The sequence below is a fragment of the Aegilops tauschii genome, chromosome 2 (genome assembly GCF_002575655.3).
Source record: "Aegilops tauschii subsp. strangulata cultivar AL8/78 chromosome 2, Aet v6.0, whole genome shotgun sequence".
Taxonomy (NCBI): Eukaryota; Viridiplantae; Streptophyta; class Magnoliopsida; order Poales; family Poaceae; genus Aegilops; species Aegilops tauschii.
This window is the reverse complement of record NC_053036.3, coordinates 33,308,493-33,380,581: the sequence shown is the minus strand read 5'-3', so window position 1 is coordinate 33,380,581 and position 72,089 is coordinate 33,308,493. Positions and strand designations below refer to the sequence as shown.

Below are 72,089 nucleotides of genomic sequence, written 5' to 3'. Positions count from 1 at the left end.
ATTGGCTTCCTGCCGGAACGTGGCTAACTGGGCTAGGCTTAGCCCAGGATACCACGCCTTCACGAACTCCAAAGCCCGCCGTGCGCCTGCCCGGGCTGAGGACCCCTTCCACGCCTCAAAGCGTCCGACAGCTACATCCAACCAGTCGGCACTCCGTCTGGGGGTGCGTGGAGCCTGGATGCCTGGCCAGAGGGCGGAGATCACCTGGGCTCCGACACGCTGCAGGCGGCGGAACATCCGATGAGCCGGCTGGAGACGAGCTTGGATGGCGAGAAGCTGCTCGCCGAGGGACCGAGGGGCGTTGGGCACGATATCCGCACCAGCATGCCTCCGCTCGTCGCGGCGAGCCTCGATGGCCTGGCTGGCGGCAACGGCATGGCCAGGAAATAAATCTGCGCAGGCAGGAAGAAGGAGCTTGAAATCAGAAGCCAGCTCACACAACAGCCGGCGGCAGAAAGAAAGGGAAGATAACTCACTGTCGATCATGTCTTCAATCTCGCAGTAACCGTCGGTCAGAGCCTTCTCCTTCTCGGCCCAGCCCGAGCTCTCGGTCTCGAACTCGGCCTAGTGGTTGGCTTCGCTGTCCTTCAGCTTCTGAAGCTCCGCCTTGTGCCGATCCGCCTGGTCCGCTAGCTCCTTAACCAGGCGGTCGCATTCCTGGGCCGCCCTGTTGTGCAGCTCGGTCTCAACCTCGCCCAGGCGCTGCCGCTGCCCGGCGGCTGCTTCTGCAAGAATAAGAAAGAAAGAACATCAGCTTCAACAAAGAAGGAAAAGTGGTTGCCGGGAGATCCGGCCCGACTGCTCAACAGTCGGCCCGAATCTCAGGGACTACACCCAGCGGGTGCACTGACGCGCCCCCGCGAGAGAGAAGACAAAGTGCTTACTCCGGCTCTCGGCCAAGTCGGCAGTCCGCTGGGCCAGCTCCCGGACCTGGGAGTTGAAGGCGGCCGCGCGGATGTTGTGGTAATCCTGCAACAAAGACAACAGAAAAAAAGAAAAAGTCAGCACTCGGAACTTACCTTTAAGTTCCGAGCCGCCTGCACAGCAGCCGGCCCAGAACTCGAGGGCTACACCCAGTGGGTGCGCTGGCGTGCCCCCACGGAAGATTGCAAGAATTAAAAACAAAGCAAAGGAGTGTACCCGGACGGCGGCTCGCATCGACAGGAACGCCTTTGTGTACTGCTGGAGGGCGGTGCCTTGGGCCTGAAGCTGGGCCTGAACGTCCTGCGCAGCCTTGTTCAGCACGCTCGTCCCGCCCCCAGGCGTCCATTCTGGTGGGATGGCGCTGGTGGCCTCTGCATCTGGGGCCGACGAGCTTGCGGCCTCGACCTCCTGCGGCCGTGGCGCTGAGGTCGCCTTCGCCACTCATCGGAGCACCGTAGTACGGGCCACCGGGGTCGCCCCCACCACCAGTTCGCCACTGACTGGCGGCACTTGCGGCACCTCAGGCCGAATGGTCTGAGCGTCGGCATTCGGCATGGGCAGGGTCACTTCCGCCTCCACGGTAACGGGGTCGCCCCCTCCCCTCTCCATAACCGGCTGGTCATCGCCGGCTCTTCCAGTCGGCGCGTGGGTCTCTGGCGCCGGTGGCACGGAGCGCAATGGGACGATGAGTTGCGGAGTTCGGCCATGCGCGGACTCTTCCACTTGCGCTTTGGCGGCCGCGTCCTCCTGCGCCTTGGTCGCGGCATCGGCCTGAGCCTTGGCTGCTGCGTCGGCCTCCTCCTGCGCCGCCTTGGCCGCGTTCGCCTTCTCTCGCTCCGCCTTCTCCTGCTCCGCCTTCTCCCGCTCCTCGCGCGCCTCCCGCGCGTTCCGCTCCGTTGCCGCCTGGAGCTCGTCGCGCGGGTCCACACGACAGGTGTTGGCGGAGCCCTCCGCCGTCCCGATCACGGAGGCAGAGTCAGACTGCTCAAGAGAGAGCGGGGCCCTGTTCAAAGCAAGATAAACAGAAACTCAGAAAGAGTTTGCTAGAAAGGAAAAAAGAAAACACGAGAGAAGTCAAGCGCTTACGCGGACACCGTCGGGGGCTGCTTCGGGGCCCTCTGGAACTGGGCCGCCCTCGCGGCGGCCTCCTGCCGCTTGGTCGTGGCGGTTGAGCGCTTGGGCTTCTTCGGCCGACAGCCGAACAGCAGCGAGCCGGCTCGGCGCTTTGGTGCGCCGCCTGGTGAAGTCGGCGCAGCTGAAGAGCTCGCGCCTGCCTTCTCGGCGACCGGCGGGCGGCGCGGCTCGTTCTCCTCCTCATAGTCATCTGGCCAGTCGTCGAGGCCGCCTCCTCCTCCGGAGCCGCCTGCTCCGCCACCGCCACCTGTGGCGTCATCTTCTTCCAGGGCGGCCGCCCCCAAGTCGGGGTCGTCCGCGTCACTCACTGACCGGTCGGGCACGTACTCATGGCCCTGCTCCAGGGCGTCGGCTGCCGACTGGGATGTGAGGATCTGCATCGTGACCGACTGATTAGGCAGCAAAGCAGAACCCGGCAAATAAAGAGAAAAAAGAGTTAAGGACTCACTGCGGGCGGCAGGTGTGCGCGGGAGTACGGATGCTTGCCGAACTGCCACTCCGCCTCCGAGAGTTTGCAGTTCGAGATATAGTTCACCAGCCGGGTCACCTCCGTGTCCGGCATCTCCTTGGTGCACATCTAGCACGGGTCTCGATGCCCGCTCATCTGGCTGATCATGTGAGGCCGGCCTTGAAGAGGGAGCACTCGGCGCGCCACGAAGGCAGTCAGCAGGTCCGACCCCTTGAGGCCTTCCGACTCCTCATCACTTTAAGCCGGGAAAGGGCGGTGAAGGAGGCGGCCGACAACGTCTTCGTTCGGAATGTCCAGTTGGTGTGGGGCTCAGCCAGCAGGTTGACGAAGTCCGGCATCGGGTGGACATTCTTGACGTAGAAATAAGATTTTTTCCACAGCTTGACCAACTGTGACAAGTTGATGGCCAGGAAGCAGTTCCCGGCGCTCGGGCGTCGCACTGCGATGAAGGCTCCGCACTGAGCCGCCTCCTTCTTGGCGGCGGTGCCGAGCTTGGTGTAGAAGAACTCCCCTCAGAGCTCGAGGGTGGGGAGAACTCCGAGATAACCCTCGCAGAGCGTAACGAAGGCGGACAGAAGCACCACAGTGTTTGGTGTGAGATGGTGCGGCTGGAGTCGATAGAACTGAAGGAAGGAGCGGAAGAAGCCGCTTGCCGGCAGGCCGGAGCCGCGAAGGAAATGCGACCGGAAGACGACGCGTTCGCCGTCCTCCGGCGCCGGCGAGATCTCCGTCTCGAGCGGAGCGCGTACCCGTACGTAGCTCTCGCCGGGCAGCCGCCGCGTTTGGCGGAGGAAAGCGAGGTGATCCTCGTGGACGTTGGAGCCATCCCAGGCGCGGCGACGAGCATGCGAGGTCGCGGCGAGGAGAAGCCCGATGGCGGAGAGCTGCGGCAGCACTTCGGCGAGAGGGAGAAGCGCTGCGGCAGCAGAAGGGGGGAGGAAGAATGGCGAAGGGAGAGGAGAGTGTGCGTGCGTCTGCCCCCCCCCCTCCCCGTACTTATAGCCCCAGGCGGCGGAGCCGAGGGGGCGAGAACGTGGGGGATCGTGGGATTAACTGCACCCACGACCCCACGGCCCCACGTTTACCGTGCAGTAACGGCACGTATTAACTGCGCCCCGGAATCCCAACCGTCCGCCTCGGCCACAGCAGATCCGCGCGCGTGCCGAGGCCCGGTAGTGGTGGGCCCCAGCCTGCAGTGACGTCCCGTCGCGCACGTGGGCTGGCTGGCTGGCCTGGCAGGCTGGCGCCGCGTGGCGCGCGGGCAGCGGGCGGCCAACCTGGCGCCTAACTGGAGTGCCACCTGGCTCTCGCCACGACGTTTCGAAATCCCCAGGTGGCCTGGCTGTTCTCGGTCGACTCCTAGCAGTCAGCGCCTCAGAAGACGGACAAACCCAAGCAACCAGACCACTCGGAGTAGGAAGCTGCTGGGGCTCCTCGCCCCTTCAGCCGCGGCGCCCCACCAGCTTCGGGGACTACTGTCGGAGTAAATGACCACGGGTAGCCTCATCTGCTCCCCATGGTATTTCAAGACATCGGGGCCAGCTGCGCCCCTCAAGAATCAAAGGCAGAAAGGCCGCCTTCTTGGGGCCGGCTTGTCCAAACGGCCGGCTGCCAGGAGGCGGCGGAATCTAGAAGACGGCCACGGAGTGGGCTGACTCTTAGCAGGCGGCCTCTAGAGAGGCCGGCTCCTAGCAGGCGGCCCCCTCGTGCCCTCAAAGTTTGCACCTGCATAAAGACGACATGACGGGGCATGGCTACAGTGCAGCCTGCCACCCCCGAATCCAGGGCCAAACGTGGCCAAAGTGCAGCGTACCGGGCGGACATCCCTTAACCGGCGCGGTATGCCACGTTGCCCATGACATCACCCATGACAGAGGAAGCCATGCCCCCACGACGGCCTGTTTGTATGGCCCGCAGGCAGCGGGCCCTACCTATCCGTGAGAAGCCAGAAGGCGGCCAGCCCAGACCAGGCGGCGCGGGGGTGGGCCGACTCCGAGTAGGCGGCCCTCCTCCTTCCTTGAAGTTCGTGCGCCATTAACCAGATAAGACGGGGTGTGGCTATAGTGAGTGCCCGCCAGGCGGCGGTACTGTAGCCACGCTCTCCTCGACCAAGCCCTCGTCATCAGAGGCGAGGCAACAGTGCAGAGCAGTCGACAGGACCCACCAGCGGCGGGCCCAACCTGTCGGCCGAGAGCCAGACAGGCGGCGGGCCCCAGCAGCCGGCGGAGAAGCCAGCCAACAGAGACACTGACAGCTGGGTCCTACACCCGGCCAGATTACCGTTGTACCCCTGGGGTAGGCCTATATAAACTCCCCAGGGCACCCATGCAAAGGGTTCAGCCTCTTAGACACCACACCCACATAGAGAGAGGAGCAGAGCTAGCCCTGCCATTCTTCCTCCTCTAGAAAACAGCTCAAGGAACAAGCTTGTAGCTGATTGTTGAGATAGTGATCATGCGGAGACTCCGCAGAGCTGGACTAGGGGTGTTATCTCCTAGGAGAGCCCCGAACCTGGGTAAAATGCGTCGGCATGTTTACGCCTTATCCCGTTTCTAGGCACCGGCGACGTCTTACTCTCCCCCACCATGATAAGCCATCCTTTGGCATATGCCACTCTTTGCGAATAATTAGATCAAATATCCGGTGGAAGAACATCAACAAGACAATGCACCATGCGTTTCAATTCTTCCCCATCAATCTAGCAAACCGAAAGAAGAGGTAAAAGTCGTTGCAACAAAATTCAGCCAACTCCTTCCCATAATGGACACAAAAAGTATCCAAATCCGAACATAGCCAACAGAGATTGCGCCACCTACCTTCACTAGCCCTTTGTTGGCGTCGGCTGAAAAAATTGAGTGGCTCTTAAGTAGAAATAAAAATGAAATTCTTGCTCGGAGATGTCATCGAGTCAGGAAGAGCTTGGAGAGATTTTATTCAACATGACATTGTCGCCACTACCTCGTCGAAGAACCAAAACTTTAGGAAAAACAATGAGCTACAAGAACTGAAAACCAGGAAGGGATGGGTCCTCGCTCCTCAGGACACCGACGAAGCCGCCGGACAAGAGAAGGGGGGAGATACAAGTGCGGTTAGGTAAAAAAAATCATCATTTATCCATAGAAATACTAATGTTATTTTTTGCAGGGAATAGAAATACTATGTTTAGGGTGCCTGTTTAGGCATACACTGGGACAATGCCAGAAGGTACTTCTGGACTATACAGTAAGGCGATATGGTAGTATGGTACGTGACGAGGCCACTAAAACAACACCCCACGCCGATTTGTCGTTCGAGTGGATCCAAATGCTGGCCACAGGATCATTTTGCATGCTGGTCGGCTCGACGCACAAGCAGCTGTATACAACGAGATTTTGATTTTTTTTTTCTTGGCATCGTTGGCATCTGTGCAAGAATCTTGAATCCGATCGATCAGGCATGTGATGCCTCTGCCACAAGCTTTTTGTGTAACGTGGGAGGAAAAGACGAACGATTGAGTAGAATTACTGTGCACCTACCGCAGGGTTTCAATCAGCCGTAGCACAGCAGCACGCGCGTTCATGCCCGGGCTAGAAAACAAACAGTCCTGTACTTTAAATATTAAGAGCGTGTGATTGTTCACAGTAATTCTAGTTCGAGCGTCACTGCTGTTTTGCCTTCTTACAATGCGTTTTTTTTTTACGACGAGAAACGGCACTTACGTAACGGCGAGGGGATTCGGTCGGTCAATCGTCAGAGGAAAAACACAGCGTGTTCCCGGGAAACCCACACGTGACCGGCGAGGCGATCACCGGGAAGACCGTGTGAAATTCAGGTGAAACTGATCATGGGTTGCCATGTGAAGAAGCGTGACCGGACAACTACTTGACCCGTGCGAAAGGGAAGCTGCCTGACCGACCTTGACCCTGGAACGACCGCGAGTTTGTGCGTGCAGTCCACAGGCGTGGCTCCGAGTAGTTTCATTCTCAGTCGGTCTTTGGCTGTGTTGAGTTTTTCGGACTGACAGGGATAGATGAGACTTCCGAATTATAAGAAGTTTTAAATATTTTATTAATATAGACTACATGTAGATTAAAACGAGTGAAAAGGCATACTAAAACACGTCTATGTACATTCTATTCGGAAAAATAAAACTCCTTATAATTCAGAGTATTTAACAAATTAAATATCGGTTTTCAATCATGTGTCCCAAGGGACTACTTTACGTTTTTTCGGGCAGAACTACAACCAAGTGGGTTCTAAGTTTTGGCTAATAAACTATCACTTTTGTTTAGGCACCGACTTAGTCTGTTTAAGCTCGGTTATGACAGGTGAGGCCCACCAATCAGGCTCACGTAACACAAAATGTCAACTCTGTTAGTTTTGACAGTTATTTCTATTGTTTAACACGTGGGACCCACAAGTCAGCATCAACATCTTCTCTAATATACTAGCAAAGGCTCGTGTGTTGCAACGGGATAATAAAATCGTGCTCATCATGTCTGGAACAAACACACAACACCTTGGTTGGCATGCCCGTGAATAGTGGCGAATCTTGTAAGAAAAGCAAGGGCAGGCTCAAAGTTAATGATGTGAAGAAAAAAAAGTCACTAACCCCCGGCTCTTTTGTGCAAACAAGGTTAAAATTTGCTAGAATACTATACTAGGAACATGTACTATTAACTACAAGATTTTCTTTCGCATCGCTGGAGGGCAGGCTTGACCCTATTAAAGCCTGCCCAGTTGATTCGCCACTGCCCGTGAACACGCAGTAGTTTCTCCTTGGCCCCATTGACCAGATGGGAGCAAACCGCAGACAACCGCATGCATCAGATGAGGAGATGAAGAAAAAAACAGAAGAAGGGAAGGAGGGATTCATACCCTTGAGCTCGGCAGCGGTGCACACGTGCTGTCAAGGTCTCCTGCACATATGCTGGATGGATTAATTTGCATGTGTAAGCATAATGATCAGAGCATTTTGAAACACAAACTACATACAAAAATATGTAGACATATTTTAAAATGTAGATTCACTCATTTTGCTTCGTATGTAGTCCGCATTGGAATCTCCAAAAAGACATATATTTAGGAGCAGAGGGAGTAGATGCTATCCGGAGATCTGTTCAGGGTAATGGAATCGTTTCGATTCATTCAAACTATAAACGACAGATGAAAGGTCGGTACCACGATGGATGGAAACCGTAGGGCCCTATGATGTACGAATAATTAGGAGGAACGCTCATTTTTCACTTTTATGGGTGGCGAGGTGGGTAATTTACTTCAACTTTAGGGGCAGTTTTGATGACAGATGAAAAATTTAGAGAAACGATTAACGAATAGTTTTCTTCACTTACAGATGGCGGGTGAGTAATTTACTTCAGCTTTAGGGGCAGTTTCCATGACCAACGAAAAGAAACCAGACAAACAATTAACGAAGATTTTTTTTCACTTACTGGTGACATGATGGATAATTTATTTCAACTTTATGGGCAATTTAAGGTAGGTGGATGGACCAAAAAAATCGGAGAAACACACTGTTCTTTAATATTATTATAGCAAAAGGGCCCGTGCATTGCAACGAGAAAAAAATATCATAATATCCAATGGTCATGACCACGTTTTGCTGCATCACCGAGATACATTATCATTCTCAAATTCGTGAAATCATGAACAATTTTTGAAATCATTAAACTTTCTTAAACTTGTGAACATTTTTCAAACTCGTGTACACTTTTACAAAAAATTTGAACATTTTCTAAGATTAATAATATTTTCTAAATTCATGAACATTTTATAATATTAGCAAACATTTTTTTAATAAAAATGCGAAAATATTTCTTGAATTGGCAAACATTCTAGAATCGATGAATATTTTTCTGGAAATTGGTGGAACAATTTTTAAAATTCACGAAAAAATTGATTTAACGAACATTTTATCAAATGCATCAACATTTCCTGAACATGTTTTTCCAAAATTTTGAATACTTTTTGAATCCGCAAACATTTGTCTACAAAATCTTGCATATTTTTTGAATCCAAAAAAATTAAGATTTATTAAAAAATTATTTTAAAATACTCATTTTTTAATTTTTGGAACTTTTTTGAAGTCCCAAATTATTTAAAGTCGAAAAAAGGAAAATAATAAAGGAAAAAGGGAAAATAAAATTTAAAAAACAGGCCGCCCAAAGCTTCATCTTCTTCCAGCATGCAGAGTGCAGTATAGGAGAGGTCCCTAGTGCATGGGCCGGCCTAGGCGGGGGATTCCCCTGTGTAAAACATTTTTTTATCAATTATAGGTGGCATTGATGGGTAATATTTTGCAACTTTGGGAGCAATTTCCGTTACGTAATGCCAGAAACAATAGCCCCTTTATTATTATGTATAGAATTTATTTATTGAACATTTACTCGAGCAGTTTCATGAATGCCTGAGTTGCTCCCTCCCTTGCTCCACCCTAGTCATGTAGCTCGGCCACCGCTCGATGCTGACGACATTTGCTCTAGCAGACATCCACATGATACACTCTCATTATCATGGCTCTATTTTCACAAATGCATACTCATCCACCACTCATAAATTGGAGAAAACGATCCGTAGTTTTCTTGGGAGAAAAAGGTTGGAAAACATTAAACAGTGAGAAGAACTCGAAAAAACGAGAAAACAAGATAATTTATCACATCTTTGTACGAATCCATATCAGAGGTGGTGAATCCGCTGGAGCCAATTTTTTTTTTTGAAAAATACAACTGCACATTGGTACCCGTTTTTAATGACATGATTACAATGTTTCTAAGTTTATATTAAACTTTATATCTTTTATACCTTTATTTTGTTTTGTGAATTCATAGTCACAACAAATATGTTGTGTTAAGTCTATACGATATTAAAAAAAGGTATAGTACTTTTTTTGTCTGAACACATTTCACGTTCAAAAGTTAAACTAGAATCCTCTAAAATGTGAGAAGACAAGAAAAGATAAAAAAGGCACATCTCTCGTTAATTTGTGCCACTTGTATGGATATAGTGTATATGCCTATTTGTATCCATAATTATTTTTAAAGATAACTATAATGTGTAGAGTATAAGAATATCTCGATAGAGGTTTCTAGTTTACGATTATACATAAACAAATAGAAATATCTAAAGTACATACGGTGTTCAGGATCTTGTGACCAAATCGCTAGTACATTTATTTATCATTTTTTGTCAAATGCGACTTACATATAATAGTGGGTTCGCTAATCTGTTGATGATTCGTTTCTAACCCATCCATGGTACCGAAATAGGACCCCTACAGCTAAGATGACATTTAGTAGAACATATAGGCCATTCACTAAAGAGAGAATGGTAGATTTACGAAAGTAGTTAAGATATTTCTCTTTTGTTAGCATCCTTCATTATGAGCAGAGAAGAAAAGCAATGGTTGATTTGACAGTTGACGACCTTTCATATTCAATGTTGTTACTGAGAATATGAAAGATCTCACTATCTGGTACTTATGACAAACTTCACCGGATTGTAGTGACCATATGAAAGAACATGCGGTGCCCTCATGTTCGGTTTGGTAAATGATGACAATCTCTATGGACTAATGGTTGCCTTGAGTTGTCTTTGAAGGATTTGCACATAGGCATTTCTTGAAGTCCATGTGTTGGTTTCAAGGAGTTTATGAGATGATCAAGGTGCTATTCAAGGAATTATCCAATGATGCTCATGTAGAAGACATGATACAAGTTGATCAAGACTAAGTACAAAGAGTGATTCAAGTTGATCAGCATACAAAGCATAGAAGATGTACCAAGCGGGATCAAGTGATCTCATGGTATTTTTTAACTTTATTTTATTTTGCCCATTCATAGTCACAACTTATATGTTGTGCTAAGTCTATAATATATTTTAAAATAATAGTTATAGTGTTTTTTTATCTAAACACATTTCACGTTGAAAAGTTAAACTAGAATGCTCTCAAATGTGAGAAAATAAGGAAAGAAAAAAGAAAGCCACATCTCTCATTAATTTGTGCCAATATATAGTGTATATGACTCGATGTATCCATAATTATTTTTAAGATAACTATAGTTTGTAGAGTATAAGAATATCTTGATAGAGGTTTCTAGTTTAATCATCAAACTCCCATAAGCATGCCTATACATTTCATTTGATGACTGGACAAGGAAATCTCGCATAAGGCAAAGATTTCCCTCCTTGATTTGCTCCATGAATTTGTTTGCATGCAATACTGCCTCTACTTCACCGTACATTTTATATTTAAGTAAATTATAAAAAATTGATTTGCAAACAAAAATCAACATGGGCAGGTGGCATATGCCCCCCACCTTCCTCGACACACTTCACCACGTTGTATTTATTCAGTAATTATTTGTAGTTGAGTATATTCTAATTATTATTTGCATCATATAATCACATATAAATGATGTATTAAGACTTTATTTGCCAAGAGCCCAGGGCCCGGGTAATCCACCCGTCATGTAAAAGTAGCATCGGGTTTCTTTTGCTTGCGATGAATATGAACAGCTTTCTCGCAAAAAGGAATCTGAATAAAGATTTGTTGATGTGCTTTTGTTTCCAGTGATCCTTTGGTGCTATGAATGAATTCTCCGTACTTGCCGTGTGATCAGATAGTCTCATTACCATTGTATTACCATTGTCTGGCTAAAGTCCTGCTTTCAGGATAGTGAGCGATGCAAAACGGATGTCAATACATTTTCTTCTACTTATACTTACCGAGCAGCTCATTCTGGAAAAGGATTAGCATGTCCGATCTCTTCTTTGCATTACAGTGAATAAATCTGTTGTAGAAACAAATTCTGTACATGTAGTTGCGATGCCCTCCTAATAATCTGGTGCAGGTTTGCTTAATCTGCCCTTTTTGATTTACACTGGATGTTGGCAGCGACCTAGCAAGATGCTCAGTTCAGTACAAAATCTATGTTCGGTTGAGTAGTACTATTGTGGGTTCGCAAGGCCTTTCGGGGGGCAAGATGCGAATGTACAAGGGGGTGTATGTAAAAAGATAAGTGAATTGATCCTGCCCCTTCCATGGAGATCCAACGCACCAGGAGATCTTGTAGCAGCGTATCATGGGATGAACCGTAGCACTGTATATTTTCCCAGTTTTAAGGGGTTGTTGCACTTGACCTGCTAATGCGTCAAATATAATCATTAAACACTTGTCATGTTGGGTGTGTTCGTTAGCAAACTTGACAGTTTTGTTCATTAAATATATAGTTTAAGTAACATTTTTGTTACATTGTTCGTTAAGGAAAACAATAGCAAGTTGGTACAAGGTCAAGTTGGCACAATACAAAGCATAAGATACAAAACTACACCAAAAAATCGTATTAATCCTCTTCTTCGTTTGTTCACCGCCTGCAGGAGCATGAAATTTGGACCCAACAAACACTGAAGGAAAAAGACATCTACAAACACTTTCATCGTACAAGGCTTTCAATACCGCAGTAGCTACACCCATGTGAACAATTGGATCTAATAACCGTTCGAAAGAACATTGGCCGAAGAAACATCCCAAACAGCACATGCTTTTTATTCTTCGCCATCAATCCAGAGCGAGGGTTGCAGAATCCAAGACCTTGCCGCAAAACAAACAGAGAGAAGACGTCGAAGTTGCCGCACCAAAATCTAGCCAACTAGTTCCCTTAATGGACACATGAATTATCTAGATCCAAAGACAGCCAACATATTTGGCAACATGCCCTTCGTCCACACAAGTTTGGATGTCGTCGAGTTAGAAAGAGCACGGATGGACCTTATTCCAATGTGTCATGGTTGTTGCCACCTCGCCGGACAACCGAAACTTTAGGGAAAACAATGACCTACAAGAACTGAAAACTATTAAGGGATGGGTGCTCACTCCTCTAGACACCGAAGAAGCCGGCGGACGGGAGAGGGAAGGATAGCGGGGCGTTAGGTAAGTAAAATCTAGATTTACTCCTTTTTTGCGGGCTAAATCAAGATTTACTCCTAGAAATACTATATTCAGGATGCATTTTTAGACAATGCCAAAAGGTGCTACAGGACTATACAGTAAGGCGATATGGTAGTATGGTACATGATGAAGCCATTAAAAGTTTAAAACAACGTATGGTCGTTCTGCTTCGGCGCAACGTACGGTCGTTGCCGGCGATTCCAAGACGATGCCTTCTCCGGGTCGGATCGAGTCCCGTCATCCTCCTGCCACTCCTTAGGCATTATGGGGGGATGGTGCATTGACGAGAGAAGCTTGGCGGGAGCTACTGTTCTTCGGAGGTGACTGACGGCGGTCGAGACGCGGTGAGGCTCTCGGTTTTGGGTAGGCTTTATTGTGTTGTAGTTGTGTTGTCGTGCGTGGTTGTATGTGGGCTAGCCAGATGTGGAGTTGTGTTACGCTCGTTATTCGCAACGAGTGATAGTTGTCTTGTATTAATATTCTCTTTTTCTATAAAGTTATGGTACACAATTTACGTACTCTAAAAAAAATATTAAACAACACCCCACACGGATTTGTCGTTCGAGTGGATCCAAATCCTGTGAGATGCAATGTGTCATCTGTCTCGACGCACAAGCAGCTGTATACCACGAGATTTGGATTTTTGTTGCCATCGTCGGTATCTGTTCCCTCCGCATGTAAGAATCTTGAATCCGATCGATCAGGCATGTGATGCCTCTGTCACAAGTTTGTGTACCGTGTACGTGAACCAAAATGACAGAGAGGAAAAGACGAACGATCGAGTAGAATTACTGTGCACCTACCGCAGGGTTTCAATCAGCCGTAGCACAGCAGCACGCGCGTTCATGCCCGGGCTAGAAAACAAACGGTCATGTGCTTTAAATATTAGAGCGTGTGATTGTTCCGAGTAATTTTAGTTCGAGCGTCACTGCTGTTTGTCTTCTACTCCCTTTGTCCTATAACGTAAGACGTTTTTTTGACACAATGCAATCTTTTAGGACAAGAAATGCCATTAAGAAACGCCATTGACGGAACGGTGAGGGGATTCGGTCGGTCGTCAGACGAAAAACACAGCGCGTTCGCCCGTGGTTTCCCGGAAAAACCACACGTGGTTGCCCCGCAACTAGAACTGACATTGACCGGCGAGGAGATCACCAGGAAGACCATGTGAAATTCTGGTGAAACTGATGATGGGTTACCACGAGAAGGTACGGGGACCTTTGCCATGTGAAGAAGCGTGACCGGACAACTACTTCTACTTGACCCGTGGCCGTGGGAAAGGGAGGCAGCCAGACCCACGTTCTTGACAATGAAACGACCGCCAGTTTGTGCATCCACTCCACATGCGTGCCTCCGAGTAGTTTCAGTCAGTCTTTAGCTGTGTTGAGTGTTTCAGACTGACAGGGATCGATGAGACTTCCCAATTATAAGAAGTTGTGTCAAACTGGCGGTTTATTCTAAATTTTGTTGGGATACGCGCCCGGAAAGAATATCCCCTCCTACCCATTGTTTATTCTAAATTTTGGTGGTTTACTTATTACTACTCTGTCTCTGTGTCTGTCGCAGAGGTACCAATCCTCGCAGATTTTGGTTTACTTATTAGTACTCTGTCTCTGTGTCTGTCGCAGAGGTACCAATCCTCACAGGTGCCATGGCACAAGTCTTTGAAATCCGTACGAACGCCCAGCTCATGGCGCTGGAGAACGTCTTCGGTGTGAGTGTGGTCGAGCTGAAGACGCTGGATGCTCTGCGGTCGGCTCCCGAAATGTACCAGAGGCTCCACACCCTTGTGCTTATAAGAAACTGGACATGTGTCAAACTGCCCATTTTGGAAGGACTTAGCGTGCTCGCTCGTTGTATGGAAAACACCCATCTCCTTCTTCAAACTCTATTGCTTGCCGCGATGCCAAATCCCGTGTTACATGGCAATGGAAGCATTCTCCCCACAATTGCGCTGATCAGGTATCAAGGGGGTGAGCTTCAGCGTGCCAAGGACGTGCTTAAATTTAAGGCCGGAGGGCTCGCAGGGCAAACTACAAAGCTTGGCACATTATTATATAATGACTTAGGCAGGGATCTAGATGGCAGCATGACCGTGGGGCAGTTCCAGGCGAGAATTCCAGTGGAGTGGACGCATGTGGAGTGGACCGTGGGGCAGTTCCAGACCGCCAGTTTGTGCGTCCACTCCACATGCTTACAATGTTTCTAAGTTTATATCAAACTTCTATATCTTTTATAACTTTATTTTGTTTTGTCAATTCATAGTCACAACTAATATGTTGTATTAAGTTTATATCATATTTTGAAATAAAAGTTGCTTTTTTGTCTGAACACATTTCACGTTCAAAAGTTAAATAGAATCCTCTAAAATGTGAGAAAACAAGAAAAGAAAAAAGAAAGGCACAACTCTCATTAATTTGTGCCACTTGTATGTATATAGTGTATATGCCTATGTGTATCCATAATTATTCATGAAGATAACTATAATGTGTAGAGTATAAGAATATCTCGATAGAGGTTTCTAGTTTACGATTATACATAAACCATATGGTGTTCAAGATCTTGTGACCAAACCGCTAGTACATTTATTTATCATTTTTTGTCAAATGGGACTTACATATAACAGTGGGTTCACTAATCTGTTGATGATTCGTTTCTAATCTATCCTTGGTACCAAAATAGGACCCCTATAGCTAAGATAACATTTAGTAGAGAGATTGGTAGATTTACTAAAGTAGTTAAGATATTTCTCTTTTGTCGGCATCCTTCGTTATGAGCACAGAAGAAAAGCAATGGCCGATTTGACAATCGATGACCTTTCATGTTCAATGTTGTTACTGAGAATATGAAAGAGCTCACTATGTCTGGACTTATGACAAACTTCACTGGATTGTAGTGACTATCGACTAGGCATATAAATTTCTCTATCTCCATCTTTCATATGGGGTCGGAAAACAATTGACACATTATTGGACCATATTCCACTGCTAACTGATTTTGGTCATACCCCTCCAAGTAGTCACCAGACACAGTTCAAATTTGAGCTAGAATGGCTTACTAGGGTGGGGTTCCTTGACTTGGTTAAGAAAGTTTGGGCCATGCGACCCCCCGAGACAAAATGCCAAGTATAAAATTGTATAATTTGCGCCTTGTAGAGGTTCCTTTATGGATAGGTTATACACACCACTGGTATATTAAAAAAATCATCAACATTTTTTAAATCATGAACTTTGTTGTCATAATTAATGAACATTTTGTAAAAAATTACATTCATTCTTAAAATTGTAAAAAAATAGACAATACATAAATATTTCAAAATTGTGAGAACATTTTATGTAATTCGGGAATTTATTTACCTGCATGAGCATTTTTAAAATTCATGAAACCTTTTAATAAACTAGAAAAATGGCGGAAATATCATGGGCCGCTTTCCGCGCCACACTCATGCACGTGCACATATAGTGGGCCGGTCCAGTGAGCGTCTTGGTTCTATTTCACGCGCAAATTCAGCACGTTCTAGTATCCCGGAGGTGGACGGAGCCGCACACCTGAAACCCCCCTCATAACCAAAACGACACACCGGCGGCGAACGCGACCGGTGAAGTCCTGAGTGTGGAAGCACTGCGTGCGGCGACTGGCGAGACGGCTGCCGGCGAGCACGGGCGTTCCCGGTCCCGGTCGAAGTTGTCGGCGTAGCTTCGACCTCGAGCGCGAGCAGACCTCATAGAAAATCAGCTATGGAAGAGGGTAAGTAAAATCCCCCACCTGGTGAATTGTGAGTGAAAAAAGAAAGATCGAAGGATAATTCGTGTTCCTCAAGACTGGTTACCTTTGGCAGCGGTGGATGGTGTTCCTGAGGATTCGGCGTAGCTTCGACAGCGGTGGCAGCATGAAAAACTGGTTACTTGTTGACACCATTAGCTTGCGTGAGATGTTGGATGCTTTGGGGATGTCACATTAGATGGCTGATGGTGATCAGCTTCCTCTTTTCGACACAAGCCAAATGGGCGATAATCTCCAGCTTGTGTTCCTCAAGATGGGCCAATGTGCACTTTAACTGGATATTAAGCGCAGGGAGTTGCGTAAAGTGTATGAGGTGACAGAAGATGATCGAACTTTAGAAAAGATCTATCCTTTTATGATGACATGGCCTCCCACATTCCCTGTGCTCAAGGATGATCCTGCAAGGTTTATCTTTAGTCTTTGGGTGATTTGTACTTGTTGAGAACATACTTGAGATGACCAAAATTGACAATGTGGATTCTATTACTATTTTGTTTCTCATGTGTACTGTATATAATTTTTCATGGTTAGGATTCGTAGTTATGATCAATACACATCATCATAAAAAAAATCTGTATATAGTAGGCCGCACTGATCATGCACATTACTTTTGTAAGTAGTTCAGGTCATCTTCCATTGCACTGTTTTGTAGAACCGTGAATGGGTCAGTGGGTGGTACTATATGATTGATTCCGTAGGTTATTTTATTTTAGGAACTCTAGCTAAGCAACGTTTTAGTGGGTAAAATATGAATTGAAATATTTTTGTTCTGTAACTTGTCATTTAATCTTTGTGCTGGACCAACATATATGTATCATATTGACTTGTGCTTGCCACATAATATTTTATAACCATTGTGCCTTCTCTCTTGTGTTTGACTCTGCTGTCTGATATCTGATGTCCTGATTCCATAATATCATTTTTCTTTTTAATCCTAATAGAACTCTCACCTGAAGAACAAGGGTATCATCAAGTCAGTGGCAAGGGCGCCCGGCATCAATGAGGAGCAGTGAGCGTCAAGTCATCTCCTTGTATTGTGTAGTATGGTGTTACTGCTAAGACCTATTTTCGATATGTTATTGCTACCTTTATTCTCATAAATTGATAATTTGAAGGACTCGAGGTGATTCACCTTGGAAATAGTTATGTACAGATTGAAGTGGATTAGTCTTCTTTTACGTTTGTTATGGAATAATGAATGATAATCACGTCAATAAATCTTACCTTTTCCTTTCATATCTAACATTTCTTCATTACAAAGAGCTGGTTGGTTATTTCTAGAAGGTTATCACTAGGGGATCCTTCTATAGAGATGTGCGAAACCATGTGAAGCTTGTAAGATGATTCCATATTATCTTTTTTAGCATGTGTAATGAAAGTTTTATTTTCTCAAATCATAGCTGTTGAAATTATCAGCTCAATACCACAATCGTATAATATGTATGCGGTTACGAGCTTCCTACATATTTTGGCATTTTTATTTTTATCTTAATGATACTTGTGCTTAATATATACTGAGCCCATGGAATGCAATAATTGAGTATTCTACGAGTAGTAGCACATGTTAGTGCTTGGTACCTATACTTTCAAGAGGATCCTAGTGAGAGCCAATAGCATCAACTCACCACTATATATCCAAACACAGAGTACAACTACACTACAATGTATTATTGATGTCACCGGTTGAAATAATTCAAGGGACAATCATCATGTACTAATATATCAAGAATGAGGATAGACGAAAAATAACACAGCTAGAACTTTATTTATACATTTTGTACCCAGTTAAACCTTCAAACATTGAGCCAAAGAAAGAAAGGAAACTTTTTTGAGGATAGTGCACCAAACATCTGCTACATGCCAGCAGGTTTGTCTTGGGCTCTTGGCTCATCACCTCCAGCAACGCCCAAGAATCTCCGGCTGGTGATGTTGCATGGCCATAACTTTGCTTTTTCTTTGCATGTTTGAATAGCAATTTCATGAATACATCACGGATCTCCACACCGTTACAGCCGTCGGGCCGACACCACCCGCCATTCCCCGGTGACGGTTCTTGGTCTAGAACTAGAAAATGAACCGGTATATACTTGAGTAAGAGATATCATTTTTATGAAAGATAGACAAGACTATTGATGCTACATGTAAACAGTCAAATGGATTGAAACCTGGGCTGAAAGCAATGCTCCCGCTTGGTCGCAGTTCACCTCCTTTTTTCTAAGATGTATTCACCTCTCTTTTACCTGTGTGGAGGAGAGGACAAAAAGAATAAGAGGAGTGTGCTTGCATGCAAGATGTACTGACAAAGGCTTACCATAAGGTGGAGGTGAAGATACAAGATAGAAAAGAAGATCATTTGGCTACTGGTGAACACATGCCCCAACGGATTTGGCTGTGATCAATCAGTTTATTGCCATTTCCCATCTAAAGAAAAAAGACCCGCAGGTTAACTTGTTAAATTGCGGATCCGCTCTAAAGAAAGATCCGATTCAACATTTCATTAAACCTCGAATCTTTCAATAGTCTGGAGAACTAAAGGTACATTGACAAATAGATTGATGCTTTTGTCATTGCCTTTGGGTGTGTCTATGGAAGGTGGGGTTCAGACATGGTGGGCCGCTTTTGTCATTGCCTTTGGGTGCGCGTGTGGTTGTTGCTAGTGTAAACGAGCGCTTGGTTTGTGCCGCCACCTGTAGTTTTGGATGCCATGGCCTAGGGCCGCCCAGCTCATGATTCAATCATGACCAAACAAAGCAATCCATGTAGATTTGGGCAACTTACAAGAGAACACGTGTTACCGAAATTTATATGGATTCATCGTTACGGTAGTTTTGCTAGTGTCACTGTGGATTATTGTTCCATGCCCTGCATTATTTAGAATTAAGTGAGAATGCTCCATAGCATTGATATATGAAATGACTGATAGCTGGAAGCATAGGTGAGTAGGTTCTTACTGGAATACTAACCAAAAGTATTACTATTGCCTCGGACTGACCAAGGTTATATATATCGTCAGCCTCAAAAGAAGTTGCATGATCCCCCAATGCAACATCCACAATGTTCCCATTAAATAAAGAATCATAGAGTAAAGACATAGAGGAGCAATGGGTTAATAGATGTGTGACAATTTACAGGAGATAGCTTGCTCAATGTCTGTGATCTTCAAGTTCCTCTTATCGGACTATTGGGATTCACTGGGAAATTGTACCTTCATGAGATCGGATATAGCTGAAATTATTCCAATCATATTTGTAGATGTAAACATTAATGAAAATGAAGCACAAGGTTAATCCAACACTAAATAAACATTATGAAAAAGTTGTTTGGCAGAAGTAAAGTACAATTAACTTGCCTATAGATGTGTTTTCCGTTGGGTAACGCAGTAATTTCAAAAAAATTCCTATGCACACGCAAGATCATGGTGATGCATAGCAACGAGAGGGGACAGTGTTGTCCACGTACCCTCGTAGACCGAAAGCGGAAGCGTTAGCACAACGCGGTTGATGTAGTCGTACGTCTTCACGATCCGACCGATCCAAGTACCGAACGTACGACACCTCCGAGTTCAGCACACGTTCAGCTCGATGACGTCCCGCGAGCTCCGATCCAGCAAAGCTTCACCGGAGAGTTTCGTCAGCACGACGGCGTGATGACGGTGTTGATGATGCTACCGACGCAGGGCTTCGCCTAAGCACCGCTACGATATGATCGAGGTGGATTATGGTGGAGGGGGGCACCGCACACGGCTGGGAGAGATCAACAGATCAACTTGTGTGTCTAGAGGTGCCCCCCTGCCCCCGTATATAAAGGAGCAAGGGGGGAGAGGCGGCCGGCCAAGGAGGACGCGCCAAGGGGGGAGTCCTACTCCCACCGGGAGTAGGACTCCTCCTTTCCTAGTTGGAGTAGGAGAAGGGGGAAGGAGGAGAGAGAGGGGAAGGAAAGGGGGCGCCCCCCTCCTTGTCCAATTCGGACTAGAGGGGGAGGGGGGCGCGGCCTACCCTGGCCGCCCCTCCTCTTCTCCACTAAGGCCCATTAGGCCCAATATACTCCCCGGGGGGTTCCGGTAACCCCCCGGTACTCCGGTAAATGTCTGAAACCTCCCGAAACACTTCCGGTGTCCGAACATAGTCGTCCAATATATCGATCTTTACGTCTCGACCATTTCGAGACGCCTCGTCATGTCCATGATCATATCCGGGACTCCGAACTACCTTCGGTACATCAAAACACAAAAACTCATAATACCGATCGTCACAGAACTTTAAGCGTGCGGACCCTACGGGTTTGAGAACTATGTAGACATGACCGAGACACATCTCCGGTCAATAACCAATAGCGGAACCTGGATGCTCATATTGGCTCCTACATATTCTACAAAGATCTTTATCGGTCAAACCGCATAACAACATACGTTGTTCCCTTTGTCATCGGTATGTTACTTGCCCGAGATTCGATCGTCGGTATCTCAATACCTAGTTCAATCTCGTTATCGGCAAGTCTCTTTACTCGTTCCGTAATGCATCATCCCGCAACTAACTCATTAGTCACATTGCTTGCAAGGCTTATAGTGATGTGCATTACCGAGAGGGCCCAGAGATACCTCTCCGACAATCGGAGTGACAAATCCTAATCTCGAAATACGCCAACTCAACAAGTACCTTCGGAGACACCTGTAGAGCACCTTTATAATCACCCAGTTACGTTGTGACGTTTGGTGGCACACAAAGTGTTCCTCCGGTAAACGGGAGTTGCATAATCTCATAGTCATAGGAACATGTATAAGTCATGAAGAAAGCAATAGCAACATACTAAACGATCAAGTGCTAAGCTAACGGAATGGGTCAAGTCAATCACATCATTCTCCTAATGATGTGATCCCGTTAATCAAATGACAACTCATGTCAATGGTTAGGAAACTTAACCATCTTTGATTAACGAGCTAGTCAAGTAGAGGCATACTAGTGACACTATGTTTATCTATGTATTCACACATGTATTATGTTTTCGGTTAATACAATTCTAGCATGAATAATAAACATTTATCATGATATGAGGAAATAAATAATAACTTTATTATTGCCTCTAGGGCATATTTCCTTCATTTTCTTGCCCAACTAGATTAGACAGCAACTCAAAGTTACGCAACGAGTATGCATATCGAGGAAAATCATGAGGCACTTGATGCTGCATCTCCATGGTCGACCATTTGGTTATTTTAATCATCAAACCACCATAAGCATGCCTATACATTTCATTTGATGACTGGACAAGGAAATCTCGCATAAGGCAAAGATTTCCCTCCTTGATTTGCTCCATGAATTTGTTTGCATGCGATACTGCCTCTACTTCACTGTATATTTTATATTTAAGTAAAGTACAAAAAAATGATTTGTGAACAAAAATCAACATGGACAGGGGCATATGCCCCCCACCTTCCTCGACACACTTCACCACGTTGTATTTATTCAGTAATTATTTGTAGTTGAGTATGTTTTAATCATTATTTGCATCATATAATCACATATAAATGATGTATTAAGACTTTATTTTCCAAGAGCCCGGGGCCCAGGTAATCCACCCGTCATGTAAAAGTAGCATTGGTCTTCTTTTGCTTGCGATGAATATGAACATCTTTCTCGCAAAAAGGAATCTGGATAAAGAAAGGAGAGCAAAGAAAAAACACGCATGAAAGACGTACGCATTGCCATACACAAAATGCATACTGCAAAAGAAAAACATACAATACTGGTTTGTCCGGGCTTCCTGGCTGTAGGCCTCAAGGGCCAGGTTGTTGGGCTGCGTTGTTCCGCGCCTGCCCTCCTGGCCCATATGAGCAACGTTGCGCCTCACCAGGGACGAGGCTTGCCCAGGCTTTGGAATGCTCTTTGCTCCGCCAGTGACCACCGTCATCTTGGAGGTTGACATCGCTTATTCTGATCTGAGATGAGAAAGCAGGCAGCAAAAGACAATGTCACGGTCAGTGTTCAGGTGACACAAAATTATGGCGAGAAGAAAACAAAATTTTGGGCGCGTGCACCAAATCTGAGCACAGAATGTGTGTTTGAGATCTCTACTTATCACTAGTGTACTATGCACCGTCGGCGTGCACTGCGGTCTCTATTGAATAAATACAATGTGGTGAAGTGCGTCCAGGAAGGTGGAGGGGGCATATGCCCCCTGTCCATGTTGGTTTTTGTTCGCAAATCAATTTTTTGTAGTTTATTTAAAAATATAGATATATTTGGGCCCTAGGCCACTGCACGATTTGCTCCTATCAATTTGCTTCGCTTTCCCTCTTGGTCAGACTAGAGATGGATGAAGAATATGAAAACAATATCAAGATGTGATAAGGTCCAGCTATAAGTAAGAGATCCAACTGAATCATCCGCTCGCAAAAATCATATGTGGCGATGACTAATTGAGCTATACATTGGCGACACCGTTTCTTTTGGGAACTGAATCAATTTTAATCTCAGCAGCAGGTTGATACTGACATGGCAAGTGCTAAAACAATCAAATATGCAATCAAGAGTTATCTCAGGGGCAATTTTCAGGAAACAATAGTGTGTGAGTCAAGTGATACATCTCAAAGATTAAGAGCCCAAAATGAACAAACACGTTTTTTTCTAGGTATTATTTATGGTTGAAATGGTTCAGGCATTTTACCGACCGAGCAGCACAAACCTGAAACGAAATAGATGGATGCATCGTTCATAGAACAACTGAAAAAACAGAGAAACAAATTGAAGTAACTGAATTGGCACAAAACCATAGGTAACTGGGCAAGAAATCACACTAGAAGCAGTATACCAGTAGATATATCCAGAAGTTCAGGGATCCAGTATTCTTGTTCCATTTCAAAAAGTCCATTTTGTACATGTAATGAGATAACTATGGAGCAGAGAAAAACAAGAATAGGGAAAGGCAGAAAAACCATCAAGCTACAGTAGAGCAAGCGGCATGAAGGCAACAACGAAGGTAGAGAAAAAAAAGATCTATGATGTTTATCTCAGCTTATATGAATGAACAGTGATTGAACAGCAATGCGTATAGATTTAGTGAAGGTTTTGATAAGTCTGGGTAGTGTCAGCTTATACCAGTAGTGGGTTGCAATGGTGTGATCTCCAACCAGGTCTTGTTGCCAGCTCCATCCCTGCACGGTGGAGTCGAAGTGGCCGTGAATGTAACCGTAAAGGGCGGGATTGGGAGCTAGCTACAAGCCTACAAGCAGGTGTGTTTTTTCTTCTGTGGAACTGTGAATGTAACGAAGAGAGGGGATATGTGGTTTATATATGTACACAAATATTGTTTGCTCATGTTTATTATATAATTGATGAAGATCTATTGGCAGAATTTTTTAGGTATGCCTCCTTATCTTTCAACACATTTTGCATAACAATGGTATATGTATATGACCTTAAAACTGTCAGTGGTAACTTGCGCTCATAAATAGGAAATGCAAGCTAAAATCCCAAAGGAAACTGGCAACAACACATTTTAGAATGTTCATGAATTTGAAAAATATTTGTGGATTCTAGTATGCCAGCAAAGAAAAACATCTATTATGAATTGCCTTCATATCTATCCTGGATAATGTTCATGAATTTAATTTCTTTTTTGTGGATTTTAGAATGACAGCAAACTTGAAAATGTTCATGAACTTAAATAATATTTATGAATTTCAAAATTATTCAAAAATTCTAGAAAATGTTTATGAATTTTTAAGTACTAAACTAAAAAATGTTCACAAAATTTAAAAAATGTTCCAATACTTCAAAAGAGTCACAAATCTAAAAAATGTCTTCCATTTTGAAATTGTAAAGGAAAAAAGGGAAGAATAAAAAAGAATGCAGACTAAACCAATTAATGAGAAAAATAAAACACAATCTTTAATATCTTTTTTGATATACAATCAACATTATTGTTATATATATATTGAATAATTGTACGGTGAGATTTTTTCCCAAATACAAACTGAACTTTTTGGACACGATGAACATTTTTCAAATACACCCTTAATATCTTTTTTAATATACGGTGAAAATTATTGTTATATATATTGAAAAAATTCTAATATATGATGAACCTTTTAAAATTATAAGATGAATATTTTTAATCTATACTAATGTTTTAATAGAAATTCAATTTTTTTTGTTATAAATACTGAACTTTTTTGTATAACACATAACGATCAATTTCCTAAACTATATTTTTTAAATAGTTTTTCAAATATCCAGCTCCAAAAAAATGCAGCCTTTTTTTGTGCTTAAAACCGACAAAAATTTGAAGAAGAAAATATAAAAAGCAGCTCGAAGGGAAAAGTGTGCCGGACAACTTGGCTTGCCTTTAGCGAAGACACCTCTAGTTGACGCACACAGGCATGACTGGGAGACATATTGGTGTACCGGCCAATATGTCTCACTTAAAGCGAGACGACGGTTCGTCTCACTTATCCCAGAGCGGGCCGGCCAGTTAGGTTCTTCCTTGCAACCACCTTTTTAAGTTTTTTTACGCTTCATTTCATTTTTTATTAGTTTTTAACTACCATTTATGCTTTCAAATACTATAAATAAATATATTATAACATAACTTTACATAAAACATTATAAAAATATATTATCCAAGCATTTCAAAAATGTAAATGTCTCATGTACATGGAAAATATATTTTTAAAAGTTAATTGAAGCATTTAAAGAAAAAATATATTAAACAAGTATTTCAAAAATGTTAGTCAAGCATTTGAAAATGTTAAATGTCTATAGAAAAAATACTGACCATGTATTATAAAAATATTAATATGTTAAACAAGTACTTCAAATATGTTAGTCAAGCATTTGAAAAATGTTAAATGTGCATAGAAAAAATATTGACCGTGTATTATAAAAATTAATATGTTACACAAGAATTTCAAAATGTTAATCAAATATTTGAAAAAATGTTAAATGTGTATAGAAATAATGTTGACCTTGTATTAAAAATATGATGAAAAAATTTGATCATGTATTTAAAAAATGTGACTCAAGAACTTTAAAAAATGTTGAATAAGTATTTGAAAATATTAATCAAGCATTTGAAAAATATTAAACATGTATAGAAAAAATATTGACAATGTTTCAAAATGGTAATCTGGTCATTGCAAAATGCTAAATGTGTATAAAAGCTGTTGAAAATTTATTAAAAAATGTTAATCTTATATTTGAAAAATGTAAATGAAGCATTTGAAATGTGTATAAAAATATGCTGACCGCGTATTAAAAAGTGTTAATCTTGTATTCAAAAAATGTTAATCAAGCATCTGAAAAATGTTTCAAATATGTATAAAAATGTTGACCGTGTACTAAAAAACATTTAAACTTGTATTTGGAAAATGTTAATCAAGCAATTGAAAATTATTAAAATGTGTATAGAAAAAAAAATTAACCTTGTTCTTAGAAAGTGTTAATTAAACATTTGAAAAATGTTAAAAATATGTATAGAAAGAATGCTTATGATGTACTAAAAATGTAAACTTGTATTTGATAATTTTAAAAATGTATTAGAAAAAAATTCTTGCTGATACAAAAATGTAGAATGAAAAGTAAAAGGAACAAAGACAAATGAAAAAACCAATGAAAACTGAAAAAACGAAGGAAACGAAAGAAAATAAAAAAACAAAAAAAGAGAAAGAGTGCAAATAAAAAAATGAAGAGACCTAACAATTAAATTTTAAAATAACCAAGGAAAGCAATAAAAGAATGGAAATAGTGAAAATTGACAAAGAAAAACTGATGAAAAATGAGAAAGGAACAAACGAAACCAAAGAAAACTAAGAAAAAATCAACGAAAATAGAGAAAGAAAAAAATAAAAAAACAGTGAAAACCAAGAAGAAAAGAAGAAGAATTTAGAAACAAATAAAAAAATAAAACTGAAGAAACTAGCGAGAAAACACATAAAAGGAAACTAAAAGGAAACAAGGAAACCTTTGAACAAGCGAACGAAGTGCAACAGGGAAACTCGATCACAACACCTAGTGTGAAAAAAAAGCAAATGATAAGTGCCACATGTCAGATGCATGGCAGTCCGGACGTAACGTTTTTCGATGGCAATTCCAGTCACGCATGGATGACAAATCCAACACACGACAAGTTTCTTTCAAAAATAAACGAAACCAAAGAAACTCGCGTGACTAAACTTGCCGTCGAAAATGTTTGATGTTGCCATGTGCTCGTACCTGACGTGTGGCACTTATCAGGGTCCAAAAAAACATAAAATGGGTTGGCCCAATAGCTACGTCGCAAGGGAAAACTCTTCAGCGAGACAGAAGAAACTCTTGCATAATGCGAGATATAGTTGTCGTGGGCGTCAACTAGGAGCTCTCCTAAAACTCTTGAGGCTCCCTCTGGCGCAAAAGCACTTATGCGTCGCTCGCATGGGCCGGCCCAGTAATTTCGCCTGATTACTTGCTCGGCCCAACTTGCCTACTTAATCGGCTGGCGGGCTGGTTTTTTCTATTTAATTTGAAAGATTCTGTAAAAAAAATGTTCACGAATTTTAAATAATATTTTTGAGCTTCAAAAATTTGTAAATTAGAAACATGATCACTAACCCAATAAGATGTTCAAAAAAAGTACAAAAACAATTACGGACTATAACACATTGCAACTTGGAGTAATGAGCTTAGCCTCTATCTTATTTTCTATTTTTATATTCAATATACCAAAACCAAAAAATTTGCAAATTTAAATTTTTTCATGAATTTTAAAAAATCTTTATGAATTTTAAAAAATCTCATGCAGTTTTAAAAAGGGTTGAAAAAATCAGAATTTATAAATTTACATGAATTTTAAAAAGATAATTATTGTTGAAAATAAAAATAAAAGTAAAAGTAAAAACAAAAAAAATCTGAATAGAAAAATCGGCAATAAAACAAAGAAAGCTCACCCGTAAAACTGACGAGAACCTTCCCAAAAACAGCAAGGTCAGTTCTATGTGGACTGGCCCACTTAGAATGATTACTTAAGATCATTTTCTTTGGCCTTTATTCCTTTTTCCGTCACATGTTTTCTTCCATCAGGCCTTCTCGACTTGGCAACCGTGTTGGGAGTGGGGCTCCTTTTTCTTTCCTCACCACTTGATGCATCATCATCAACAACAACAATAGTAACATTTCCAATGAGCTCTTCCTCTTATTAAGAATTTCAAATAACTCCTGGTTCTTCCACGTCTCCTCATTTTCAAGCTCCTTCCAGCAATAATGCAACATGAATGCTTTTCTATTGTCCCCATCCTCCCTTTTCATTGGATTAAACCTTGAGTAATCATGAGCTACATACCATAATTGAGAAAATAAGTTAGGCACATATACAAACTAAACGAGGAAGCATGATCTACATACTACAATTGACACAGAAATTGAGAATTTAGCAAACAATCACCTTATCATCATTGTTGCAACCACTTGGGTCCATGGGATCGACATTTGACAAGCAAGCCAACCACTTTTGACATTCTGTGGATATTGTGGACCATCAGTGGTGGAGAGAAGCGGTCAATCGACCATAGCCCCTACCGTTGTGTGCATAAAAGGACTATTTGATCCGCATGCAATATGCGCTCATTGGTTGCTCCCTTCCGAAGGTTGCATCAATAGAAAATCTTCCCACACATAATAGAACGTCCTCATCGTTTTAGTAGTTTGCCACTCTTCCCCTAGGAGTTCCATCAAGAAAACCATCCTCCTCCATGTCAAGAAGCTGATCATCATATTGTGTTTCATATTCTTGAGAGACAAAATCTTCATCTGCAACATTTGAAATTGCAAAAAAGTGTCATCATGAACACTACATGCACAAAAATGAATATATGCACACAAAATCTTTATTTCCAACATTTAAAATTGCATTCAGCACGAAAAACAATGCAAAAACCAAAGAGAAGAAATATTATTATTTACCTTTACGACATTTTTTGTTGAATATGTTGTGGATGATTGTGCTGGTCGTGACAGGTGATGTTGACTCCTCCTCCACAAGCGGCGATGGGACGAAAGGGGGAGGAGGAGGATGCACTAGCGCTGCAGCGGCATCATCCGATGACGTGGCCTTCGCCTTCTTCGTCCATGAAGCAACCAAGGCGGGGTCACGTGGCGGCCTCTTCACGCCGCCTCCTCTTGGCTTGGGTGCGATGACCTTCATTTGAGGTGGCGCATCCACTACGCCTGCAACGGCTGCTCGTGGGGCTGTAAAACCGTTGCGGCGAGTAGGGGCGACCATGGGGGCGACGGGTGGAACGACTGGAGGGGGAGTCGCCCTTGATGAGGAGACCGGGAGTGGCCGCGGGGTCGGTAGTCGCGTCGGAGGAGCGGATCATGGCGGTCCGGTGACCGGAGGGGAGGGATGGGGAGCCGGTTGCAAGTAGGAAAGGTCCGGGCGGCGGTTGGGGTTGCCCGCGCGTTGTGTTTGGTTTTGCGGCATCAGCCAAAGCGCCATATATTTATTTTTGCAGCACTTGATGTTGGTTTTTGGGCTGCTCAAAAAGGTTCGGACCAAAATTTACATTAAGGACGGTTATTAGAGCAGGGTTTTTTTTTATCTCAAATACTCCCTCCATTTTTATATACAAGGCCATAAACTCAAATTACAGGTACCAAGATAAAAATTAACATGTGCTTTACAAGCCAATTTGTTTTCTCGTTTACCGGGTTAATTAATAGGGTGCATGCACATTAAAGGAAACCGAGTGACCGTGAGAGACGAAGCAGGTGAGTGTGTCATTATCATCCGCTACATGCATACTAGTAATTAAGCCATGGATTAGTACGATGAAACATCATTAATATTTGCCTCGATTACTGTTTGTGGCCTTGTATAGATGCAAAATGTGCTTTTAATAGTGGCCTTGTATGCAAAAATGGAGGGAGTACCCAAAAAAGCAGTTATGCCCTCCTGTTATAGGGCAGCTATTGGACATGCTCCAGCCTAGCCTGACTATTTCTCCACACGAACGATTGATCAGCCATGTCGTTGGAGCACCTAGCATTTGAATTTGACAGCCGTTGGAGGTGGGGCCCCTCTGTCTGGTCTCCCGGCCCCACGTGCTTCTCCCCCGTCCCCAATTCGAAATCGAGATCGCGGGGAGGACAACCGAAGCCAAACAAAAAAGCGGCCCCCTCCATGCCCCCCACCGCTCCATTCAAAATCGCACCACCGCTTTCCTCCTCCCACACTCACCCACTCCACTGCCCTCGAGCTCAGCTCCACCGCCGCCCACACATCAGCGCAGCGGCTAGGAGGAGGAGGAGGAGGAGGCCGCGATGGGCGAGGTGGTGCTCATCTCCCGCTCCGGCAGTGGATGCGGGGGAGGCGGGGGCGTGGGGGAGCGGAAGGCGGACCACCAGGAGCGGCAGGGGCAGCAGGGGCAGGTGCTGGAGCTGCTGCTCGCCGCGCTGCGCAAGTCGGTGGCGCTGCCGTGCCAGATGGCGGACGCCGACGACCCGGCCGGCGGCGCGGCGGGCGCGGGCTGGGGGATGGACATCGGCTGGCCCACCGACGTCCGCCACGTCGCGCACGTCACCTTCGACCGCCTCCAGGGCTTCCTCGGCCTCCCCGTCGAGTTCGAGCTACAGATCCCCTGCCCAGCCCCCAGCGCCAGGTTACTCACCAACCAACTCTGCTCCTTCTAGATTACTGCTTGCCTGCTGATCCGTGTGCCCCCGCGAGGATGAGGGTTCGGTTCGGATCTCAAATGCGTGTGCTTTCCGGCCTGCAGCGCGAGCGTCTTCGGGGTGTCGCCGGAGTCGATGCAGTGCGGCTACGACGACAGGGGCAACTCCGTCCCCAAGATCCTCCTGCTCATGCAGGAGCGGCTCTACTCCCAGGATGGCCTCAAGGTAGCACAACTGCGCAAGCAATCCATTACTCTGCTCCTCTTTGCTAGCTGAAACTTCATCTAATTTGGAGCCGGGCAAATGTGAAGCTGAGTGTGTTCGTTGTTGAAGTCGATGTTGTTCACTGATCTGTGTGGATGGAATCGATGATGTGTATGCAGGCAGAAGGGATCTTCCGCATCACTCCGGAGAACAGCCAGGAGGAGCATGTCAGGGAGCAGCTGAACAGGGGTGTCGTTCCTGACGACATCGACGTCCACTGCCTCGCTAGCTTGATTAAGGTACCCATTGTTTACCAGGAGCTTCTGGAGCTCACTGTTTTTAGTCTCTCTGGGATTCAGTTGTGCAAACGAGTCCGATAAATAGGTTTGTGAGATTACTAGTGCAGAGAAATGTGTAGTGAAATGTGGTATATTACAAGTCTTCTCTTAGTGAACATCTTCCATGGGTAGAGCCATCCATTGGTATGCATTTCTGACAGAGGGAGTAGTTAATTAGGAGCACAACAGTACACTATTGGAGTACCTTTCTGACAGAAAATAATGCTATTCTGTTACTGATGAGATAATTACCATCATTTTTTTTTTGAAAGATAGGGGCTTCCCCCCGCCCCATTTTTATTGATGAGGCAGACAGAACACACAAGCCAGATCCGGGCAACAGCCCTTACAAACTTAAAAACCCATCCTGCTCAAGAAGCAGCACACACCAGTTTCAGAAGTTCAACCACTCAACTACTAGCAAGTCTTCTCCTTTTTTCATTACATTGCCCCTGAGCTTTTCTTGTTCTCTTCAAATTTTATATGTGTTGGATTTTCAAACATTTGGTACTTCTGCCCGGCGAAAACATAGGGGTTAATTATGTTGTGCAAATTCGATGCAGGCCTGGTTCAGGGAACTACCTGAAGGCGTGCTTGATAGCCTCTCACCAGAGCAAGTCCTGAACTGCAACACGGAGGAACAATGTGTGGAGCTGGTGAGCCATATTCCTGTAACACATGCTGCACTTCTCAGCTGGGTTGTAGAGCTCATGGCTGATGTTGTCGAAGAAGAGGAGTCGAACAAGATGAATGCCCGGAATATCGCTATGGTTTTCGCACCCAATATGACACAGGTACTGATTTGCTTGCCACATTTCCCTTACTTGATAAACATTTCTTGTTGACACAGCTGCTAACATTGGCGAATGCTTTTCTTGCAATCAGATGACAGATCCTCTTACTGCTCTGATGCACGCTGTTCAAGTCATGAACTTGCTCAAGACCCTGGTTCTCAAAACACTCAGAGAACGTGAGGATGATGAAGGATCATATTCGACCTTTTCGTCATCGCCAACTTTATCCGATGGACTTGATGAGGTGGACCGGGAGCACGACCAAGGTGATGGCAATGACAGTGGGACTGAGAAATATGGCGATGACAGTAGTGAAAGCTCAAAGAGTGTTGACAAGGCCAACAATCTGATAACGGACAGCGAACAGCTAATTGGTTCGTCCAGGAGGCACACCTCATTTGAGTTTCGTCTGCCTTGCACCATCGACAACGATGAAGATAAATATCCATCGCTTAGCGACATCGAAGAAGGTTTCTTAAGGAGGCTCGAATGGCAGGAAGTGAGCAAAGCAGGCGATGAAAAAGACGAGGGAAGCATCTTCTTTACCTCCACCAAAGAGGCAGAGCAGCTGAGCTCCTCTGAAAGCACAAGTGAGTCTTGCAGGGTGAATGATCAAACAAGTAGCACTGAAGATGCAGTTGGTACTAACAGCATTGAGCCGACAATGCGAATGGAGACCAGGACCGAAACTACAAGCGAGAAGGCCACAAATGCCAAAGAATTGAGCTGATTATATGCTCATTGCAAGGATGCAGATTTATCTTTGGTTGTCGATCTGTCATCCATGTAATGTAACGCCTAGCTGTAACTTCCACGCCTGCGTGTCATTCAGTCAACACAGGGTTGAGGAACTTTGTTGCAGTAATATTCTGTTGCTGGAGCTGTGTAATTGATTACTCGTGTGGTTTGATTATGCCGAAATGCCTAGTTTCTGTTTTTTAGTAAGTTGGACCTGTAGAGGCACAATAACTTGCTTCTAAACTATCCATAACCTTTTGTGAGTTTTTTCCCCTGAACTCTTGCTTCTGATGCAGCCTAATGAATTATTTCGTAAAGCAGCATACCACAAATAGAAGGACTAAGAAAAGGTATTTAAGGGTATCGGGAGATCAACAGAAAAAATATTTTACTAAACATCTCTGCCTTGTCGTATTCTTCTTGACATAATTTGCAGGACAAAAGTTGGAGTCCAAGTATCGAACGATATGCAGCTTAAAATACTTGAGATGATCTCTGTCCAAAGCATTGTAACAATCTCAAACTCTTTCACTACATGGAGGTATTTTCAGTACACACCGGACATCACCAACTATTTAATATAACTAATAAATTCTGCAGAAGAACAAGCATTCATGTGCACAACGAGTCATGCAGGATTTTCCCAATATGATCTACAATACATAGATATAGTAATGGATAAGTTGGTCGCATACCACGAAACTTTGCACGCACCTTGCGCACATGAGCATCTTGGATGCCTAAAAATTTCAGTTTTTTAAAATTTGTTTACTTTTTTTTACTTTACTGTTCATCGGGTGTAGATGGGCCTATGCACCGTTTTGAATTATTGTGAGTGAACTGGTCTTCTCTAACCAAAGGATGGCGAGCATTACAATCTTTTCTTACATAAGAGCAACTCTAGCAGACCCCGCAAAACACCGGCCCGCAAAACGCGTTTGCAGTTCGCGCAAAACCGCTTTTGCGGGCCGGCGAGGGCTAGCACAGATGCAGACCCCCCAAACGGACCCGTAAAAAAGTATATTCGTGAAATATGCTTTTTTACGGGCCGGCTATGCGAGTTTTGCTCGGGCAATAGCGCAACAACCCGCAAACAGAAAAACTGCAAATATGAAATTTGTCATAGGGTTTCACAAACAAGTTCAAATTCAAATGACATAAACAGTTTGCGCGCAAATAAAAGCGAAGTTCATTATGCAAAAGAGGGCATGCAAAGGTATGCGCCCATGTCCGGCATCATCTTGGGGGTCGATCTTCACTCCGCGCCATGGAGTCCATCTTGAAGTTCATCGGCGCCACCGTAGCCACCGTAGCCACCTCCGTCGCTTGTTCCAACTCCCGCACCGAAGTCATCCACATTGCCACCATATGGAGCAGAGAAAACATCACCGGAACTGGCAGACGGACCGGCCGAGGCGACCATTCTCCTCTTCAAGATCTCTCTCCTTGCCATATCATGCCATGTTTTGGTGACGTCGTCCATGTCATTGCGGTTCATTGACATGATCTTGTTCTCTTCGGCGAGCAACAATGATAGCGATTTGTTTTCAGAGGCGCGTGCTTTTCTCTCCTCAATGGCAGCTTTGCGCAGCCCCTCTTCCTTGAGCATTTGCCATTTTTCTTGCTTCTCTTTTGCCTTCTTCTCGGCCAACTCTTTCTTGATCTCCAACGACTTCAACAACATCAACTCGTTTGATTGCACCATGACATCAATCTTCTCCCTCAAGCTCGATGCTTCTTGCTCTCTCTTTATCTTCTCTCTAGTCTTCTTGTCGCCATCGGGCTTGTTCAAATTTCTTGGGCCATCATCATCCCCATCTTCATCCATGTTTGTAAGTGAGCCTCTCTTTGGTGGGGATTCTTTGTCGATCAACTTCCACTTGTCGCACTTTTGGAGCAACTCCCAACAATGCTCTAATTTGAAGAATCTGCCTTCCGAAGCTTCCATGTCCTTGTATCTATGTTGAGCAATCTTGTCCTACACAATGTGAACAAAGTGATGCAATCATTTCTCATGATACATTATGATGATGCACAACTTGAACAAAGGCAAAGCAAACTCACATAGTCGGACTCCACGGTGCCACTTGGAGGTGCATTGCGTACTTGCTCCAATCAAGCTGCCCAACGGCTGCACATAGGCTTGATGTTCTCCCAACGACCTTGAAGCGACCGAAATGTGTGTGGAGTCTTATTGGGGTAGTTTTTCTTAATGCGGAAGTATTGATCTTCAATCCTTTGCCAATATCTCTTGGAGGTTTGATTAGTACCCGTGCATGCATCAAGAGACACCGCACTCCATGCTTTGATCAAAGCTTGATCTTCCAAGATCGTGTAGTTCTTCGATCTTTGGCTTTTCCCAGTTTTTGCTTGTGAATGCTCAAACGCTTCCGCTTCGATCTCCTCCAACTCGTCCGCACAACCATGATCGTCCACGCCGCCCTCCGTTTCATTGTAGTCGAAAGGTTCGAAAGGGGCTTGATCAATGTCAACCGCGTTCGTGTCCAACAAGTTCACGAACTCGGTTGTTGCATTGTTCGAACCACCGCTATAGCGAACGATAACAAGTCACGAGCTATCGAAAACAATGGCGAAAAATAAAAGAGAATCGCCGAAGACCGAAGAGATATACCTTCCGACCATTTCATCGAACACCTCGCTCGCGGGGGGAGCGGCACCGTTGAACGGCATCGCCAGAGCACCTCCTTGCGGGGGGATGGAGTGAGAGGTCGAAGAAGATGGCTTCCTTGAAGTCGGAACCTTCCTCCGCTTTGCGCCCGCGGCCTTGCCGGCCTTCTCCGTCGCCGGCCGGGATCGCACTGCGGTATTGGCGCCCGAAGCGCGGGCCATCGCGGCGGGGGCAGCCGGATTCCCGCCCTGCACAACCACGTTGCCCTGCCGCTTGCGGGCAGGCGCGGCGTGTGCTTGGGCGACGCCGGCGGGGCCAACATGGCCGGCGATGAGATCCGCCCGAGGGGAAGGGCGTGCGCGACCTCGACGGTGACGGGGGACAGCATGGGGTCGTCCATGGCGGAGAGGGACGGCCGGGGAGGAGCAGCCGGAGCTTTCGGAGGGGGGCAATGGTGGCGAAGGGTGCGGGGAGCGGGAAAGGGTGCGTGGAAATGTCCCTCCCGCCAAATCTCGCGCCGGATGGGGGTTGAGCTCGGGTCGGCCTCCCAGCCCGTGAAGATAGAGGTTGAGGGAGAAGATTTGCCGCGCCCCGCAAAAAATTTTGCGGGCCGGTGCTGGATGCGGGGTCTGGTCGTGCAGATTTTCTGGCCCCGACCCGCAATTTGGCGGTTATTTTGCGGGCCGGAAACGGGGTCTGCTAGAGTTGCTCTAAGTCCTGTAGTTCTTTTTCTCTTTATTGCACTTTGATGCCTTTTTGTAATGAACGATGCGGGTTGTGATTGTAACTTTGCAGAGATTGGAATGAATGAACTTTCCTCTTTGAAAAAAAATAGCTTTTGACCATCTGTGGGTGTCAAACTTTAGGGAAATACTTATCGTCAACCGACAGATAACTGGGACTTCTTCCGCCACCTCATTTGCGTGACGCGTGTCGAGTGGAGATCCACCACTGTTGTCACACCCAACCTTATCCCAATAGAGGCAGTGACTTTTTCCTCCACGAGTCCTCTCCCTGGAAATTTCCATTGCTTTCTCGCCAACACCAATCACTGCATGATAGTTGTCCCCAAAAGTCACCACAGCTGATGCCCTTGCCGGCAGCCGCCCACCTCACTGGAGAGGAGGATGGATGTGCGGTCGCCGCCGTTGCCACCGGCTTCCATCATGACCGTTGGCCGCGCGCGGTGCACCCACCTCGCCGGGGAGGAGGATAGCGGCGAGCCGACCTGGTCGAAGGTCCAGCGTCGCTCCTTCCTCGCGCCTGTTCGATGGGAGTCCACGGCGAACGACAGACCGTGATTTATTTCTTGCAACATCTTTCGTGTTGCAAGAAAGATTCCTGTAACATCAATGATGTTGCAAAATTTTCTTCCGAAACACCTATATAAAAGTGAAGACAAAAATATTTCTGTAACTTTAACTTGGTTGCAAAGTTTTCTACAGACGTTTCTGCAACATGATCTTTGTTGCAAAAAAATTCTGCAGCATCACGTCTGTTGAAAGGTTTCTGCAACACGACTTACATTACAAATGTTTCTGCAACACCGCTCTTGTTGCAAAGGAGGTGGCGCACGTGGATGGGTAGATCGGACGGCCATCCCGCACACATCCAATGGCCAGCCAGGCGGCGGATATTTTCAACTTATCCACCGGCCGACGCGTAGCGTGGCCCCAAACTTTATGGTACAGCTTTATCCCCACATTGCAACTCTAGAATTCTAACATCTACATGTCTGTGTCACATGAGTTCGACATCATACTTTTCTGAAAATTATGGTTAGAGGCCTAGTGGTGTGTGCTGGAATGTCACTCGTTCATGGGCATATGATTAATTGGAAAATGTCAATTTCGTACCAGTAGCTCTTTCTCTCAAGTCCAATTGTCACCCCCAACTAAAAAAAGAAGTCTAAAGTTCATCCCAACACAAACTATTTTCTAGATCCATACTAACTTTTCATACATGAAATTATCACGTGGATTCTTTTACAAACATTGGACCAAAAATACGGCCACACTGAATAAATGAATGATTTTTTTGTTTCAAGAATTGTCCAGGAAAAAAAACGACTAATACGAGAACAAAAATAGCGATTTGCTTTATTTCTTTTCTTTTTTGCGGGAAGATGTGCTTTATTTCTACAAACAAATATCTAAGGAACAAAAGAGGATGGCCGTGGAGAACATATGGAAGTGTGAGGAACAAATTTGTTGTCATATAAACAAATATACCAAACTAATAAAGTAGATAACCTTGATGGGCAAAGAAAATTTGTGGAACAGCTAACGTTCTTGCAAACATAATATATATAAGAAAAGCAAATTCCTTGGAGAAAACAATAATGACTATCATAAAATAATTGAAAATGGAAATATAGAATGCTAGAACACATGAAGAAAATATTTCTAGCAAAGCAATTAGAGAAGTGTGTAAATAAAGGATCAGAAAAAATAGGAATCATGCGAGTAATTTCTACTCAGCATATTTTTTGCAGGGAAAATAATTCGGACAAAGCTAAGTTGTTTTCTCGAATTTTCCGGAAAGTTTTTGGCAATTGGGCCGGCCCACAGTTATTGTGCTCTTCCCAACCCTAAGGTCGCCATTTCTGTTCCTAAAAAAAAAGGTCGCCATTTCTCGTCTAGAAAAAAAGTTCGCCATTTCTGAGAGCTCCCATCCATATCGCCATGTCCTCCCCACCATCGCCGCCGCCGGCGAGACGGCCGCCAGCCGCTCGAACCACCATATGCGCTCTCGGCGACGACCTGCTCCGCGCGATCTTCGCCCGCCTCCCCGACCTCCCGAACGTCGCCCGCGCCGCCTTCACGTGTCGCGCCTTCCTCGGTGTCGTCCGCTCGTCCCCCGCTTTCCGCCGCCGTTTCCGCTCGCTCCGCGCGCCGCCCTTCCTCGCGTTCTTCGTCGAGCGCGAGATGGACGCGCTCCCGGTCTACCCATCCCCCTGGCGCCCCTCCGACCCAGGCCTCGCCGCCGCCTTCCGCGACGCCGATTTCCTCCAGACCCGCAGCATGCGCTGCCCTCCCGCCGACCACCTTGGATGGGAGTTCGACTACAGCTTGAACGGCGAGATCCACATCGCCCACCGGAAGCAGCGAGCCAGCTACAGCCCACTCACGCAGGCCCTGACCCTCTTCCCCGACACCCAGATCCTGTCGGACGGCAGCTACCTTGAGCTCCACACGCTCTCCCACCAGGAGGAACAGGGGCTGCAGCGTGTGGTCGCGGGCGCGCGTGGCCGTGTTCTCATCGCACACCATGGAGTGGCATATTTTTCCATGGGTGGAAACAAGGGCCCTGGTGCCCAATGACGCCAGCTCCTTCAAACCTGGCAAGGTGGTTGATGGATTCGTGTACTGGACATTGGGGAAGGGAGCCTCCGGTATGCTCGTGCTCAATACAGCAACATCTCAGTTCCACCTAATGGATGTGCCGCCACCCTTGAAAGAAGGTTGGAGGATCTTTAGTACTCTACACTCAAGCTTGGCCAGACCAAGGAAGGGAAGCTCTGTATCGTGCACTTAAATATCAAGGGCGACATATTTGACAAGGAACACAATCTTTTTGTGTGGTTGTGGGGAAAAGATGGTGATGGTGCGGAGAGATGGATGCTGGACAAGTCGAGTCCATTGCGCACGATCGTCGAGGCCATCAAGTGTTCAATGGCAGTTCATGCTGAAGCAAGAATTTTGGCTGTCATTGATGGCGTTGTGTACCTGTCGATCGACTGCCATGCGTATGCTGAATGTCAGAATTATAGTACTTCCCCAGAGTGGATCTTATCATTATGCCTGGAAACAACAGAGGTGCATCAGCACTATGAGGGCCAGTGTCAGAGTTATGTTTGTGTCCATCCCTATGTCACGCAGTGGCCTCCTTGTTTGCTACACAGCAAGGTAAGCCCATGCTTATGTGGGATGATGTCCGTGAAGTTTCTACCTACTGGTTTGGTCTCTAGATTGTATGATGTTGTGTTACTTTAGAGCACTGGATTACCGTAGTCGTGTTTTAGATACATGACGTGTCTGATTTGTTATCGCCGTTAGTGTATTCCCATTTTTTGACCACAAGGTTTTGCGCAGAGTAAGCACAGGGTTAGAAAGCTCTGCACTGCTAATATCTCGTGAATCAAGCAAGGTAAGTTGTCAGAATAAAAAACTATCTGCATGCAGCTTCCAGGCTAGATAAATTATACTCCCTTCGTTCCTAAATATAAGTCTTTGAAGAGATTTCATTATGGACCACATACGAAGTAAAATGAGTGAACCTATATTCTAAATGCATCTACATACATCCGTATGTGGTCCATAGTGAAATCTCTACAAAGACTTATATTTAGGAACGAAGGGAGTAAGTTGCATGTAAGGTTAAAGAAAAAACTCTTTTCATCCCATGTAATTATCAGGTTAATGGAAGTGTAAGCTGCATGTAAGGTTGAATAAAAAATTTACTTCATTCCGTGTAGGGAAAAATTTACCTCGCCATGTAGTATCTACCTTCTCGTGAATCAAACAAGACACTATGCATGAAAAGGGGCGCATGCCCCCCCCCCCCCCCCCCACACACACACACACACCCCTACCCTACACTACACACACACACGCAAATCCCATTATTATTGTGTTTCTCTACTTGCAATGCACATGAGTGCATTAAAAAAAATAACACTTACGGGTTTCACAGTTCTTAATATATATAATTTGGCATATTGGACAATAACATACCGTAGCAATAACGACGGTCAAGTGCTTACGAAGAAAGGAATAACTAATAATGAAATCATTTGTAGAAGGCAACCCAGAGTGCAACTACATTTAACTAATGACAATCTTATATACCTAAAAGAGTCATCCCACTAACTTATTTATCTTAACATACAAGTATGCCAGAGAGAGAGCACGTCCTGAACGCAGCGGCATCTGCTCGCAGCAATCTGGCCACACACTTTTGTGGCGTTGATCTGTGCATTAAGGTTTTCAGGGACAACTTCTGTTGAAATACGAGGGGTGATACAGGTGCAGGCGTATGATTAGTGTCAGGCTGCCAGACGAGGTTGGTCCACATATCGTCCCCACGTGAGAGGTGATTTGATCACTGCGTCGGCTTTTCGTACTCACATACTATTTGTTTATCCGCACCAGCAAGGTTCCGTGTACGTCTATGTGCAGGTCTGTTCATCTGCCCCAACCAACCACTGTTTTCAGACAGGGAGCGCGGCTGGGACACTAAGGGTGTGTTTGGTTGATGTGACGGACTGGAATGGCATGGGTCCGACCCATTCCTAGGCCTCGTTTTCGCGTTCAGTTGGGCATATGGATCGGAACCCACTCGTTTCCGCGGACCGACTATTCGGCCCAGATGCGGAACGTGGTGAGACCTCGAAAACGGCTGGACCACGCGGAACCGCTCACCCCTCGCTCTCTTGCAGCCCTCATAGCCCTATCGCCTCGCTCTCCCTCCAGGTGCGCCGCCTCTCCCTCCTCTCTCCTCGTCCATGGATCTAGCCGCGCCGGCCGATTCCTTCCTTCCCCGCTGGCCAAATCTTCCCTTCCCCGCCGGCCGACTCCCTCCTTTCCTCGGTGCCCACTAACTCCTCTCTTTCGTCTCACGATTTGCTGCAGAATAGAGGGAGCTCGATCTGGATCTGCAGTTGCGGCGGCTTGCAGAGGAATAGCAGCGGGGCGGCGGCTTCTGGTAGGCTGACAGCGGCAGCAGAGGCCCAGCACACCATCCCAATCTCTAGGTACAAACATCAATCCCTTCCCCTTGTATATTCTGCTGCTGGTCATGAATATGCCCAAACGAGAGTGATAGAGAGAGATGGAGTGGTTCTTGTGATGATTCATGGTTGTATTTGTTTCACTTTTGTTACTTTATGTTGGTAAAATCAGTGGTCTGTTTTCCTAATTTATACAAAAATACATGTTGTCCAGTATTTTTTTGCAATATATATGTTGATGTATGCATCATTCGTAGCTATATTTTTGATATTATGCATCACTTGTAGATGGTCAAGAAGATGAACAAAAGAAAAAAGATGGTTAGGGGAGCTGCTGTTTTTGTTGCACTAGCTGCAATGGCAGTCATTGTTCGGGCTATAATAAGGAAAAGAAGACCACGCATTACCTATGGGCCAATGCATGAAAAAGATTGAATCAGATTTGATTATCTAAACCAAAAAATATGGCAAAGTGATGTGTTGTGCAAAAACATGTTAAGGTTTGAAAGAGCTGCGTTTTTTTAATTTGTGTCGCATAATGAGGGATCGCAAGTTGCTAGAAGACAGTCCACATCTTAGTGTGGAGCAACAATTGGCGATGTTTTTGCATACAATTGGGCATAACCTTCGAAATAGGGTTGTGTCAGCCAATTTTTGTAGATCATACGGCACAACTAGCATCTATTTTAGAAAGGTTCTTCATGCCATAGGCGATCTTCGTAACGATTATATACGGCCACCATCATTGGAGACCCCCACAAAAATTGCAGGAAATCATCGGTTTTGACCCATATTTTAAGGTAATTTCTAAAACTATTCGTAGGTATGTAGGCTATATGATATGGTATTTACTACTTGTCACTATATAGGATTGTATTGGAGCTATCGATGTACACATGTGCGAGCAGGTGTTACCAAAGATGTGGAGCATTCTTTTCGTGGTAGGAAGGCCTTTGCAACCCAAAATGTGATGGCAGCGGTAGATTTTGATCTCCGCTTCACGTATGTATTGGCTGGCTGGGAAGGGTCAGCACACGATGCCCGTTTTAGCTGATGCGTTAACGCGTGAGAGAGGCTTACAAGTACCACCAGGTAAGAAGTTGGCTTAGATAGAAATTGTCCATATGTTCAGCGAGGGATGAAGACACTTGCACAATTAGGCTCAGCGAGGAGCACTATGCAGGGAATTGTATGGTATGCTTCTCACCCCACAAATCTGATGCCATTTATGTTTGCATTATGCTAATCAATTTGCACAATGTTTGTAGACCCACAAAGCTGATGCCCCCTTCTTGAATACACCAATTGAACACTATCATGACATGGCTTCCATTTATGGGACAATGGGGGCCAAGGCGCAGAATGCTAGGTTTGGCAACGATCTTCTTTCTATTGATCTCGAAGACGAGGAGAATGGTGAGGTGAACACGTCACCAAATGTTGGTGAGTCTTGTGACCCCAAAGCACCACCCAAAAAAGAAGGCTAAGATAAAGCACATTGTTGAGGATCCACTAGTTATCACTCTCAAAGATGGGTTCAAACTTGTGGCTGAAGCGCTTGTGAAGTCTAGTGGAGATGATGATGACATACCCGATGACCTTTGGGACGTAATATCCACATTGCCAGATTTTGAAGAAGAGCATCTAGCCCACTACTATGCTCATCTTTTGGACAACCCCAAGACTGCAAGAGCCTTCATGAAACTTACCAAAATCAACAAGTCTGTTTGGGTGAGTAGGTATGCCAAGAAGAACTTCTAAATTCGATATGGTTGTATGGTTGCCAAGTATGTGAACTTGACATGTATGGCTATAGTGCACTTTGATTGCTTTTGGAGATTTGGTATGTGAACTTGACATGTGTGGTTGTCAAGTATGTGAACTTGAGATGTATGGCTCTATTGCACTCTGATTGCTTTTGGGAAACCTATGTTATATGTGTTGTTGAAACCTGTGTTATATGTGTTGTCATTTATATGTTAAGATTGTCAATATATATTGTTATGTTGTGAAAGATCGTGGATGTCGCCTAGAGGGGGGGTGAATAGGCGCTTTAAAATAATTACGTTTGAGGCTTGAACAAATGCGGAATAAACCTAGCGGTTAATTTGTCAAGCACAAAATCTACAACAACTAGGCTCACCTATGTGCACCAACAACTTATGCTAAGCAAGAAAAACTACTTAGGTGATAGCAAGATATATGACAAGAAACAATATGGCTATCACAAAGTAAAGTGCATAAGTAAAGGGCTCGGGTAAGAGATAACCGAGGCACGCGGAGACGACGATGTATCCCGAAGTTCACACCCTTGCGGATGCTAATCTCCGTTTGGAGCGGTGTGGAGGCACAATGCTCCCCAAGAAGCCACTAGGGCTACCGTAATCTCCTCACGCCCTCGCACAATGCAAGATGCCGTGATTCCACTAAGGGACCCTTGAGGGCGGTCACCGAACCCGTACAAAATGGCAACCCTTGGGGGCGGTCACCGAACCCGTACACTTTGGCAATCCTTGGGGCGGTCACCGGAACCCGTCAAATTGCTCGAGGCGATCTCCACAACCTAATTGGAGACCCCGACGCTTGCCCGGAGCTTTACACCACAATGATTGAGCTCCGAACACCACCAACCGTCTAGGGCGCCCAAGCACCCAAGAGGAACAAGCTCAAGGGTACCAAGCACCCAAGAGTAATAAGCTTCTCAACTTGTAACTTCCACGTATCATCGTGGAGAACTCAAACCGATGCACCAAATGCAATGGCAAGGGCACACGGAGTGCCCAAGTCCTTCTCTCTCAAATCCCACCGAAGCAACTAATGCTAGGGAGGAAAATGAGAGGAAGAACAAGAAGGAGAACACCAAGAACTCCAAGATCTAGATCCAAGGGGTTCCCCTCACATAGAGGAGAAAGTGACTGGTGGAAATGTGGATCTAGATCTCCTCTCTCTTTTCCCTCAAAAACTAGCAAGAATCCATGGAGGGATTGAGAGTTAGCAAGCTCGAAGAAGGTCAACAATGGGGGAAGAACACAAGCTCAAAGGATAAGGTAGAATGGGGAAGAAGACCCCCTTATATAGTGGGGGGAACAATCCAACTGTTACCCCCCAAAACAGCCCCGCAGAGGGCGGTACTACCGCTGATCACAGCGGTACTGCCGCTCCCCTAGGCGGTACTACCGTGGAGTCTGGAGGGCAGGAGAGTGACAGACCCGAGCGGTACTGCCACGGTGGTTGGGCGGTACTACCGCTCGTGAGCGGTACTGCCGCCCTACTGCCGCTGCGAAGTACCGCACTATCCGACACGAAAAATGACCCCTCGAGTCGACGCGGTAGGGGCCTGGTACCGTAGCGGTACTACTGCTGAGGACCCACCAGCGGTACTACCGCTGCGGAGCGGTACTGCCGCTTGTGACCCCTAAGCGGTACTACCGCTGGGACCATCCTAAAGCCACTTCCACGAAAACAAGTATACTCCATGGGAAACCAAAACTGCCATAACTTCTGCATATGAGCTCCGAATTGAGCAAACTCAAGCTTGTTGGAAACAAGACGACGAGTAGCATGGGAGGTATGCCTAATATATAGAGGAGAGAAAACTCCAACCGAGAAGAACCGGCAAAACCTCCAACATCGAAAACATCATAGAATATGCATGTTAACTCCGTTTTCGATGAACTCGAGCTTGTCATGAAGATGATCAAAAACTCCAAAACTCACAAAGAGAAGCTAACAAGAACCAAGAAAGATGATGCAAGGATGCAATGGTTTGAGCTCTCTATGAACGATACGGTCAAGCTACTCATCGAGAGCCCCCCTTGATAGTACGACAATCGATCCTATAACTCGGTCTCCCACAACTACCATGAGACCGGTAAAATAGAAAACCTATCAAGGGCAAACCTTTGCCTTGCGCATAGTCCACTTGAGCTGGATGATGACGATCTTGACTCCCTCAAGCTGGACCACCTTTCTTGATTGCGTTGGCTCGGTGAAGACTAATGGATTGCTCCCCATACTCCACTATGGGTGAGCCACTCTTCGGCATATCTTCACAAATCCATTGTCACCACAATGAACGGCAAGCTTCAAGCATAAGATCTCTTTGATGATGCTCCACTTGATCTTGCACACGCAAACTTGGTGACGAACACCATTTGATGTCATCCTCCATGGGTTGTATAATATCTTCCTCTTGACGCAAGCCCATGGAAACATACCTAACCCCATATAGAACTCTCACGTAGACCATGGGTTAGTACACAAAGCATAAAGGACAATGCTTACCTTACCATGCGATCACGTGATCCCTCACGTGATCCCTTTCGGTACATCTTCTACGCTTTGTGTGTTGATCAACTTGATTCACTCTTTGACTTAGTCTTGATCAATCTTGAATCTTTCCAACTCTCTTCATTTATATGATGTCTTGAAGGTAAACATAAATGATCACACAATCTTCTTCTTCAAGACATGCTTGCAATAAGCTCAACACTCACAAGACCATTCTTTGGATGATTCCTTAATAGCACCTTGGTCATCAAAAACTCTCCTTGAAACCAATAAATGGACTTCAAGAAAAGCCTATGGACAAACCCTTCAAATATAACTCAAGGCAACCATTAGTCCATAGAGATTGTCATCAATTACCAAAACCAAACATGGGGGCACCGCATGTTCTTTCATGTTGTCTTTCTTGAAAATACAAATGAAATGCTGCCGAAATTTTGAATTTATGTCATACCATTTCCCATTCCGTTTTTCCAACCAAACAGCGGAACGGAACCAACCCGTTCCGCTCTTTTGCTCCTACTAAACACAGGAATGGAACGGACCCATTCCTCTGGAATGGAACCATTCCATTCCATGACAGTTGGTTCCCCAACCAAACACACCCTAATGCGAGGTCGAATGAAGCTTCCCACGGTGACTGAAGGGGAGGCAGCAACCTCCATGGCTTATGTGTGAGTAAATCCCTCCTTCGTCTCCCTCTTCCCAGTTGGCCTTGTTGGATGCTTCCCCTCCCTGATAGTTGTTTTGCTTCCATGGTTGCCGCATGTTAGATTCGACCAGGGGGCTGTTCCAGAAGTTGGCCGGCAGATCTGGGAGTTTGTCGCCTGTCCCTGAGCATGCAGGCGATTAAAGTTGGTTGCGTAGTGGTGGTGCTTGTCATTCCAGTGGAGGCGGCCCTTCGTTGACAATGCAGTGACAGGGAACTGGCAAGATCATGTCCATGGGGTTCATGTTTTCGCCGGCGCAGTGGCCCGAAACTCTTCAGAACTATTGATGTTTCCCCTGGTACGCCGGGGCATAGCGCGGGGTCGGCGTCTGTGGTTCCGGTCTGTGCTGGATGCAAACCATATCATCCTCACGCCAGGGTATCTTGGGCACAAGATGAGCGGCAATGGTGACGGTGGCAGCCGGGGGTGGCTGAGAGTCGGACGAACTCTGGGATTTAGGCTGGTTCGAACTGAAGAGCGCGGCTCGTGCATGGACAGCGTGTGATGGTGTTTAAAGTTGTGATCGCACGTACTATTATACAGAGCCCCTTCTGCTGAGCGAAAGGAGCCTGTACCGCCCTGAAAATGTTAGTGTCAGGTGTTCAGGTGTCCTGGGCCCACATATAGACACTATTCCCTTCTTCATACGTCTGCTATACACGCGTACCTGCGAATATACAATGAGTAGTGCTAGTCCAGTTCCGAATCTAGAAGGATTGACGACCATTGATGCGGTGGGTGCATATGCCGCTGCGTCCATCGATGCACTTCTCGTATGCCACATTACTATATAATTATGGATGAGATAAGGTACACCTCAACATGCAATCATGCAAGTTTTTTTATAGAAAAAACGTGTCGCTCCCAAGTTTTTTTTTAGACAACGTGTCGCTCCCAAGTGTTATTGAAACATATATGCGGGCACAAGCCCATTTTGCAGGCCCAGATCAACTTTGGAGCTCGAGGCTGGACAATAGCGGCCCACTCAACGCCCCCACCTATATAACCAGCTCCACACATTTCCGCCGCACCCTCTTCGCCCAAAACCCTACCCCTCGAGCAACCGCGCCGCCGCCGCCGCCGCTCCACCCAGCGTTCGGTTTGCTCGCCGCCGGCGAGCTCGTGCCGCGACTCCACCATGAAGGTACGCGCCGCTCCTCTCCTCCCGATGCGCGCATATCTGACCTGTGACTGCGCTCCCCTCACCTCCGGATGCGCGCAGATGCGATCTGTGCCTGTGCGATGCCTGACTCGTGTGATTTTTGCGTTGGTTTCAGCTGAACATCGCGAACCCCACCACGGGGTGCCAGAAGAAGGTCGAGATCGATGACGACCAGAAGCTGTGAGTGTTCCTCATCTCCACGTTCGCCCTCTAGATCTGCGTCGTGGAATCACCATGCTTGATTGCTATTGGGAAATCGCGTTTCTGTTTAGTGTATTTGTCTGGACTTCGGTGGGCTCGTGAATGCTGTAGTCTTGTGCATCTAGTCCTGTTACTTCGTTGAATTGGGTGGCGTGGAACCATTATTTATGATTATGTGTTAATAGGACGCTCTTATAAGTGTTATGGTGCGATTAGAATCTTGTTGAAGCTTTTGATGATGGAGCGGACTGGAATTAAAGTTCTTTGAGCGCTGTTGACAGTGTTGTTATAACAGTAATACTGTATCAAGGATGTTTGCTATATTTTCATGTTCAAATGTGGTTTCAAATTGCATTGAGAACACTATGATTATTTTCTTACTTTGAGCTGCAGATAAATGTATATTAAGATTGTTTACTCTTAAATTGTATATATGTATTCGACTTAGCAAGCGCACAGCAATATTAGATGGCTAAGCATATCCAACCCTTCCCACATTCTTAACAATTTGATCAACAGTGAATGGCCTCAAATATCTTTTGATGCTCAGTACATTAGTTTTGAAAAACATAGGTAAGAATGGACCGTGTGATGCCATGAACAAGGTTGAACTGTTTTTCAACTGCTTCAAAAATATGACGGATTATGCCATGACATAATGAAATTAGCTGTTTTAACTATTTTATGGGCAATGTGATAAAACAAAGTAGTTTACTTCTGATATCACCATAAGCAGGCTTTGAGTGGGCTAATGATCAGTATATTAATGTATGTTGATTGACAAAATATTCTGGTTAAATTTACATATATAGTGGACAATGTATTTTGTGGACAATGCTGTTTCTACTTTTCTATATTAAAGTATATCAATTTATCTTGTGGACAATGCTGTTTCTACTTTTCTATATTAAAGTATATCAATGTATCTTGTGGACAATGCTGTTCCATTTTTTGTTTGGTTATCTAAAATTTTGGTATGAACTACAGGCGGAACCTTTATGACAAGAGAATCTCCCAGGAGGTAGTTGGTGATCTTCTGGGTGAGGTAATCTACTAGCAACGTATTTCATGATACATAACCCTTCAGCTGATGTTCTGATAGTTTTGATCAAAGATACTGTCATTTCCTGTATTTTCAGGAATTCAAGGGTTATATCTTCAAGATCATGGGTGGCTGCGATAAGCAGGGTTTCCCAATGAAGCAAGGAGTGCTAACTTCTGGGCGTGTCCGCCTTCTGCTTCACAGGGGTATAACTTTATTTCCATGGTACTTCTGAATTACATGTTTCACTCTTGAATCAAGCTCTTACCTGTGTTCCTTTTGCCTCAATTCTGTAGGCACACCTTGCTTCCGTGGGTTTGGCAGGCGTAATGGTGAGCGCAGGAGGAAGTCCGTCCGTGGTTGCATTGTCAGCCAAGACCTGTCTGTTATCAACTTGGTGATTGTCAAGAAGGGTGAGAATGATCTGCCAGGCCTTACCGACACTGAGAAGCCCAGGATGAGGGGACCCAAGAGGGCTTCCAAGATCAAGAAGCTGTTCAACCTTGGCACGGATGATGATGTCCGCAGCTATGTCAACACATACCGCAGGACCTTCCTTAACAAGAAGGGTGAGCTTTCAACTGTGTTAGTTTACTGCATTAGCTCTATTCTTGTTCCATCCTGGATCCTGCTGTGTTATTTTGCCCTCTTTCACTTTTCTCAAGGAAAATTATCATACTGCGTATCTGAGCAGATTTGTGTGTCTTGTTTACTTCTTTCTTACCTAGACCGTATCGTATTGTTTGTTATTTCCAGGCAAGAAGGTGAGCAAGGCTCCCAAGATCCAGCGTCTCGTGACTCCCTTGACCCTCCAGAGGAAGCGTGCCAGAATTGCAGACAAGAAGAAGAGGATCGCGAAGAAGAAGTCAGAGGCTGCAGAGTACCAAAAGCTGCTTGCACAGAGGCTCAAGGAGCAGAGAGACCGCCGCAGCGAGAGCATGGCCAAGAGGAGGTCGAAGCTGTCTGCTGCCACCAAGGCTCCTGCTGCCTCTGCTTAAGATGGTTACAGTCCTTCGCACTTTGTTGGAAAAATCTACCCGCTACTTTCAGTTTTCTTGGGTTGGTAATTGATGCAGTTTTGCGTGAACATGGGTACTTTATTGTCAGAAGTTTTGTTACTGGAGTAGCTTTCTTGGGCTTGTACCTGATGCAGTTTACCATGAACATGATGAGTACTCTATTGTCATGAGTTTGCCAGAGTTGTATGTTAGTTTCTACTCAATTTGTCTTATCGGCCATTTAATCTGCTCATTACTTTTTTTGCTCCATATTACTCCCTCTGTTTCTAAATATAAGTCTCTATAGAGATTACACTATAAACCACATACGGATGTATATAGATTCATTTGAGTGTTTTTGCTCCGTATGTACTCCATAGTGAAATCTCTACAGAGACTTACATTTAGGAATGGAGGGAGTATTTCCTAATTTAAGGCCTTCAAGAATATTAACCTTGAGGTTAATTTTGATGGTTGACTTGTTAAAAGAAATATGATCGAGGAGGAGGTGAGCAGTCATTTAAAAAAGAATCAGCTTTTCGGTTTTAGCATTTGATGTGCATTAATTTTCTTACAGAAAATACAAAATTCATTTATACTTGTGACTCAAGTGGGGCTAATTTTGCCCGAAGGCAAACTCCTTCAAAAAATTCTCTTTCATAAACTTTTGTCTCTGTACGGAGTACTATATGATTTCACCGTTTGTTTCATCAGAAACAATCCAAAACCTGCTGTATTTCTGGTTGCCTTAGAGCAGACTAAACATGCTAGACTGAATTTTTCTTCCTTTTCTGTTGTGTACTGCCCAAGACTTTGTAATAAGGTAGCTGACGCCCTCGCGGCGTTCGGTGCAAAGATGGATGCTAATCCCCAAGCCGTATGGCCGGGTGGCGCTCCTACCTTTGTACAGGATTTGGTGGCCAGCGATTATGCTGCGTTCGTTGGTTAATGGAATAAATATGTTTCCATGTCAAAAAAAAAACATGCAAGGGAATCGCAACAAAACAAACAAGAAATTTGCCCTTAATTCCGTTTGCTACCAAAACTTGGCTAGTTTTTTTTCTCCAAAAGGATCAAATCTATTATAATAGTTCACCGGAATTACAAAACATCTCAAAAATAATAAAAAGTACATCGAGATTCCAAACAACCACTAGTGCCATAAGAACAAGCCGTCGCCGCTCCTCTACCGGAACCGACCTGACCTTGTCGATGACAGCCGGTAAGTCTTCATGCATGTGCCACCGAGGACCAACGCCCTGAAGCCGCACTCGTCGTCATTAAACTTTTGCATAGATTTGAAGCACCTAACATCAAATCTTGCCACATAACGAAAAACGCTAACACCGCCCAAGTAGATGGCAAAAATCTACACCGAAGTTCGTCGACTACTTTTAAACAGATGAACTCAAGGGCGATCGAAGCCTGGAAGACAAACTCGAAGAAGAAACGTCGCCATCCGTCCGAGCGCCGCACCCGCGAGGACTAAACAACCCTAAACTAAACTACTGGCCGGAGCAGGCACCGGGATTCCCGAACAAATCCATGGACTTGCCGATAAAAGTCTGGAGGGGTTTAGTTTGTCCTAGCCGCCTAGGGTTAAGAGAGGAAACTAGAGGAAGTCTGCAAACAAGCTCAACTTTGGGTTGATTTTGACCAAAAATGCAATTACCGGGCTTTGTACAAACTTCTAATTCTTTCACATATTGCCTCAAGGTATTGAACCTCTAGAACACTAATCCCAATTCCGTTAAAAAGAAAACAATCTAAGATCCAACTAATCCCCACACCTGTAAATACGCACACACTGCCGATTTTCAAGAACGCGAATCTTATGATAGGGTGGGCATCTTTGCCTTCTCTGTACGGCTTCATCTTCACTTCATTATTAGTACGAAGAACGCGAATCTTATGATAGGGTGGGCATCTTTGCCTTCTCTGTACGGCTTCATCTTCACTTCATTATTAGTATGTACGTCTATGCAAATGCAGGATAATTTACCTGTAGGAATCACCTGGGACAAATTTCAGTCAGGATGTATGAAAACATCACTAGTAAATTGAGAATTTAAACAGAACAAATTAAAGTACTAAAACAAGGCATTTCTGATACCTCTACCTGAACCACCATAAAACTTGAGTAACAAGTACATGTTGATAAGATTCCATGTTCACACAAAACTGCATGAATTACCGAAGTTCACGCAAATTTGTTCATTCAGCAACGAACTCCTGACCATAAGGTACCCATGTTCACGCAAAACAGCATCAATTACAACTCAACAACGCTGAAAGTAGCAGCTAGATTCATATCATCCAACAAAGTGCGAGAAATTCTTCCGCTATTATAGCTAATAACGAAAGACTGTAAACATCTTAAGCAGAGGCAGCGGGAGCCTTGGTGGCAGCAGACAGCTTCGACCTCCTCTTGGCCATGCTCTCGCTCCGGCGGTCTCTCTGCTCCTTCAGCCTCTGTGCAAGCAGCTTCTGGTACTCGGCAGCCTCTGACTTCTTCTTGGCGATCCTCTTCTTCTTGTCTGCAATTCTGGCGCGCTTCCTCTGGAGTGTCAAGGGAGTCACAAGACGCTGGATCTTGGGAGCCTTGCTCACCTTCTTGCCTGGAAATAAGGAACAATATGATCTAGGTAAGAAAGAAGTAAATGAGAGACACAAAACTGCTCAGACAAAGCACTATGATATTACAAGGAAATCATAATTTTCCTTGAGAAAAGTGTATCCACAATGGAATAAGAATAGGGTTAATGCAGTAAACTAACACAGTTGAGAGCTCACCCTTCTTGTTCAGGAAGGTCCTGCGGTATGTGTTGACATAGCTGCGGACATCATCATCCTTGCCAAGGTTGAACAGCTTCTTGATCTTGGAAGCCCTCTTGGGTCCCCTCATCCTGGGCTTCTCAGTGTCAGTAAGGCCTGGCAGATCATTCTCACCCTTCTTGACAATCACCAAGTTGATAACAGACAGGTCTTGGCTGACAATGCAACCACGGACGGACTTTCGCCTGCGCTCACCATTACGCCTGCCAAACCCACGGAAGCAAGGTGTGCCTACAGAATTGAGGCAAAAGAAACACAGGTAAGAATTTGGTTCAAGAGGGAAAGATTGTAGTTAAGAAGTACCATGGAGATAAAGTTATACCCCTGTGAAGCAGAAGGCGGACACGCCCAGAAGTTAGCACCCCTTGCTTCATGGGGAAGCCCTGCTTATCGCAGCCACCCATGATCTTGAAGATATAACCCTTGAATTCCTGAAAATACAGGAAATGACAGATGTCTTAATGATCAAAACTATCAAGACATCGGTTTGAGCGTTTAAGAATCATGAAACAAGTTGCCAGTAGATTACCTCACCCAGAAGATCACCAACTACCTCCTGGGAGATTCTCTTGTCATAAAGGTTCCGCCTGTAGTTCATACCAAAGTGTTAGATAACCAAACAAAAAATGGAAAGAGTAAACTCCAACAGGAATATTTCGTCAATCAACATACATTAATATACTGATCATTAGCCCACTTAAAGCCTGCTTATGGTGATTTCAGAAGTAAACTACTTTTGTTTTATCACATTGTGCACATAGTTAAAACAGCTAATTGCCTAACATCATGGCATCATCTGCGATATTTTTGAAGCAGTTCAAAAACAGTTCAGCCTTGTTCATTGCATCACAGGTCCACTGTTTCCTATGTTTCTTTATAAACCATTCAGTACTGAGCATCACAAGATAGTTGAAACCATTCATTGTTAATCTAATATTGCTGTAAAGAATGGGGTTGTATAGGCGTAGCCATCTAATATTGCTGTGCGTTTGCTAACTCGAATACATTATACTACAATTTAAGAGTAAACAATCCAATTGTACATTTATCTGCAGCACAAAGTAGGAGAATGTACATAGTGTGATAAAAGCAACTTGAAACTACATTTGGACATCAAAACAAAGTACAGTAGACTCTCTGACAAGGTTTCATAATAAAAGGCATTTATTGTTATAAGAACACCATCCGAGAACACTCTTCAATTCTAGACCGGGCGAACAGCATAAGCTTAACATTATTCTAATCGCGCAATAACATTGACAGGAGCCTCTTATTAAGACAGGCAATCACAAATAATGGTTCCAGACCACCGAATTCAACAAAGTTATCCACATAGCAAGTATGAGATGCAAGACTACAGCATTCACGAGCCCACTGAAGTCCAACGCTACCCCAAAGGCAGCCAAGCATGGCGATTACACAACGCGGATCTAAAGGGCGAGGGGGGGTGTGGGGGGATGAGAAACAGACTCACAGCTTCTGGTCGTCATCGATCTCGACCTTCTTCTGGCACCCCGTGGTGGGGTTCGCGATGTTCAACTGAAACGAGCGCAAGAAAAACACGAATCAGGCTTCGCACAGGCACAGATCACATCTGCGCGCATCGGGAGGTGAAGAGCGGGGCGTACCTTCATGGCGGAGTTGCGGCGCGAGCTGGCCGGCGGCGAGCAACCCGAACGCTGGGGAGCGGCGGCGGCGGCGCGGTGGCTCGAGGGGTAGGGTTTTGGTCGGAAGATGCGTGGAGTTCGTTTTATAGGTGGAGGCGTCGCGGAGAAGTAGAGTGGGCCGTGGTGGTCCAGCCGCGGGCGCACGGGCTGATCTGGGCCGTTGTGGGTTCTGAGGAGGTTCGAAAAGATAATAGGCCTAATGTGTAAACTGCGGTGCTCCTGAACAAACACGCACACCCCAAAAAAAAAAGCCAGCCTGAACACATTTTATTAATTTTAAGGTTTAGCAGAGAATATATACAAAGAAGGTGGAGAGAGAAGAGAAAAAAGGGGAAAACTGACACTCTAAGATACATCTAGGTGGGATAACATGATTCCCCAATCAAACAGAGTTGGTTTCTGTTCCTCGTTAACACATCGACTAGACCGAAGAAAAATGTCTTCAGCCGCACGTAAGATGAATCATAAGGATTCTACCTCATTTTTGAAGATTTTTGCACTCCTTCTTTTCCAGAGACTCCAAACAATAGCCATAATTATCGTGTTGAGAATCTGGATGTTCAGCGAACACGCACGCCTACCTCCTCTGCGGACAATTTCGAGCAGCCATATGCGCGTGGTTCCCCTATTTTTTTGTTTGTCTTCCATCTTTTTTTTCGCTTTATAAGAACTGTTCATGAATCTTAAAATCAATAATAAATGACCAGGATTTTCAAAAAAGTACTTAATTCCATAAAATGTTCATGAATTTGAAAAATATCCATAAGTTAAAAAATGTTCAGAATTTTGGAAAATTTTCACAAATTCAAAAATTGTTCATGATTTTTTAAAAAATATTCAAGAATTTCGAAAAATCATTTAAAAATTTCAACAGAATACATCATAAAAATCAAATCACTAATTCAAAAATGATCATGAATTTTAAAAATGTTTGTCAAAACAAAAAAAGTTTGTTAATTTCATATTAAAAAAATGGTCATCGGTTCAAAAAAAGTTTGATGATTCAAAAACTGTTCATTGAGTTTAAAAAATTCACACTAATTCAAATTGTTTTTGGGAATTTGTAAAAAATGTTCATAAATTCAAAAAATATTAATGACTTGAAAAATGTTCGTGAATTTTAAAACTATTGACGATTTCAAAAATGTTCACAAATTCGAAAAATGTTCATGATATAAAAAATGTTCGAGAATTTGAGAAGATAAAGGAAAAAAGGAAAAAGATAAAAGAAAGAAAAAACCAGAAAAAAAGAAAAAATGGTTCAGGGCCCAAAACTGGCAAAAAAACACAATGGGCTGATCCGCACATAGGACATGGCTCATGAGAGGGTGCACACTAGGTCACTTTTCTAGCAACCTATGAGCAGGAATCGCCTATAATATGGGCTTATGTCTGTTTGCATTGACACAAAATTAAATTAGGCTCTATTGTTGTTTTTCTAGGGTTTACCTTTCCCTCTGGCGATTTCCATCGAAATCCACCATATCCTGTAGTTTGACCTTGACGGTGGTTTTCCCAGAGGGCAATCGTCTTGTTGGGGCGAAAGGCTTAGGTCAACCTATGCATGGCAGATCCATCATTGCTATGCGGCAACGTTGGCGCAAGGCGCAGGGGAGAGGATACAAAGGTGACTCACACCTACCGAAGTGTCCAACTTTTTGTGTGGTTGAGTTTCGTTCTTAGCTACAGTTAAGTCTTATATGCAATTGAAGAAATCAACTGCAAAAAAAAGTAGAAAGGCAAGACTCCTGCCATATATATACGGATATACCAACCTTGTGCAACATAGGAGAAGCATGATATGTCTAGAACATTGAGCTTCTTTATATAATAATAATAATGATGATGATAACAACAATAATAATACTTAATAATAATAATAATCATCATCTCAACATGCCCTTAAAAACATAAAGAAGCTTAAGATTTCCGAAAAGGAAAAACATAAAGAAGCTCAACTGCTTGGCCCAAAGATGTGTGCATATATTCTAATTTTCAGTTATTGCTAGGGCAGACGCGTAAGCATTGGGTGAGGCTTTGTCAGGCCCCAAGATGGAGGACTCGTACCCTTTCCTCCTTAGGGGTAACAACAACAAAAGGGAGAAGTAATCTTGTAATGTCATATGGCCACTTGGAAACCGCCCCTCGCTGAACAATGTCCGGAGAGAGGTCCTTTTAGTAGTATGGCACCCTTGTTGAGGAACGTAGTAATTTCAAAAAAATTCTACGCACACGCAAGATCATGGTGATGCATAGCAACGAGAGGGGAGAGTGTTGTCCACGTACCCTCGTAGACCGAAAGCGGAAGCGTTAGCACAACGCGGTTGATGTAGTCATACGTCTTCACGATCCAACCGATCCAAGTACCGAACGTACGGCACCTCCGAGTTCATCACACGTTCAGCTCGATGATGTCCCTCGAACTCCGATCCAGCCGAGCTTTGAGGGAGAGTTCCGTCAGCACGACGGCGTGGTGACGATGATGATGTTCTACCGACGCAGGGCTTCGCCTAAGCACCGCTACGATATTATCGAGGTGGACTATGGTGGAGGGGGGCACCGAACACGGCTAAGAGATCAAGAGATCAATTGTTGTGTCTATGGGGTGCCCCCTGCCCCCGTATATAAAGGAGCAAGGGGGGAGGCGGCCGGCCAAGGAGGAGGGCGCGCCAAGGGGGGAGTCCTACTCCCACCGGGAGTAGGACTCCTCCTTTCCTTGTTGGAGTAGGAGAGAAGGAAAGAGGAGGAGAGGGAGAAGGAAAAGGGGGCTGCACCCCTTGTCCAATTCGGACCAGAGGGGGGGGGGGGTGCGCGCCTCCTTCCTTTTGGCCTCTCTCCTCTATTCCCGTATGGCCCAATAAGGCCTAATACTTCTCCCCGGCGAATTCCCGTAACTCTCCGGTACTCCGATAAATACCCGAATCACTCGAAACCTTTCCGAAGTCCGAATATAGTCGTCCAATATATCGATCTTTACGTCTCGGCCATTTCGAGACTCCTCGTCATGTCCCCGATCTCATCCGGGACTCCGAACTACCTTCGGTACATCAAAACACATAAACTCATAATATAACCGTCATCGAACTTTAAGCGTGCAGACCCTACGGGTTCGAGAACTATGTAGACATGACCGAGACACGTCTCCGGTCAATAACCAATAGCGGAACCTGGATGCTCATATTGGCTCCCACATATTCTACGAAGATTTTTATCGGTCAGACCGCATAACAACATACGTTGTTCCCTTTGTCATCGGTATGTTACTTGCCCGAGATTCGATCGTCGGTATCTCAATACCTAGTTCAATCTCGTTACCGGCAAGTCTCTTTACTCGTTCTGTAATACATCATCCCGCAACTAACTCATTAGTTACAATGCTTGCAAGGCTTATAGTGATGTGCATTACTGAGTGGGCCCAGAGATACCTCTCCGACAATCAGAGTGACAAATCCTAATCTCGAAATACGCCAACCCAACAAGTACCTTTGGAAGCACCTGTAGAGCACCTTTATAATCACCCAGTTACGTTGTGACGTTTGGTAGCACACAAAGTGTTCCTCCGGTAAACGGGAGTTGCATAATCTCATAGTCATAGGAACATGTATAAGTCATGAAGAAAGTAATAGCAGAATACTAAACGATCGTGTGCTAAGCTAACGGAATGGGTCAAGTCAATCACATCATTCTCCTAATGATATGATCCCGTTAATCAAATGACAACTCATGTCTATGGTTAGGAAACATAACCATCTTTGATCAACGAGCTAGTCAAGTAGAGGCATACTAGTGACACGCTGTTTGTCTATGTATTCACACATGTATCATGTTTCCGGTTAATACAATTCTAGCATGAATAATAAACATTTATCATGATATAAGGAAATAAATAATAACTTTTATTATTGCCTCTAGGGCATATTTCCTTCAACCCTCTATGTCAATCCTCGACTCGACACTAGGGAGATGGCTAAATCTCCCACACACACCTTCACATCAAATTATCATCCTGTAAGTTTCATTCACCCCATGAATCATACCTTCATTACATCGCCCATTTATTGGAATCGACTTTGTCGGGAGGCCCCGATCTATCGTATCCTCGCGTGAGGCCTCCTGAAATGCTCCAGATCTAGAGAACACATCTCTATAATTCAAAGCTGCTTGAGACATTGGCTGGATAATCTTATGCGGCCCTCGACGGAACATCCTTCCCCACTTGTGTAGCAGGCCGATTTTCACTTTTTTATTGCTCTTTTTTCTTTTTGTTTTCTCTTGTGTTTCCTTTGGCCATCTAAAACTCGATCTCACATGGCATGGTAAAACCAATGTGGATCCCTTGTGCAAACCATGGCACTACACATAGTATAAAGCCAAAGTCATAGCCCATGCGAAAATAATTATCTCCCTATTAAAGAGCCTCTTGTATATTCCACCATTACAAAGGAACTCCTTTTTCTACCACTTGGAAATTCCAAGAACACCCCAATACGCAGAAAATGGGACTCCATAGTTCAACTATTTCTGTGGTAAATTTATTTTCTTTTATGCCCAAAATCTTAGAAAGGATGAAAACCTAATTTCCGCTCCTGCCGTGTAGATGAGACTTAGGCATCTTGTCTTTAGTCACCTTGGATACCTGCACATAGGTGCCATGTGTTGGGGAACGTAGTAATTTAAAAAAAAATCCTACGCACACGCAAGATCATGGTGATGCATAGCAACGAGAGGGGAGAGTGTTGTCTACGTACCCTCGTAGACCGTAAGCGGAAGCGTTATGACAACGCGGTTGCTGTAGTCGTACGTCTTCACGATCAACCGATCCTAGCACCGAAACTACGGCACCTCCGCGATCTGCACACGTTCGGCTTGGTGACGTCCCACGAACTCACGATCCAGCAGAGTGTCGAGGGAGAGCTTCGTCAGCACGACGCCGTGATGACGGTGATGATGAAGTTACCAGCGCAGAGCTTCGCCTAAGCACTACAACGATATGACCGAGGTGGATTATGGTGGAAGGGGGCACCGCACACGGCTAAGAACAATGTGTGTTGTATGTTCTAGGGTGCCTCCCTGCCCCCGTATATAAAGGAGCAAGGGGGAGGCCGGCCGGCCCTTGGGGCGCGCCAAGGAGGGGAAGGAGTCCTCCTAGTAGGAGTAGGACTCCCCCTTTCCTAGTCCAACTAGGAGGAGGAAGGGGGAAGGAAGGAGAGGGAGAGAGGGAGGAAAGAGGGGGCGCCGCCCCCCTCCTTGTCCAATTCGGACTCCTCAGGGGGGGGGGGCGGCCAGCCCATGGCTCCCTCCTATCTCTCTCGCAAGGCCCATGTTGGCCCATTAGTTCCCCCGGGGGTTCCGATAACCCCTCGGCACTCCGATAATTATCCGGTAACCCCCGTAACACTTCCGGTGTCCGAATATAGTCGTCCAATATATCAATCTTTATGTCTCGACCATTTCGAGACTCCTCATCATGTCCGTGATCATATCCGAGACTCCGAACTATCTTCGGTACATCAAAACACATAAACTCATAATACCGATCGCCACCGAACGTTAAGCGTGCGGACCCTACGGGTTCGAGAACTATGTAGACATGACCGAGACACGTCTCCGGCCAATAACCAATAGTGGAACCTGGATGCTCATATTGGTTCCTACATATTCTACGAAGATCTTTATCGGTCAAACCGCATAACAATATACGTTGTTCCCTTTGTCATCGGTATGTTACTTGCCCGAGATTCGATCGTCGGTATCTCAATACCTAGTTCAATCTCGTTACCGGCAAGTCTCTTTACTCGTTCCGTAATGTATCATCTCGCAACTAACTCATTAGTTACATTGCTTGCAAGGCTTATAGTGATGTGCATTACCGAGAGGGCCCAGAGATACCTCTTCGATAATCGGAGTGACAAATCCTAATCTTGATCTATGCCAACTCAACAAGTACCATCGGAGACACCTGTAGAGCACATTTATAATCACCCAGTTATGTTGTGACGTTTGGTAGCACACAAAGTGTTCCTCCGGTATTCGGGAGTTGCATAATCTCATAGTCATAGGAACATGTATAAGTCATGAAGAAAGCAATAGCAATATACTAAACGATCAAGTGCTAAGCTAACGGAATGGGTCAAGTCAATCACATCATTCTCTAATGATGTGATCCCGTTAATCAAATGACAACTCATGTCTATGGCTTGGAAACTTAACCATCTTTGATTCAACGAGCTAGTCAAGTAGAGGCATACTAGTGACACTTTGTTTGTCTATGTATTCACACATGTACTAAGTTTCCGGTTAATACAATTCTAGCATGAATAATAAACATTTATCATGATATAAGGAAATATAAATAACAACTTTATTATTGCTTCTAGGGCATATTTCCTTCAGTCTCCCACTTGCACTAGAGTCAATAATCTATATTACACAGTAATGATTCTAACACCCATGGAGTCTTGGTGCTGATCATGTTTTGCTCGTGAGAGAGGCTTAGTCAACGGGTCTGCAACATTCAGATCCGTATGTATCTTGCAAATCTCTATGTCTCCCTCCTTGACTTGATCGCGGATGGAATTGAAGCGTCTCTTGATGTGCTTGGTTCTCTTGTGAAATCTGGATTCCTTTGCCAAGGCAATCGCACCAGTATTGTCACAAAAGATTTTCACTGGACCCGATGCACTAGGTATGACACCTAGATCGGATATGAACTCCTTCATCCAGACTCCTTCATTTGCTGCTTCCGAAGCAGCTATGTACTCCGCTTCACACGTAGATCCCGCCACGACTCTTTGCTTAGAACTGCTCCAACTGACAGCTCCACCGTTCAATATAAACACATATCCGATTTGTGACTTAGAGTCATCCGGATCAGTGTCAAAGCTTGCATCGACGTAACCATTTACGACGAGCTCTTTGTCACCTCCATAAACGAGAAACATATCCTTAGTCCTTTTCAGGTATTTCAGGATGTTCTTGACCGCTGTCCAATGATCCACTCATGGATTACTTTGGTACCTCCCTGCTAAACTAATAGCAAGGCACACATCAGGTCTGGTACACAGCGTTGCATACATGATAGAGCCTATGGCTGAAGCATAGGGAACACCTTTCATTTTCTCTCTATCTTCTGCAGTGGTCGGGCATTGAGTCTGACTCAACTTCACACCTTGTAACACAGGCAAGAACCCTTTCTTTGCTTGATCCATTTTGAACTTCTTCAAAACTTTATCAAGGTATGTGCTTTGTGAAAGTCCAATTAAACGTCTTGATCTATCTCTATAGATCTTGATGCCTAATATATAAGCAGCTTCAGCGAGGTCTTTCATTGAAAAACTCTTATTCAGGTATCCTTTTATGCTATCCAGAAATTCTATATCATCTCCAATCAACAATATGTCATCCACATATAATATTAGAAATGCTACAGAGCTCCCACTCACTTTCTTGTAAATACAGGCTTCTCCAAAAGTCTGTATAAAACCATATGCTTTGATCACACTATCAAAACGTTTATTCCAACTCCGAGATGCTTGCACCAGTCCATAAATGGATCGCTGGAGCTTGCACACTTTGTTAGCATCCTTTGGATCGATAAAACCTTCAGGTTGCATCATATACAACTCTTCTTCCAGAAAACCATTCAGGAATGCAGTCTTTACATCCATTTGCCAAATTTCATAATCATAAAATGCGGCAATTGCTAACATGATTCAGACGGACTTAAGCATCGCTACGGGTGAGAAGGTCTCATCCTAGTCAACTCCTTGAACTTGTCGAAAACCTTTCGCAACAAGTCGAGCTTTGTAGACAGTAACATTATCGTCAGCGTCTGTCTTCTTCTTAAAGATCCATTTATTCTCGATGGCTTGCCGATCATCGGGCAAGTCAGCCAAAGTCCACACTTTGTTCTCATACATGGATCCCATCTCAGATTTCATGGCCTCAAGCCATTTTGCGGAATCTGGGCTCATCATCGCTTCCTCATAATTCGTAGGTTCGTCATGGTCAAGTAACATGACCTCCAGAACAGGATTCTCGTACCACTCTGGTGCGGATCTTACTCTGGTTGACCTACGGGGTTCGGTAGTGACTTGATCTGAAGTTTCATGATCATCATCATTAGCTTCCTCACTAATTGGTGTAGGAGTCATTGGAACAGATTTCTGTGATGAACTACTTTCCAATAAGGGAGCAGGTACAGTTACCTCATCAAGTTCTACTTTCCTCCCACTCACTTCTTTCGAGAGAAACTCCTTCTCTAGAAAGGATCCATTCTTAGCAACGAAAGTCTTGCCTTCGGATCTGTAATAGGAGGTGTACCCAACAGTCTCCTTTGGGTATCCTTTGAAGACACATTTCTCCGATTTGGGTTCGAGCTTATCAGGTTGAAGCTTTTTCACATAAGCATCGCAGCCCCAAACTTTAAGAAACGACAACTTTGGTTTCTTGCCAAACCACAGTTCATAAGGTGTTGTCTCAACGGATTTAGATGGTGCCCTATTTAACGTGAATGCAGCCGTCTCTAAAGCATAACCCCAAAACGATAGCGGTAAATCAGTAAGAGACATCATAGATCGCACCATATCTAGTAAAGTACGATTACGATGTTCGGACACACCATTACGTTGTGGTGTTCCGGGTGGCGTGAGTTGCGAAACTATTCTGCATTGTTTCAAATGAAGACCAAACTCGTAACTCAAATATTCTTCTCCACGATCAGATCGTAGAAACTTTATTTTCTTGTTATGATGATTTTCCACTTCACTATGAAATTCTTTGAACTTTTCAAATGTTTCAGACTTATGTTTCATCAAGTAGATATACCCATATCTGCTCAAATCATCTGTGAAGGTGAGAAAATAACGATACCCGCCGCGAGCCTCAACATTCATCGGACCACATACATCAGTATGTATGATTTCCAACAAATCTGTTGCTTGCTCCATTGTTCCGAAGAACGGCGTTTTAGTCATCTTGCCCATGAGGCTTGGTTCGCAAGTACCAAGTGATTCATAATCAAGTGATTCCAAAAGTCCATCAGAATGGAGTTTCTTCATGCGCTTTACACCAATATGACCTAAACGGCAGTGCCACAAATATGTTGCACTATCATTATCAACTCTGCATCTTTTGGATTCAATATTATGAATATGTGTGTCACTACTATCGAGATTCAACAAAAATAGACCACTCTTCAAGGGTGCATGACCATAAAAGATATTACTCATATAAATAGAACAACAATTATTCTTTGATTTAAATGAATAACCGTCTCGCATCAAACAAGATCCAGATATAATGTTCATGCTCAACGCCGGCACCAAATAACAATTATTCAGGTCTAAAACTTATCCCGAAGGTAGATGTAGAGGTAGCGTGCCGACGGCGATCACATCGACTTTGGAACCATTTCCCACACGCAGCGTCACCTCGTCCTTAGCCAATCTTCGCTTAATCCGTAGTCCCTGTTTCGAGTTGCAAATATTAGCAACAGAACCAGTATCAAATACCCAGGCACTACTGCGAGCATTAGTAAGGTACACATCAATAACATGTATATCACATATACCTTTGTTCACCTTGCCATCCTTCTTATCCGCCAAATACTTGGGGCAGTTCCGCTTCCAGTGACCAGTCCCTTTGCAGTAGAAGCACTCAGTCTCAGGCTTAGGTCCAGACTTGGGCTTCTTCACTTGAGCATCAACTTGTTTGCCGTTCTTCTTGAAGTTCCCCTTCTTCCCTTACCCTTTTTCTTGAAATTGGTGGTCTTGTTGACCATCAACACTTGATGCTCCTTCTTGATTTCTACCTCTGCAGCCTTTAGCATTGCGAAGAGCTCGGGAATTGTCTTATCCATCCCTTGCATGTTATAGTTCATCACGAAGCTCTTGTAGCTTGGTGGCAGTGATTGAAGAATTCTGTCAATGACACTATCATCAAGAAGATTAACTCCCAGTTGAATCAAGTGATTGTTATACCCAGACATTTTGAGTATATGCTCACTGACAGAACTATTCTCCTCCATCTTGTAGCTGTAGAACTTATTGGAGACTTCATATCTCTCAATCCGGGCATTTGCTTGAAATATTAACTTCAACTCCTGGAACATCTCATATGCTCCATGACGTTCAAAACATCGTTGAAGTACCGGTTCTAAGCCGTAAAGCATGGCACACTGAACTATCGAGTAGTCATCAGCTTTGCTCTGCCAGACATTCATAACATCTGGCGTTGCTCCTGCAGCGGCTTTGGCACCTAGCGGTGCTTCCAGGACGTAATTCTTCTGTGCAGCAATGAGGATAATCCTCAAGTTACGGACCTAGTCCGTGTAGTTGCTACGATCATCTTTCAACTTAGCTTTCTCTAGGAACGCATTAAAATTCAACGGAACAACAACACGGGCCATCTATCTACAACAACATAGACATGTAAAATACTATCACGTACTAAGTTCATGATAAATTAAAGTTCAATTTAATCAAATTTTTTAAGAACTCCTACTTAGATAGACATCCCTCTAATCATCTAAGTGATCACGTGATCCATATCAACTAAACCATGTCCGATCATCACGTGAGATGGAGTAGTTTTCAATGGTGAACATCACTATGTTGATCATATCTACTATATGATTCACGTTCGACCTTTCGGTCTCAGTGTTCCGAGGCCATATCTGCATATGCTAGGCTCGTCAAGTTTAACCCGAGTATTTTGCGTGTGCAAAACTGGCTTGCACCCGTTGTATGTGAACGTAGAGCTTATCACACCCGATCATCACGTGGTGTCTCGGCACGATGAACTTTCGCAACAGTGCATACTCAGGGAGAACACTTGTACCTTGAAATTTAGTGAGAGATCATCTTATAATGCTACCGTCGAACTAAGCAAAATAAGATGCATAAAGGATAAACATCACATGCAATCAATATAAGTGATATGATATGGCCATCATCATCTTGTGCCTTTGATCTCCATCTCCAAAGCACCGTCATGATCACCATCGTCACCGGCGCGACACCTTGATCTCCATCGTAGCATCGTTGTTGTCTCGCCAACTATTGCTTCTACGACTATCGTTACCGCTTAGTGATAAAGTAAAGCAATTACATGGCGATTGCATTTCATACAATAAAGCGATAACCATATGGCTCCTGCCAGTTGCCGATAACTTCGTTACAAAACATGATCATCTCATACAATAAAATTTAGCATCATGTCTTGACCATATCACATCACAACATGCCCTGCAAAAACAAGTTAGACATCCTCTACTTTGTTGTTGCAAGTTTTACATGGCTGCTATGGGCTGAGCAAGAACCGTTCTTACCTACGCATCAAAACCACAACGATTTTTCGTCAAGTATGTGCTGTTTTAACCTTCAACAAGGACCGGGCGTAGCCACACTCGATTCAACTAAAGTTGGAGAAACTGACACCCGCCAGCCACCTGTGTGCGAAGCACGTCGGTAGAACCAGTCTCGCGTAAGCGTACGCGTAATGTCGGTCCGAGCCGCTTCATCCAACAATACCGCCGAATCAAAGTATGACATGCCGTTCTTCTTGAAGTTCCCCTTCTTCCTTTGCCCTTTTTCTTGAAACTAGTGGTCTTGTTAACCATCAAAACTTGATGCTCCTTCTTGATTTCTACCTCCGCAACCTTTAGCATCGCGAAGAGCTCGGGAATTGTCTTATCCATCCCTTGCATATTATAGTTCATCACGAAGCTTTTGTAGCTTGGTGGCAGTGATTGAAGAACTCTGTCAATGACACTATCATCAGGAAGATTAACTCCCAGTTGAGTCAAGTGGTTGTGGTACCCAGACATTCTGAGTATATGTTCACTGACATAACTATTCTCCTCCATCTTGCAGCTATATAACTTATTGGAGACTTCATATCTCTCAATTCGGGCATTTGCTTGAAATATTAACTTCAACTCCTGGAACATCTCATATGCTCCATGACGATCAAAACGTCGCTGAAGTCCTGATTCTAAGCTGTAAAACATGGCACACTGAACTATCGAGTAGTCATCAGCTTTGCTCTGCCAGACGTTCATAACGTCCGGAGTTGCTCCTGTAGCGGGTCTTGCACCTAGCGGTGCTTCCAGGACGTAATTCTTCTATGCGGCAATGAGGATAATCCTCAAGTTACGGACCCAGTCCGTGTAATTGCTACCATCATCTTTCAACTTAGCTTTCTCTAGGAACGCATTACAATTCAAAGAAACGGTAGCACGGGCCATTGATCTACAACAACATAGACATGCAAAATACTATCAGGTACTAAGTTCATGATAAATTAAAGTTCAATTAATCATATTACTTAAGAACTCCCACTTAGATAGACATCCCTCTAGTCATCTAAATGATCACGTGATCCATATCAACTAAACCATGTTCGATCATCACGTGAGATGGAGTAGTTTTCAATGGTGAACATCACTATGTTGATCATATCTACTATATGATTCACGCTCGACCTTTCGGTCTCAGTGTTCCGAGGCCATATCTACATATGCTAGGCTCGTCAAGTTTAACCCGAGTATTCTGCGTGTGCAAAACTGGCTTGCACCTGTTGTATGTGAACATAGAGCTTATCACACCCGATCATCACGTGGTGTCTCGGCATGACGAACTGTAGCAACGGTGCATACTCAGGGAGAACACATATACCTTGAAATTTAGTGAGAGATCATCTTATAATGGTACCGCCGTACTAAGCAAAATAAGATGCATAAAGGATAAACATCACATGCAATCATAATATGTGACATGATATGGCCATCATCATCTTGTGCCTTTGATCTCCATCTCCAAAGCACCGTCATGATCACCATCGTCACCGGCTTGACACCTTGATCTCCATCATAGCATCGTTGTCGTCTCGCCAACTATTGCTTATACGACTATCGCTACCGCTTAGTGATAAAGTAAAGCAATTACATGGCGATTGCATTTCATACAATAAAGCGACAACCATAAGGCTCCTGCTAGTTGCCGATAACGGTTTACAAAACATGATCATCTCATACAACAATTTATATCGCATCATGTCTTGACCATATCACATCACAACATGCCCTGCAAAAACAAGTTAGACATCCTCTACTTTGTTGTTGCAAGTTTTACGTGGCTGCTACGGGCTTCTAGCAAGAACCATTCTTACCTACGCATCAAAACCACAACGATTTTTCGTCAAGTGTGCTGTTTTAACCTTCGACAAGGAACGAGCATAGTCAAACTCGATTCAACTAAAGTTGGAGAAACAGACACCCGCTAGCCACCTGTGTGAGAAGCACGTCGGTAGAACCAGTCTCATGAACGCGGTCATGTAATGTCGGTCCGGGCCGCTTCATCCAACAATACCGCCGAATAAAAGTAAGACATTGCTGGTAATTAAGCAGTATGACTATTATCGCCCACAACTCTTTGTGTTCTACTCATGCATATAACATCTACGCATAAACCTGGCTCGGATGCCACTGTTGGGGAACGTAGTAATTTCAAAAAATTTCCTACGCACACGCAAGATCATGGTGATGCATAGCAACGAGAGGGGAGAGTGTTGTCTACGTACCCTCGTAGACCGTAAGCAGAAGCGTTATGACAAGGCGGTTGATGTAGTCGTACGTCTTCACGATCGACCGATCCTAGCACCGAAAGTACGGCACCTCCGCGATCTGCACACGTTCGGCTCGGTGACGTCCCACGAACTCATGATCCAGCAGAGTGTCGAGGGAGAGCTTCGTCAGCACGACGGCGTGATGACGGTGATGATGAAGTTACCAGCGCAGGGCTTCGCCTAAGCACTGCAACGATATGACCGAGGTGGATTATGGTGGAAGGGGGCACCGCACACGGCTAAGAACAATGTGTGTTGTATGTTCTAGGGTGCCCCCTGCCCCCGTATATAAAGGAGCAAGGGGGAGGCCTGATACGTCCATTTTGCATCATGCTTTTATATCGATATTTATTGCATTATGGGCTGTTATTACACATTATGTCACAATACTTATGCCTATTCACTCTTATTTTGCAAGGTTTACATGAAGAGGGAGAATGCCGGCAGCTGGAATTTTGGACTGGAGGTGCAAATATTAGAGACCTATTCTGCACAGCTCCAAAAGTCCTGAAACTTCACGGAAGCAGTTTTTGGAATTAATAAAAAATACTGAGCGAAGAAAGTACCAGAGGGGGGCCACCCACCATCCACGAGGGTGGGGGGCGTGCCCTACCCCCCTGGGCGCGCCCCTGCCTCGTGGGCCCCCTGGCAGGCCTCCGGTGCCCATCTTCTGCTATATGAAGGGAAGAAACACCGCCGCCATGAGGCGGAACCTTGGCGGAACCAATCTAGGGCTCCGGCGGAGCTGTTCTGCCCGGGAAACATCCCTCCGGGAGGGGGAAATCATCGCCATCGTCATCACCAACGATCCTCTCATCGGGAGGGGGTCAATCTCCATCAACATCTTCACCAGCACCATCTCCTCTCAAACCCTAGTTCATCTCTTGTATCCAATCTTTGTATCAAAACCTCAGATTGGTACCTGTGGGTTGCTAGTAGTGTTGATTACTCCTTGTAGTTGATGCTAGTTGGTTTATTCGGTGGGAGATCATATGTTCAGATCCTTTATGCATATTAATACCCCTCTGATTATGAACATGAATATGATTTGTGAGTAGTTACGTTTGTTCCTGAGGACATGGGAGAAGTCTTGCTATAAGTAGTCATGTGAATTTGGTATTCGTTCGATTTTTTGTTGAGATGTATGTTGTCTCTCCTCTAGTGGTGTTATGTGAACGTCGACTACATGACACTTCACCATTGTTTGGGCCTAGAGGAAGGCATTGGGAAGTAATAAGTAGATGATGGGTTGCTAGAGTGACAGAAGCTTAAACCCTAGTTTATGCGTTGCTTCGTAAGGGGCCGATTTGGATCCATTTGTTTCATGCTATGGTTAGTTTTACCTTAATACTTCTTTTGTAGTTGCGGATGCTTGCAATAGGGGTTAATCATAAGTGGGATTCTTTTCCAAGAAAGGGCAGTACCCAAGCACTGGTCCACCCACATATCAAATTATCAAAGTAACGAACACGAATCATATAAGCGTGATGAAAACTAGCTTGACGATAATTCCCATGTGTCCTCGGGAGCGTTTTCCTTCATATAAGAGTTTGTCCAGGCTTGTCCTTTGCTATAAAAAGGATTGGGCCATCTTGCTGCACTTTATTTACTCTTGTTACTTGTTACCCGTTACAAATTACCTTATCACAAAACTATCTGTTACCGATAATTTCAGTGCTTGCAGAGAATACCTTACTGAAAACCGCTTGTCATTTCCTTCTGCTCCTTGTTGGGTTTGACACTCTTACTTATCAAAAGGACTATGATAGATCCCCTACACTTGTGGGTCATCAAGACTCTTTTCTGACGCCGTTGCCGGGGAGTGAAGCGCCTTTGGTAAGTGGAAATCGGTAAGGAAAAATTTATATAGTGTGCTGAAATTTACTGTCACTTGTTACTATGGAAAGTAATCCTTTGAGGGGCTTGTTCGGGGTATCTTCACCCCGACCAGTAGAGCAAAGAGTTGCTCCTCAACCTACTGAACCTACTGAAAATGTTTACTTTGAAATTCCTTCAGGTATGATAGAGAAACTGCTAGCTAATCCTTTTACAGGAGATGGAACACTGCATCCCAATTTACACCTAATCTATGTGGATGAAGTTTGTGGATTATTTAAGCTTGCAGGTATGCCCGAGGATGTTATCAAGAAGAAGGTCTTCCATTTATCTTTGAAGGGAAATACATTGACATGGTTTAGGCTATGTGATGATATGGGATCATGGAACTACAACCGATTGAAATTGGAATTTCATCAGAAGTTTTATCCTATGCATCTTGTTCATCGTGATCGTAATTATATATATAATTTTTGGCCTCGCGAAGGAGAAAGCATCGCTCAAGCTTGGGGGAGGCTTAAGTCAATGTTATATTCATGCCCCAATCATGAGCTCTTAAGAGAAATTATTATTCAAAATTTTTATGCTCGGCTTTCTCTCAATAATCGCTCCATGCTCGATACTTCTTTTGCTGGTTCTTTTGTGATGAAGACTATTGAATTCAAATGGGATTTATTGGAAAGAATTAAATGCAACTCTGAAGATTGGGACCTCGACGAAGGTAAGGAGTCAGGTATAACACCTAAGTTTGATTGTGTCAAAACTTTTATGGATACCGATGTTTTCCGTGAATTTAGCACTAAATATGGACTTGACTCCGAGATAGTAGCTTCTTTCTGTGAATCATTTGCTACTCATGTTGATCTCCCTAAGGAGAAGTGGTTTAAATATAATCCTCCCATTGAAGTAAAAGTAGTTGCACCTATTAAAGTTGAAGAAAAGAGTATCACATATAATGATCCTATTGTTCCTACTGCTTATATTGAGAAACCACCTTTCCCTGTTAGAATAAAGGATCATGCTAAAGCTTCAACTATGGTCAACAAAAGTAATATTAGGACACCCAAACCCCCTGAGCAAATTAAAGTTGAACCTAGTATTGCTATGGTTAAAGATCTCTTGGCTGATAATATTGATGGGCATGTTATTTACTTCTGTGATGAAGCTGCTAGAATTGCTAGACCTGATACTAAAAATAAACATAGACCTGTTGTAGGCATGCCTGTTATTTCTGTTAAAATAGGAGATCATTGTTATCATGGCTTGTGTGATATGGGTGCTAGTGCAAGTGCAATACCTCATTCCTTATACAAAGAAATTATGCATGATATTGCACCTGTTGAGATAGAAGAAATTGATGTTACAATTAAGCTTGCCAATAGAGATACTATTTCACGAGTTGGGATTGTTAGAGATGTTGAAGTCTTGTGTGGGAAAGTTAATATCCTACTGATTTTCTTGTTCTTGGTTCCCCACAAGATAACTTTTGTCCCATTATATTTGGTAGACCCTTCTTGAATACTGTTAATGCTAGGATAGACTGCAAAAAGGATGTTGTTACTATTGGCTTGGGGGATATGTCTCATGAGTTTAATTTTGCTAAGTTTCGTAGACAACCCCATGAGGAAGAATTGCCTAGTAAAGATGAAATTATTGGTCTTGCTTCTATTGCCGTGCCTCCTAATGATCCTTTAGAACAATATTTGCTTGACCATGAAAATGATATGTCTATGAATGAAAGAAGGGAAATAGATGAAGTATTCTTTAAACAGGGACCTATTTTGAAACACAACTTGCGTGTTGAAATCCTAGGGGATCCTCCTCCACCCAAGGGTGATCCCGTGTTTGAGCTTAAACCATCACCAGATACTCTTAAATATGCTTATCTTGATGAGAAAAAGATATATCCTGTTATTATTAGTGCTAACCTTTCAGAGCAGGAAGAAAAGAAATTATTGAAAACTCTGAAGAAGCATCGTGCTGCTATTGGATATACTCTTGATGATCTTAAGGGCATTAGTCCCACTCTATACCAACACAAAATAAAATTGGAGAAAGACGCTAAACCAGTTGTTGATCACCAACGACGGTTAAATCCTAAGATGAAAGAAGTGGTAAGAAAAGAAATACTAAAGCTTCTCGAGGCAGGTATAATCTATCCCGTTGCTGATAGTCTGTGGGTAAGTCCTGTCCATTGTGTCCCTAAGAAGGGAGGTATCACTGTTGTTCCTAATGATAAAGATGAATTGGTCCCACAAAGAATTGTTACAGGTTATAGAATGGTAATTGATTTCTGTAAACTAAATAAAGCTACTAAAAAGGATCATTACCCTTTACCTTTTATTGATCAAATGCTAGAAAGATAATCCAAACATACACATTTTTGCTTTCTAGATGGTTATTCTGGTTTCTCTCAAATACCTGTGTCAAAAGAGGATCAAGAAAAGACCACCTTTACTTGTCCTTTCGGTACCTTTGCTTATAGACGTATGCCTTTTGGTTTATGTAATGCACCTGCTACCTTTCAAAGATGCATGATGGCTATATTCTCTGATATTTGTGAAAAGATTGTTGAGGTTTTCATGGATGATTTCTCCGTATACGGAACTTCTTTTGATGATTGCTTGAGCAACCTTGATCGAGTTTTGCAGAGATGTGAAGAAACTAATCTTGTCTTGAATTGGGAAAAGTTCCACTTTATGGTTAATGAAGGTATTGTCTTGGGGCATAAAATTTCTGAAAGAGGTATTGAGGTTGATAAAGCTAAAGTTGATGCTATTGAAAAGATACCGTGTCCTAAGGACATTAAAGGTATAAGAAGTTTCCTTGGTCATGCCGGTTTTTATAGGAGGTTCATTAAGGACTTCTCAAAAATCTCTAGGCCTCTGACTAATCTCTTACAAAAAGATGTTCCTTTTGTCTTTGATGATGATTGTGAAGAAGCATTTGAAATACTTAAGAAAGCATTGATTTCTGCACCTATTGTTCAGCCACCTGATTGGAATTTACCCTTTGAAATTATGTGTGATGCTAGTGATTATGCTCTAGGTGCCGTTCTAGGACAAAGAGTTGATAAGAAATTAAATGTTATCCAATATGCTAGTAAAACTCTAGACAGTGCCCAGAGAAATTATGCTACTACTGAAAAAGAGTTTTTAGCAGTTGTATTTGCTTGTGATAAGTTCAGACCTTATATTGTTGATTCTAAAGTAACTGTTCACACTGATCATGATGCTATTAAATATCTTATGGAAAAGAAATATGCTAAACCTAGACTCATTAGATGGGTTCTCCTATTACAAGAATTTGATTTGCATATTATTGATAGAGAGGGAGCTGAGAACCCCGTTGCAGACAACTTGTCTAGGTTAGAGAATGTTCTTGATGACCCACTACCT

General features: G+C 44.3%; 3 protein-coding genes, 1 long non-coding RNA gene and 1 pseudogene across 4 annotated transcripts; 4 read left to right on the top strand and 1 right to left on the bottom strand.

Annotated features, from left to right (window-relative positions):
• Window positions 1-29,396: 29,396 nt before the first annotated feature.
• On the top strand, window positions 29,397-32,245 carry LOC109754314 (rho GTPase-activating protein 2). The gene is made up of 5 exons (XM_020313219.4): window positions 29,397-29,880; window positions 29,998-30,118; window positions 30,277-30,396; window positions 30,999-31,229; window positions 31,321-32,245. The coding sequence occupies exons 1-5, from the start codon at window positions 29,543-29,545 to the stop codon at window positions 31,957-31,959; spliced, it is 1,449 nt and encodes a 482-aa protein (XP_020168808.1). The 5' UTR covers window positions 29,397-29,542; the 3' UTR covers window positions 31,960-32,245.
• Window positions 32,246-36,413: 4,168 nt separating this feature from the next.
• On the top strand, window positions 36,414-38,842 carry LOC109754289 (uncharacterized; annotated as a pseudogene).
• A 1,152-nt stretch (window positions 38,843-39,994) lies between these two features.
• LOC120974374 (uncharacterized) lies at window positions 39,995-42,279 on the top strand. Its single transcript, XR_005769771.2, has 3 exons — window positions 39,995-40,070; window positions 40,230-41,521; window positions 41,596-42,279. It is a non-coding gene; the product is annotated as an uncharacterized lncRNA (long non-coding RNA).
• Window positions 42,280-46,262: 3,983 nt separating this feature from the next.
• Window positions 46,263-48,972, top strand: LOC109754285 (small ribosomal subunit protein eS6). Its single transcript, XM_020313188.4, has 6 exons — window positions 46,263-46,468; window positions 46,602-46,666; window positions 47,675-47,732; window positions 47,827-47,935; window positions 48,026-48,298; window positions 48,486-48,972. Exons 1-6 carry the CDS (start codon window positions 46,463-46,465, stop codon window positions 48,725-48,727), a joined length of 753 nt encoding a protein of 250 aa, XP_020168777.1. The 5' UTR covers window positions 46,263-46,462; the 3' UTR covers window positions 48,728-48,972.
• Window positions 48,973-50,863: 1,891 nt separating this feature from the next.
• LOC109754296 (small ribosomal subunit protein eS6) lies at window positions 50,864-53,346 on the bottom strand. Its single transcript, XM_020313200.4, has 6 exons — window positions 53,191-53,346; window positions 53,037-53,101; window positions 52,092-52,149; window positions 51,885-51,993; window positions 51,521-51,793; window positions 50,864-51,345 (listed from the first exon to the last, which is right to left on the bottom strand). The coding sequence occupies exons 1-6, from the start codon at window positions 53,194-53,196 to the stop codon at window positions 51,104-51,106; spliced, it is 753 nt and encodes a 250-aa protein (XP_020168789.1). The 5' UTR covers window positions 53,197-53,346; the 3' UTR covers window positions 50,864-51,103.
• Window positions 53,347-72,089: the final 18,743 nt, after the last annotated feature.

Excerpts from the sequence above, each read along its gene's own strand:
- LOC109754314 (XM_020313219.4), top strand. The coding sequence starts at position 29,543 with ATGGGCGAGGTGGTGCTCATCTCCCGCTCCGGCAGTGGATGCGGGGGA. Across the intron at positions 30,119-30,276 it reads ACTCCCAGGATGGCCTCAAG|GCAGAAGGGATCTTCCGCAT; the intron begins GTAGCACAACTG and ends ATGTGTATGCAG. Across the intron at positions 30,397-30,998 it reads GCCTCGCTAGCTTGATTAAG|GCCTGGTTCAGGGAACTACC; the intron begins GTACCCATTGTT and ends AATTCGATGCAG.
- LOC109754296 (XM_020313200.4), bottom strand. Across the intron at positions 52,150-53,036 it reads ATCGATGACGACCAGAAGCT|GCGGAACCTTTATGACAAGA; the intron begins GTGAGTCTGTTT and ends TATGAACTACAG. Across the intron at positions 51,994-52,091 it reads TTGGTGATCTTCTGGGTGAG|GAATTCAAGGGTTATATCTT; the intron begins GTAATCTACTGG and ends CTGTATTTTCAG.
- LOC109754285 (XM_020313188.4), top strand. Across the intron at positions 47,733-47,826 it reads TTGGTGATCTTCTGGGTGAG|GAATTCAAGGGTTATATCTT; the intron begins GTAATCTACTAG and ends CTGTATTTTCAG. Across the intron at positions 48,299-48,485 it reads GACCTTCCTTAACAAGAAGG|GCAAGAAGGTGAGCAAGGCT; the intron begins GTGAGCTTTCAA and ends TGTTATTTCCAG.